The 71,866-nt window shown below is 42.9% G+C and overlaps 3 protein-coding genes across 3 annotated transcripts in view; all 3 read left to right on the forward strand.

The window, feature by feature from the left end:
• The first annotated feature begins 2,454 nt into the window (after positions 1-2,454).
• rnf19b (ring finger protein 19B) lies at positions 2,455-25,473 on the forward strand. Its single transcript, XM_071521541.1, has 9 exons — positions 2,455-3,793; positions 11,901-12,100; positions 14,318-14,462; positions 15,169-15,331; positions 18,249-18,363; positions 19,052-19,192; positions 19,846-20,035; positions 21,312-21,446; positions 22,454-25,473. Exons 1-9 carry the CDS (start codon positions 3,120-3,122, stop codon positions 22,899-22,901), a joined length of 2,211 nt encoding a protein of 736 aa, XP_071377642.1. The 5' UTR covers positions 2,455-3,119; the 3' UTR covers positions 22,902-25,473.
• Positions 25,474-26,312: 839 nt separating this feature from the next.
• On the forward strand, positions 26,313-29,754 carry ndufs5 (NADH:ubiquinone oxidoreductase subunit S5). Its single transcript, XM_071521542.1, has 3 exons — positions 26,313-26,376; positions 27,600-27,819; positions 29,547-29,754. The coding sequence occupies exons 2-3, from the start codon at positions 27,604-27,606 to the stop codon at positions 29,649-29,651; spliced, it is 321 nt and encodes a 106-aa protein (XP_071377643.1). The 5' UTR covers positions 26,313-26,376; positions 27,600-27,603; the 3' UTR covers positions 29,652-29,754.
• A 13,882-nt stretch (positions 29,755-43,636) lies between these two features.
• The window catches only part of macf1a (microtubule actin crosslinking factor 1a), a gene marked incomplete at its 3' end in the record, with an annotated part of 224,253 nt that continues 196,023 nt past the window's right edge, over positions 43,637-71,866 (forward strand). The window contains 1 exon segment of the mRNA XM_071521540.1: positions 43,637-43,859. Coding sequence (XP_071377641.1) covers positions 43,637-43,859 — 223 coding nt within the window.

Consider the following 71,866-nt stretch of genomic DNA (forward strand, 5'->3'; position numbering starts at 1 on the left):
CACTGTCTGAGCTGCCTGCCTCCTGTTGATTTGCGTGTGGGTTTCCTGGTTGGATCCGTGCAGGAAGGTTATTTCCGTTTACATAGCTCCTATATGTGGATTGGAGACTCATTGCAATTACACTTTGTTGTTAAAAGCGTCTCTGACCGGCTGGTTTGGATGATCGGATCTTCTTGGATGCATTTAGGCCTGGATTTTATGTGTTTTTGTGGTTAACTGATTACAATCCGATCACGCAGGACGCTTGTTAATGCCGGGTGGAAGGAGAGTTGTAGCTTCTCATGTTGGAGATAGTAGGGTTTGGATTCTCTATGGAAACAAGGGGCTTCTAGTCATGAGGAGAAAGGGATCCAAGGCTCTGAAATAGGTTAAGAAGCCTTTATTCTATTTGGATATTCATTAAGTTCAAGTTTATTGTCGTGTGCATTAAAACAAATTCAGTTTCTACATTTCAATGCGATGAAAAGTTTGTGCCCTGGTTCCCTCCCCTTTAAAAAAGTGCAAATCCACATGAAATATACGTATAGTCCTAGGTGAATTACACCTTCATTAAAAGGACAATAAAAACAACAAACAACAGTAGAGGACTGTCTTTCTGAAAAGTTAAAAGCTTTTCATAATAAATATCTAAATAGAAAAAAGGCTTTTAACCTATTTTGGAGAGGCTTTGATCTCTTTTCCTCATGACTGGAATATTATTTATCATGGGTTCAGGCTTTTCAGCTTGGCCAGGAAGTAGCCGGACCCGGTCAGTCTCCTTCGCAGTGATTGGTCAGCTGACTTGTCAATCACAAGAATCCCTTTCCAGTCCCCAGAATCCCCAGTCACAATCTCCTGAATGGTCTGGTGTTTACTGGGTCAGCATTCCCACGTGTGTGTGTGTGTGTGTGTGTGTGTGTGTGTGTGTGTGCACACCCCTGGCCTTTAGACTAGAGGCCATAATCAGATTTGTGATGGCTCAGTCAGAGAGGCCAGTAGCCCACTGGTCAGGGAGAGAAAACCAGGACACATGTGCAGTGTGTGTGTGTGTGTGTGTGTGTGTGTGTGTGCGTGTGTGTGTGTGTGTGTTTAAAGCTAATGGTCAGGAATGACAAAGTTAGTATCATTAGTTTACATGCATCCCATGAGAGAGTGTGATTCTTTTTGAGGCAGATTAGTGTTGATCTTGTAATGTTATCAGACATTTCCACTTCTCTTTAGTTTCCCTGTTTGCATTGCTGAAAACCTCTTATTGTAAAATACAAAATGTAAATAAGTTGCTTGTTTTTAGCTTGATGACAATGTATTTTTGACATCATCCACCAGGTTTGGTAAGGGTTTAATAAGGCCAAGAGCTCACAGTTTTTTCTCAATCCATAGAAGAGTTACGAGTTACGTTTCATGCGATATGTACAAAGATAACAAAACATAATAACATGTATGTGCATTCATGTAGGTAGTGCACACAGTCTTTAACATAGTCCGCACAGCCTGTAATTTTAGTGTGTGCACAGGATGTAATTATCGTACGTGTGTGTATGTATGTATGTATATAATTAACGCTTTATGCTTGTGTGTTTTCGTTTACAGGTGTGTGCGCAGTTCTGTGTGTGTGTGTGTGTGTGTGTGTGCGTGTGTGAGTGCATGTGCTCATGACTATCAGTTTGAGTGCATTGATTTACAGGTGTGTGTGTGTGTGTGTGTGTGAGAGTGTGTGTGAGCGAGTGTGTGCATTTGGGAGTGTACATACATGTGTATCTGTGTGTATTAAGTTACGGGTGTATGCACAATTGTGTGTGTGTGTGTGTGTGTGTGTGTGTGTGTGTATGAGTGTGTGTTTGTGTGTGTATGCGTCTACATAAGTGCCAGAGTCACAGAGTGGGTCGCTGTTTGCCTCGCTCATAGTGAGCGTCACCATGGCAACGGCACTAGCAGCGCAGTGTGAAGTGGAGGAAGAGCTTGTGGTGCTCAGTGTGTGATAGAGAGAGAGAGGGAGAGAGAGAGAGAGAGAGAGAAAAGATAGAAGAGGCGAGAGGAGGACAGGGTTTCTGGTTTTGAATGGATGGATGAATGGTCAGACTGGTAGGTGATGTCATGTATTTAATAGCTGTGTGATTTATGTTGGAGTATTCAACCGTTCCTGAACAAATATAGCATAAGATTTCCTTTGTATTGCACAAATAATGTGTTAACAGTGATGAGGTGTTTCATTATAAAGTATGAACCATTCGTTGTGTGTATGTGTGTGTGTGTGTGTGTGTGTGTGTGTGTGTGTGTGTATACGTGTACTTGGCCCTGACAGATTATCTGTTCAGCCTCCCAAGAGTTAATGATCAAATCGAAACACAGGAGGAGCAAACGAAAGAGAGAGAGAGACAGCGAGAGAGAGAGAGTGAGAGAGAGCGAGAGAGAGGTGTGTCATACTGAGCATGCTCTTTGTGCTAACTTCCTGCTCTCTTCTTCCCTACAGAACAGACAGATTCAGCCAGAGACCGGCACACAACGAGACCGACGGGAAGAGGAACGACGGGAGGAGGAATTCTGAAAAGAGCCGAGGTGAACCAGATCGAAACCGGAGGAATTATAACATTTTGACTGGTCGCCCAACAAGCTCTGCTCTGTGGATTTTTGTGTTACCTTCTCTGTTTTTTAAACAACAGACTCATTCATTGAAACATACATTAGTCTGTTTTTTTGTCTTTTTGGTTGACAGTAAGAATTACAATCATGTTTGACCCTAAGATCTGCCTGGGAGACGGGAGACTTGCTGTTTTTTGATCTTTGTGAACCTTTTGGCTGCCAAGTTTGAGAGAAACTCTGTTTGAGTTGAAGGGGATTTTTTTTTCTGGTTTACGCAATCTCTTTCATTTTGACTTCTCCGTTATCTCGCACAGTTGTTTCCTGATCAGCGTTTGTTTCTCGTAAGAGGAAGAGAAGGTGGTGACCGACTTCAGGTTTTTCTGCCAGGAGCCTGAGAAGCATTTGCATTCCAGTTTGGGTTTCACTAGAGGACAAATCCTCCCTTGTGTGTGTGAGACAGAGTGTGTGTCTGTGCCACAGTGTGTCTGCGCAGCTCTCTCTGTGATATAATAACCTGTATAAGAGGACAATAACCGGCCCTGTGTGTCTCTTGTGGGAAAATGGGATCAGAAAAAGACTCTGAGTCGCCTCACTCCTCGGTGAGTGGCGTCCCCAACCCAAAGTGCCGTGCGGCGGGAAAACGCCAGGGACGCATCTCCTTCCACAGCCTCTTCCACAGCAAGCGGGGCTCCCGGGGCGCAAAAGCAGGGGCGACCACCCCTTTAGCCCAGCAGCTCCATCACCACCACCACCACACACAACACCAACAGCTTCTCCCTGCTGCCTTGAACACGACGCCCGCCCCGGCCTCTGCGACAGCCACTGCTTCCGTGGCCGCCGCGGCCGCCGCGGCCCCCCAGGACGCCGCCTCCTGCGGCCCCTCGGAGCCCCTCTCCTCCAGCCAGCCGTCCCTGGGCGGAGCCCCTTCCTCCGGGGAGGCCGACCTCCTGGAGTGCCCCCTGTGCCTGGTGCGCCAGCCCGCCGACCAGCTGCCCGAGCTGCTGGGCTGCAGCCACCGCTCCTGCCTCTGCTGCCTGCGCCAGTACCTCCGCATCGAGATCACCGAGAGCCGCGTCCAGCTCAGCTGCCCCGAGTGCGCCGAGCGACTGGCGCCCCGGCAGGTGGCGGACATCTTGGACGACGCGGCGCTGTTGGAGAAGTACGAGGAGTTCCTGCTGCGGCGATGCCTCGCCTCCGATCCAGACTGCCGGTGGTGTCCGGCGCCCGACTGCGGGTAAGAGACTGTCTGTCACTCTCTCCTCACTGCTGTTTATTCCATGTTTCTAGGATCTGAGCCACATGTGACCTTTTAGCTTTGCTGCTGTCTCAGTGATGTATTTGTTGTTTGTATCTGTGGGGAGATTTAGCTGAGACCTAAGAAAAAGATTTAGAGGATGAACCTCCACATGCGTTAGGCTCTCCTGGAGAAACTTCTTGCTGTCAGGGGAAAAGAAGAGGCTGAAGAATCCACATGTTTCAGAGGAGACACGTGGTCGTCCACACCCTCCCCGGTCAACAGGGGGGTCGCACGATGATGGGGACAGTGGAGCGTATTGGGAATTGGCAACAACACAATTGGGAGAAAATAGCTTGGAGGACTTATGTGTCACCTACTCACTGAATTGAAACTGAAATCTTTAATGCCCCTGAGGAAATAAAGGTTTCACCTTGCTCATGTGATAAAAACAATAACTGTGAGTAACAGTGAAAAGTAGAAACATATGAGTCAGATAAGAAGTGGGAAAATGGAACGTTAAACATCTCCATATCTAAAGGAGGTAAAAAAATATGTGTGATTAAATTACCGGTAGCGTTGCCAGAAGTCCTTTCATATTTGTGAAAGAACATGCTGTAACTCAGATCAGCGTTTCTCTAAAGACTGTACAGAGGTGGGGCATATTGAGATTAAAATGGAGAAAGTGATAGCTTCTGCAACTATTGTCATCTCATTGTTGTTGGCTATTAGGTTGCTGTAGCCTTCTTGAATTCCCTGCAATGTAAATCAGATAAAATCAGATAAAGTACAGATTAGATTTAACTCCGGACACACTGTGCCCACTTCTAAATCCTTTCAGCACACAAAACAATGTTAACCGAAACCAGTTGTATCTCATCAGTTATCAGGCTAATGACTGTAGACGCTCTCTCTCTCTCCCTCTCTCTCTCTCTCTCTGTCTGTCTCACTCTTTCCTCTCACCCCCTTTCTCTCTCTTTCCCTCTCTCTTTTCTTCCCTCTTTCTTTTTCCTTTGTCTCTCTGTCGCTCTCCCACACTCGCTCACATCCGCACACTCTGTCTTTTTGGCATGAATTCCAGATGGACGGCATTGCCAAAGCATCTAAAATACAAAATGAAACTGAATATAAAATAGCGTGTGAGTGAGTGTGTGTGCATGTGTGTGTGTGTGCGTGCATGTGTGTGTGTGTGTGCGTGTGTGTGTGCGTGTGTGTGTGTGTGTGCGCTCTCTCTGCCGAATTTCACCCTTGTGGTTTTGTGAGAACAGGAACCAGTGTGACCTGCTGTGTCAGAGAAGCTGAGGAAGACAAATCTGAAAGTGGAGGAGTGAAACTGTAACTGGGTTAGAAAGGCTGCTAGCTGGTCCTGTGGTTGGGGAGGGGAACAGTCCGGTCCGGGGAACTTTCTGGAACAAATGAGAGGCGTTTTATAAAGCAGCGAGTGATTCATTGTGTTTGTGTTTGTCTGTGTGTGTGTGTGTGTGTGTGTGTGTGTGTGTGTGTGTGTGCTTGTCCGTGTGGGAAGGAAGAACGCAGATATTCAGTGAGATTTTTCTGTTGTGGTTTGGTACAGTAATGCTGGCATTGTCACAGGGGAAGGCCATAACTCTGCTGTTGTGTATGTGTGTGTGTGTGTGTGTGTGTGTGTGTGTGTGTATTTGCATGTGTGTGTGTGTGTTTGTATGTCTCTGCCTTTATGTCTTTTCAGATGTTTGTCCGTGTGTGTCTGTGTCTTTGTATTTGTGTCTCTGTTTCTGTGTGTGGGTGTTTGTGTATGTGTGTGTGTGTTTGTGTGTGTGTGTGTGTGTGTGTCTATACCTGTGTGTGTGTGTGTGTGTGTGTGTGTGTGTGTGTGTGTTCCTGTGAATCTCCCTACGTGTGTTTCTGTTTCTTTTTTACTTTCTCTCTTTCTCTCTTCGTATTTGGTTGAGTGTATGAGTGTGTCTGACTGTGTGTGTGTGTGTGTGTGTGTGTGTGTCTGAGTGTGTGTGTGTGTTTAGTAGTGCCAGCAGCATCATATGGCAAGGCCAAGCAGTGACCTACATATTTAAAGGGACGATCCTCTGTCTGACGCCAGCAGAGTGACTCACTGTAACCGCCCCGCTTATTTCAATCAGGCAAGTCGACTAAGTCCAAATTATTATTCACAGCAGTGGCCTGGAGGGAGAGAGGATGACCTAAGTGCACACACATATACAGACACACAAACACACACACACATACACACACACCTGGGAGAACTGGAGAATAGGCCTCTACAGAAAGTCTGCAATAAGTGTGAATTGCTCCTGTGCAACTGTTTGACTTTGCGTGCTTGTAAGTGAGAATGTGTGTGTGTGTGTTTGTTTCTGTGTGTGTGTGTGTGTGTGTTTGTTTCTGTGTGTGTGTGTGTGTGTGTGTTTGTTTCTGTGTGTGGTTGCATCTTAACCCACTTGAGGAAAGTTATGCAAATGTGTCCTCATTTTGGCATCTTATCTCGTTCGACAGATTTTGTTTGTTAGCTATGAGATCAATACTGGCTGAGTTAATGGAAGCTTGGGATGGAGCACAGAATAGAATAGAATAGAATAGAATAGAATAGACTAGAATTTGAATATTTGGCTGTCCTATGGTAGCAAATAGACACAATATATATGACAGGATGTGACAGAATGTGACAGATGGAAGCACAAGACACATTTATAAACACAGAATCAATGTAAAATGTGGTAGTTGGCTATTTGTGTTCCAACAGGGTGATACTCTATTACTTACATACATTACATATGGTAGATTAAAAATATGTGGCTGCTCTCTGTTTATTTTGAACAATCTGTGCAAGGGCAGCCATTGTAGGAGTCCTTCATCATGCATTTATCCTGCATCTGTTTATCTGCAGATAATTAATTCATAAATGTTATTCAGTTGAACAAAATTAGTGCATTAGCTATAACACATCCGGTTAGTTACCAGACCATTTATTGTTAATTTTCAGTGGCTGAAAAGAGAACATAACTTAGTTCCAAACAGTTCCTCACATACTGAAAGGGGATAAGAGATGCTTCTCCTATCAAATCTGTTTGTAAAAAAAAAAAGACGCTCATTAGAGTCAAGGGTAAAAGAATATTTGAAAATCAGTAGGCAAGGCAGTCTTCTTCATTACTTTCCCATGGCTACCAAACAGTTCCTCATTGGGATGGAGCCAAAGTGCAGCGGTAGTTCAGCAAGCATGCAATGCTTTTTTTTAAATGGGCCCTATTGTAGGAATTAAAAATTTGCTCTATTTATATACATATATGATCATACAGTAGATGTTTAATGAAGACATAAATAAAATTGTATGTTGTTTGAGTGGGTAATTGAAAGTTTTTAACCAGCCTTTTCAGGCTAACTCCGGTCAACGCATCACAACTGGACTTGAACTTGATTGGCTCCCTTAACTAAGCAGTTGCTATAATCCTTCCAGTCAGACCAGTTTGCAGCATTTTACTGACAAACCTGAAATGCCTCCAAACAGCAGGTTTGCCCCATTTGAATTAGAAGAGCTTATGTTGTCAGTCAAGTATATTATGGCTGACTAAGTCTTCAAATTCATTCAATAAATACCCTTCTAAATAAATTAAATTTATTTGAAAACTAAACCATGAAAACTGCATAACATGGAAAGCTTAATTTGCCAAATGCAACAAATATAGAGGAATGTTTCTAGGTAGTATTGGTGCAGAGATGCATATCAACAGCTAACATAATAAAACAACACATACTGACACATGGTACAAGGACAACAGGACCTCACATGCAGTGCAAAGAGACACACTATGGACAGTAGACCCTACAAGTTTATATTATACATTTTAGTCTTTTGTCTTTAGGTTTCTGTCTCTCACTTTTTTTTTTTTTTTTACAAAATCCACCGATAGATGACTAAATTAAAGTCTTTATCAGCCATTCGCTCAGATAAAACCTGTCCTCTGGTAAATCTGAGTCGTCCTCTTAACTCTCCGATTCCCCCTGACCCGCTCCCCTCCTCCAGCCAATAAGGTCTCGGTCTGCGTGATTGACAGGTCGGGACATCCAGTGAGAACAAAGAGTGGTGCTCCGCTGTCTCCTCTGGCTGTCAGTTGCTATGGCGACTATCGATGCGGCATAGAGGGAGCGTTGCCAGGGGTAACAGGAGTTGGGACTTAATTAAAGAGATCATTACATACCCGCTGGACTCAATGTGCGTGTGTGTATGTGCGTGTGTGTATGTGCGTGTGTGTGTGTGTGTGTGTTTGTATGTGTACAAGTGTCTGAAAATGTCTGTGCCTTTTTGTTGTGTGAGATGTCATGTGTGTGTTTGCATGCGTTTGTGCGTATGTTCTGTATGTGTGAGTGTGTGTGTCAGACAAACATGCACTCGGCTTGTCCTGGTGTTTAATAGCGCCTGGCGTTAGCGTGTGTGTGCGTGTGTGTGTGTGCGTGTGTGTGTGTGTGTGTGTGTTGTAACAGGCATTTACAGGCTCAGCAGGATTCCCAGGTGGACTGTCTGTCTGTGTGCGTTTCCTCGCAGCACGCAGCATGTCAACACTCATAAAATTCCCCATCCTCTCCTCCGCCTCTCCTCCTCCTCCGTCTCTCCCAGAGTCTGTCCGTCTCTTCACAGTTTATGTTTACATTTCAGGCGTTTCGCCAACGACGCCCTTAGCTGTCTCTCTCTCTCTCTCTTTCAGTGACTCTCTCCCTCTGTCTATCTCTCTCTCTCTCTCTCTCTGCATCTCTTTTGCTTTGCTTTCTGTTTGTCTTTCACTCCCTCTCTCTCTCCTCCTTTCTCTCCCTCTCCTTCTCGCTCTCTCTCTCTCTCTCTCTCTGTATCTCTTTTGCTTTGCCTCTCTTTGTCTTTCTGTTTGTCTTTCACTCCCTCTCTCTTCTCTCTCCTCTCTCTCTTCTCTCTCTCTCTCTCTCTCTGTTATCTCGGTACTGTCAGTCCATATTGCGCTCGGCACCGCAGTGGAATCCACCAATCGTGAGACAGCGTTGACGTGGGTTGCTCTCCCAGGAAAAGGCTGTCGTAGCAACCTGTGCACTGTACCGCAACAAGTCCCCCGAGTTAGCCAGAATAACAGCACACACACACACACTCTGTACTTGTTGTTTTTGTGGACAACTTCTTTGTGTCATTGTGGAGACAACGCAGATCGTCTCAAAGCCCCGGGGCGAGCTGAAGGACATGGGAACTTGTAAAGTGTAGCGGGTGGAAACGGGGCATCAAGTGGCTCTTAGCAGCTGTTTTAAAAGGGAAACAGTTAAAGTGTAAGCGCCCCCTGAGATGAAGTGTGAAGTCGTTGCTCGTTTGACATTTTGCCGCTCTGCTGAGGAGAGCTGGGAGCGTTGCGCTGCTGTTGCAGAAACAAAAACACAGAACTGCTGTTTCAGTGTTTGTCTGTCTCTCGTCTGAATCGAAAGTTTTTTCACGGTCATTCGAGCGCTGAGTGAGATTTGTGACGCTTTTGGTTCACGACACCTGTTACAAAAACCCAGAGGATAATTTAAAAAACAAACGGGTGTTGATGAGAAAATAAGCATTCTTTTCTTCAATCTTGAAAAACATAGGCTACTTTTTGCAGATATGTGTTTTATCACAGCAGTGATACAGAGGACCATCGTAGAACCGATAATGTATTAACTGCCAGATAATGTAATAACCTGCCAAAATGCAATAAAAATATCCCTTCAGTGTAATAAAAATATTGACTAATAATGTAACAAGTGAGGTGATTACATTCTTCTTATTTTTACGAGTTATTACATTATCAGGCAATATTATCATTATATCATTAGTTACAAATATTTAGCTAAAAATACAATACATCACTTATGAAGTAATAAACACCAGTTAATGTAGTAAGATTTTATTAACCTATTTACAGGGACATTTGTATTACATTATTTAGCAATAACGACATTATCAGTTGCCACAAAGCCGCCCCATTTTTAACAGCTTGCTGCATTTTTTGCACTGTTTGTCCACTCTTCCCATGAAGTGTTATGAAAATCCTGCAGCACTAATGCAGCACAGATGCAGAGTGAAGGGATTTCTGCAATAGCTACGACTGTAAAAGCACAAGTCTCCCTGTAGGAATGCCAGCTCATGTCTCATCTTGTCCTCAAAAAAACAAACTCTCATCTCCTCTGGTATCCTTCAGTTTATTCCGTCCCCAGATGCCTGAGTACAGGCCATCACAGTGTTTGAAGAGGTGGCTGTGAGAGACATGCCGCCATGTTGGAGGAGAGCCAAAAACATAAAAGTTTGTGATGTTACCACCTCTTCCTCCTCAGTCTTCTGCTTTTTATAGTATAACTTGAACATCCTACCGCCGCGAAGAAAACAGGCATTGTCTTTGTTTTGTCAGGGAGGAAAGAGACAACACCGTTACAACAATCTGCTTTTGTTATCACTCCTCCAACATGTTGTCCCACGTAACCGTTGGTGACGACATTTCCTGACAGGCCTCTATTATGATTTCTCCAGTGATTGACAAACGCTTTATCTCTCTATCTGTTTCTCCTTCTCTTTAATTTCCTCCTTTCTCAATATTGTTAGTAAACTATATTTAGCATTTCTCCTCCTACCTCGCTGGCTTAAGTTAACGAAAAAGACAAAGATTAGTCTGTTATAGTTGCAAGGTGGATATTTATTCTCCAAGGACTTACAGAAAAATACATTTACTTTACTTTAAGTGTTGACTGTTGTAAAATATAAAAAATACATGGGCATCAATGAGTAATTAAGCAGATAATCAGTCGTGATCAATAGTCACAGTAATGTTGATTGTCACATTCAGAGGAGTTCTAACCCTCATAACAGTCTGTCAATGAAAGGTACATTTTTTAAAATGGTTGTTCCCAGAATAACTCCATTCATTACAGCAGTATTCACATGCTTTGCAACAGTGAATACTCCACTGATTAACTAATCTCTCTCTCCTTTCTCAATATTGGAACTTTGTGATTTCCATATTGATTAACTTCCCCGTCTCTCTCTTTCCTTCTTTCCCAATATTGTGACTATATAAGTGATTACTCCATTGATCAAATGGTCTCTCTGTCTGTCTCTGTCTCTCTCTTCTCCTTCAATAGAAGGTTGTCAGGTGATGTAGCGTGTCCTCTAGCGGCCATATTGAAGGTCTTCAGCTCTTGACAACAAAGGCTGAGAACAGTTAATTGCATTTCTAAACTCACTACTCAGCAGTCTCAACCTCTTAGCCCGTGGAATAGACATGGTTTATTTCTGTGCTGTTTTAGTAGGAGAATGGTCATTTAATCACTGTTCATCTTATCGATTTTGTGTTTAGATAATGTCAGCTTGGTTAGCTAGCTGATGCGTCCTGGGTTCGAATCCGGACCAGGACCTTTGTCGCATACCTGTGTCTGTTCAGTTTACTCTCTGTCTGGTTACCACATATGATTTGCATAGGAGCCAGTGTTAATCGGCTAGTTAACATTAGTTGCTTTGCTAAATTAGCTTGCTGGTTAGCTAGCTAGCTAACATAACAAAAAAAATAGATCCACTAGTGGATGTTTCAGTAAGTTCAATTTGGAAACAAATGTACCTTATCGGACCATTCACTTGGTCTTTTACATATAGCGTTCATGAATGGACCACACTAATGTTCTTGAGATATCTCTCTTGTTCTTGCCTGGTTGCTAGTTAGCGGCTAATTCTCCACTGGACCTCAGATTTGTGATGCAGCTGCGAAGCCTCTATATTCTAACTCATGGCATTGTTGTTAAGCAGTGCCTTCTTCACATGCTATTTTGTCGGAAAATCAAACCCAGAACGCCCTCCTACATAACAAATGTTATGTAGGATGTTTCGTCTGGCTAACTAAAAACCTGTAGCTAATAAAGGTGCATGTGTATGTAAGTGTTTAATAACTGTTGAGTGACAAAACTTGATTTTTCCACCATGTTGAGAAGGTTAAAGGTTATGGATGTGTGATAACTTGGAAACTCGGGTAGCAAAATTTTCTCGGACTTTCCGATGACATCATTTGAATTGGTTAGTTATTTCTGCATCAGTTAACACCTCTGTCTCTCTCTCTCTCTCTCTCTCTCTCTCTCTCTCTCCTCCCCCTCTCTCTCTCAGGTTTGCGGTCATCGCCTCCGGCTGTGCCAGCTGTCCCAGGCTGGTGTGTCGCAGGGAGGGCTGCGGGGCCGAGTTCTGCTACCACTGCAAACAGGCCTGGCATCCCAACCAGACCTGCGACTCGGCCCGCCAGCAGAGGGCGCAGTCCCTGCACACACACAGCAACCACTCCCCCAGCTACACACAGGAGCAGGGCCCCGGTAAGAACGAACACACACACACACACACACACACACACACACACACACAACCACTCAACCTCCCCGGAAAGTACTTGGATCACACACAATCATAACAAACAATTTCACACAAATTCACCCAGACAAACACACACATTCACATATACAAACACAGTATTTGCGTGTGTTTGTGTATGTGTGTGTGTGTGCGTGCATGTGTGTGTATGTATATGTGCTTGATGCAGTGATGCGGACAGAAATAGACGGCTAAAGTCTTTTACCCCAGCAATTCCGTTTTCAACATTTCTCTCACACCCCTGGGTGCTCTCTGTCTCTGCTGTCGCTGCTCACGGCACATCTGTCTCCCTCAGTCTGTCAGAGCGGCGCCCGTCTGCACAACCGACTCACGAAGGTGCGAAGTTCAACCAGGCATGAGCCGCTATTTATATCGCACTTCCCCCACTCGATAGTTTCGCTTTTAACTGCAGCATCTTCTTTCAAACAGCGCTGAGAAGAGCGGAAGAAGTGCTTCGGTGCTCAGATGTGCCTGTGTGTGTGCGTGTGTGTGTGTGTGTGTGTGTGTGTGTGTGTGTGTGTTAGCCCCGGAGCGGCAAGGCAGCCTATTGGTTAGACAGGGTTCCCACAGGCCTTGAAAATCAAAGTTCAAAGTTTGTGGATTTGAGAAAATAAAATAAAGCCTTGAAAGTTTTTGAAAATGAATGGATGGCCCTGAAAGTACTTGATTTTTTAAAAAATTAAAATATATCAGCCAAACTCATCAGTATGCCTCATCTCTTTTTGTCCGAGGGTCAACACTTCACATGAGGAAAACCCTGGAGACTTGACAAGACCATTAATACAAAAATAGGCCTCTGTGACGACCGATTTTGACTAATGCCATGCCGGTTTTGAGTCCTTGAATTTCACAAGACCTTGAAAGTCATTGAAAAGTCATTGAATCTGATGTCTAAGTGTCCAAAAACCCTCATCAATGAGCCTGAGGAGATTAATACCTCAAATGCATTTTTGCCTTGAAATGGTCAATGCATCCTATACTATGTTTACATAATCCTGTATCCTGTATACTTGTTGTAGAGATGGAGAGAGGCAGACCAAATGTCAAAAAGACAAAAAAAAACAACAAAAATCCGTGCTTGTTCGTGCGTACATGCATGTATGTGTGTCTATAATCCCATTTTGATTAAAAGTCTATTAGATAAAACCCTCCGGCTGTCCTCAGTCCTCTCTCTCTCTCTCTCTCTCTCTCTCTCTCACTCTCTCTTTGCTTAATAAACCACTTCCAGTCTTCGTTGGTCTGCCAAATATGCAAAGGGTCTGACAACAATCGGCTGGTACTGACTCACAGAAACCAGGTGTCTGTCTGTCTGTCTGTCTGTCTGTCTGTCATGTGTCTGTCTGTCTATGCCTGGCATTTATTCCACTGGAGACAGAGAGAGAGAGAGAGAGAGAGAGAGAGAGAGACAAGGAATAGAAAGGGGAGAGGAAGAAAGAGAGGGTGGGAGAGAGAGAGAGAGAAAGAGAAAGTGAGAGAGTATGTCACGCTATGTCAGCAGCACACAGTGTACACAAACAATAACAATACCTCCCTCCCCCCCGCGCCCCCCCCCCACCCCGTCTGGCAAATCTGCCGGAGTCATTCTGAGTCAAAACGCCCTTTTAAAGCGCAGAGTCGGTTCCCAGCATCCAGAAGCGAAACACACATTTAATGGATTCCCTGCAACTTCCTGGCTTTTCCTCAAAAAGCATTAGAGGACAAACTGCTCCGATTGCCCGATCCATTTCTCTAATGAGCTTTGATTCTGATGCCAGGAGAGAAAGAGTCAAAGAAACACTGAAGAAGACAGTTGTACCGCTCGCATTTTAACTAGTTTAACCTTTTGTTTTTGACAAGACCTAACAAATGCAAGCGAATACTTGAAAAGTTTTGTATTTTTAACCCTTTTGACTCTTCATGTATGCATACGTACATACAGTGCATACATACATGTATACATAGATAAATTAATGTCTACATAGCCTACATACAATATTTAAGCTATTTAGATTACTCATTTTAAACAGACATAACAAGGAATCAAGGAAAGACTTTTGTATTATTTTTTTGGAGTTTTGAATTTAACCTTTTGAACTTTTTAACCAGACACAAGAAAAAGTACTTAATCGTGACACAAGTGATGATGCCACTAACCGCCGACCGCGTCCTGTTTCTGTCCCCAGCTGATGACATCAAGCCCTGCCCGCGATGCGGCGCTTACATCATCAAGATGAACGACGGGAGCTGCAATCACATGACCTGCGCCGTCTGCGGCTGCGAGTTCTGCTGGCTCTGCATGAAGGAGATCTCCGACCTGCACTACCTCAGGTACACACACACACACACACACACACACACACACAGACACACACACACACACACACAGATATTGTTTAACTACACTTATGATGATGTGGTTCAGTCTCTAATTCCTAACAGTAACCTTATACCCAAACTCCCTATTTAAAGTCCTTGTTCATACACACACACACACACACACACACACACACACACACACACACACACACACTAAATGAATAGATGTTTTCCATTGTATTGGAAAACACCCCATCCTCCCTGACTCAGATCCCCTCGTTAGTCATAATCTGACACCTGTGTGTGTGTAACAGTGAGTAACAGACAATAAAACAGTGTGTGTGAGACAGTGTGTTTATGTGTATTTCTGTCTGTGTGTGTGTGTGTGTGTGTGTGCCTTCATCTGATGTGTGTAACAGTGAGTAAGAGGCAGTAAAGTGATTCCCCTCTCTCTGTGCTTTGTGATATTTTCTCTGAAGTCATCGCCATCCGTTTTCACTTCAGTTTTTATGTTGTTTCAGATGTTTAAATTTAAACTGTTCTAACTTTAAACTGCTCTCTTCTTCTGGTTTTCTCTACACATTTCCCCCCTTATCTCTGCATTTCCCCTTCTCCTCCCCTCCCTCCTTCCTTCCACCTGTCCCTCCTGTCTCCTTCCCCCCTCTCTCTCTCTCTCTCTCTCTCTCTCTCTCTCTCCCTCCCTCCTTCCCTCCATCAGTCCATCCGGCTGTACGTTCTGGGGCAAGAAGCCGTGGAGCAGGAAGAAGAAGATCTTGTGGCAGCTGGGCACGCTGATCGGAGCTCCGGTCGGCATCACCCTCATCGCCGGCATCGCCGTGCCCGCCATGGTCATCGGCATCCCCGTCTACGTCGGCCGCAAGGTGAGAAATCCGCTCGTCCTGTGCGACTCACACCAGTAGAAGAAGTTTCAGCACCGTGGCGAACCGCTATAGGATTGAGTGAAATCCTGTGATCCTAAAATGATCGTGTTGAGTGTTTAGAGCGAAGGAAGCGCATGTGACATTTTCCCTCATTTTATAGCAGAGCAAAAACTAAACTTTAAGTCATTGCATGCTTTTAATTCAAAACATTATTATAGACACACACAGATCAAGCACAGATGAGTTTTTTGTTTTTTTTTATGAACTTTGTTTATTGGTTTTTAAACAAAAATTGAAAATAATGTAAAGCGCTTGTGACAGTGACATAGTAGTACAGTAAAAAAAAAAAAAAAAAAAAATCAACAACATATAATACACAGCAACTAAAAGAAAAACACAACACAGTCAGCTTGGTCATATTTCACATACTACGGTAAACACTATAACCTCATCAGGCCAGAATAAGGATAAATAAATAAAAACAATAAGTAAATAAGATAAAAGCACAGATGAGTTGATATCAAAGGACAGAAAGCGTAGAACCTGCACACTGTTGCTCACATGGTACCTTTGTTAACTGAAAGATTAAAAAGACAATGTTTCAGCCCCAATTCAGTACCTTTATTCAGTCTGTCAGTGAATAAAGGAACCGTTTGAGCAATGGTATGTGGGTTCTACATCTTCTATCCTTTTATTCAAAACATAACATAGGAGCTGTTTATATTTTTACAGAGATTACCTTTCAGAAAACTGGTGTTCTATAAAAAGCCGTCAAGTGCAGTTACCTAATTTTTTGCACCAAATTGAGTTGAGGGGTTGAGTCTTAGAGATTTGATTCTTTTGGATTTTCCCCTTTATTTGAATTTTGTTTATGATTACAAAAGTGACCATCAGATAGGAGCTCAACAACAGCTTTCCAGTGATATATAATATTTTCTGCCAAAATGATGTGTACATCTCTTTCGCACTAAATCCTCGATATATACAGAGTGCTAGGAAAATGAAATCAAATGAAGAGCTGCAGAGAGAGGAAGAGGGGAATTTGTTTTCAAGATAGGAGCAAATTAGAGTGAGAGGAGGAGGAAGATATGGGGTGAGAGGGGAAACGATTCAGTGTCAATGAGGTAATGTGAAGTATTTATGAAACTGACACTTTGTTCAAGTTTTGTCAGTTAACTTGATGACTATAAAGTCATAAGGTCGAAAACTATAGAGAAAAACTCCCTTTTTGTCTGTCCCCTTTTCAGCTGACAGTGATGTCATTCACACTTTTTTAATCTTACGACCAGTTCATGTGTAACTCGTCATAGCCTGGACTACTAAAGAAACCAGAAGTGGAAAACCACAGTCTTGTAGCAATACAGAGAAATGGTTGATAGCACTTCCAAAGTCATTCTTTCACAATGATTCTCGCTCATTTTCTGGGAATTCACAACATTACAGAATTACACTGAAAGCGTTCCTCTCTTGGTTTCTCTCTCTTGGCGATCATTCTGAAACTTATTCAGAATTTCCTTGAAATAAGGGAAAGTACTTTCAGTTCCTCTGAACACCATAAAAATGCTAATATTTGCTTCAGCAACCAGACCGACCTTGTATTCATTAAAGACAGACTGTTATTGGAGGCAGGAGTTCATTTAATATTCAAGCCAAAAACCCACGGCTGAGGGATAAATACTGAGAGCACAAGCCTTTGGTAAATCAGGGTCCTTAAAAAGTCTAAAAAACTCCTAAATTAGTTTCACTTTGATGCTCCTATAACATTAGACTGTGATGCTGACAGATCCTTTAGATTCAGTGAGATTCAGTGGAGGCAGAGTGGAGAAAGTAAAGCACATGAAATACGGCAAATGCCATGAATTGTGTCGTTTCAACAAAAGATGTGAATTAGACCGGCAGCTTCTTATGTTGTGTTTCATTACTTGCCATTCCAGCTGGTCACATTAAGTTTGACCCACATGGATGTTGACTCTTAGGACCGGGTTAATACACAATGCCTTGCCCTAGAAATTGTTCCTTTATTTTTGACTGTTAAGTTGCTCATAAATCCATTTCCAGGAAGCATTAAAAGCGTCTTAAACAGTCTTAAGTTTGGCTTTCCAAAACCTGCAGATACCCTGAAAATATTCCACTGACATCTGCAGAGAAGTGACTGTATCATGGCTGTGTGGTGTTTCTGTGGTCGGTGCAGCTGTTCTGTTATCAGCCACGCATTTCTGAGACTGGAAATTGTTAGTGACAGACACTTATTTGCTGAAACGCAAACATCTCCCACACAACTGCAAGAGACAGGATATTGCATGAGAACGGGCATTTGGTAGAAATTTCACACCGCATTAACGCAGCTCTCCCTTGTGGAGACTTTGTGTAACTGCGAATTTCATCACCAGCCTGTTGGAAACTGTTGGAAGTGGTTTAACTACATAGTTAAGATTAACTGGAACATTAGACACAACAGTCCTCCCACGCACTGTTTCAGGTTTTTGTTCTTGTCGCTGTTCAAATCTCCCAAAGCCTTCAGGAGCTCAGAGTATTACTGACTGTAAACCTATTGAGGAAATACCTCAGTTCAGTCAGTGTTAATGGAGCTGTTTGTTAGTGAGAGAAGGAAAGTGGCCTAGTTCCTCTAATGCAACGCAAATCTGATTCTTTTCAGGGGAAATTTGAAAAGCTGTGTGACAGAAATAGCACTGTAGAGTAATTAGAATGACCAAATGAATCGCTAAATCACCAAATTAAAGTAGAATCAACACAAAGGAAGTATATTTTACACGTAGCACCTTTTAAGCTCTTTCCCTGCCTTGCTTTAGTCCAGTCCGGTCTGTGTGTGTGTGTTTGGGATGTGTGATAAAGCCTCTCCGTCTCCTCCTCCTCCTCCTCCTCCTCCTCCTCCTCCTCCTCCTCCTCCTCTCCTCAGATCCACGCCCACTACGAGCTGAAGAAGACTTCTCGCCACAGAAGGAACCTGGCCATCACAGGAGGCGTGGCCCTGTCCATCATCACCGCCCCGGTCATAGCTGCCGTCAGCGTCGGTAAGAAACACATCAGGATCTCACTTCACAAGACTTCTACTGTTACACCATGAATGATAGCACCGACCAAAACAGATTCTACTTCTTAAAGGATAGCTGATAACTGAAATCCTTGCTTTACAAAAACACTTTCGCAGACTAGACCTTTTACATTTTAGAGATATGGAATTGGACCAGATATTTGTTTTTCCAAATGGATATATAAGATTTTGGAAATGAACTATTCATGTATAGTCTCAAAATGTCATCTCTGCACGACGTCTGTCTTACTCTTAATTTTTTCTTTCTTTCTCCTGTTTGTCTCTCTCTCCTGTTCTCTCTTCCTCGCTATCCACTGTCTTGCTCTCTCTTGTCTTTCTCTTGCTCTGTCGCTCTCACTTAATTTTCAGGTTTTTTTTGTTGTTTTTTTTCGAATTCAGTGAACTTTATTGCCATGATATACATGTCTACACCATTGAACCAAGCAGAAATTCAAACATAACAAACACAAACATAAACCAAAATATTAAATTCAAGAAGAACCCTAAACCTAATGAATCTGCATCTTCCTTAGCTTGATTTTTTACACTCCTCTCTCTTATGCTTTCTCTAAAACTCTGAAAATACAAAAGTCAAAAGCCCAATTGTCATGACAGGGAAGAAACCTGTGTATCATGATATCAGTATCTCCCTCTCTCTGCCCCCTCAGGTATCGGCGTGCCCATCATGTTGGCGTATGTTTACGGCGTGGTGCCCATCTCTCTGTGCCGGGGCGGGGGCTGCGGTGTGAGCAGAGGGAAGGGGCGGGGCGTACGGATAGACTTCGACGAGGACGACGGACCAATCACAGGTGAGGAAACCAAACCCAACAGATGATAACATTTGGATGTCAGAAACTACAGAAGCCCATTGAGGAGTTAACACATTCTGTTTTTTCCAGAGATAATGAGAGATTTTGCTTTTAAAATAATTTCAGCAAACATATGATCATTCTGTGGAGCAATGTCAAAGGAGCAGGGCTATCACATTTCTCTTTAATCGAGTCCTGGCACAGGCTGAAATAGCATTATGCCTTGCTATTACAGATAATACAGGTAGAAAACAAGATATCTCAAGATAATGACATAAATAACTCAATGTCTCGAGAAAACAAAGAAAGTCAACTTGTTATCACAGGAAAACAGAGTAAATAAACTGTATGAATATATGTCCTCAATGGGCTTTCGTAGATAACGGATCTATTGTATCCTTTTGACTGGATGAATTTGATTTTAATGCAATTCTAGATATTATTCCTAGAGTTGAATGTATTCCACCTGTTTGGATTGAAATCATTGTACATCAGCTCCAGTGAAGGATCTATTTATCTGTAAATTCCAATTAAAAGATTCAGTTCATTCATTCAACATTCGACCCTCAGTCTTTGACAGTGTTTCAGCTCTGCAGCACATAGATACAACTCACACTCATGTAAATAATATTTTATATCTCGTCCTCTGTCAGTGGCCGATGCGTGGCGGGCCCTGAAGTCCCCCAGCCTCGGGGAGAGCAGTCTGGACGGGGCGGCCAGCGGCCTCAGCACCACCTCCCCCAGCGAGGGGCTGTCCGTGGCCCCCGGGGCGCTGGGTGACACCCCGCACTTCAACACCCTGGCAGGCGGCGCCCTGGGGACCCGCACCGGCAAGTACAGCAGGTAAGGGTCAGGGAAGGATCTGTCAGCTTTCTCTGTGTCTTAATAGTTATATCTAGAGCTGCTGGGTGATTCAGGGCTGCCCTGCTCTCTGTTAAAATGATATGATTTGAATTGGGTGTAGTTATGACATCACAGGTTCGAGTCCCGTGAATGACAGTTATTGCATATCATTCCTTCTCTCTGTTCTGTTCTGTTCTATTCTATTCTATTCTATTCTGTTCTGTTCTGTTCTGTTCTGTTCTATTCTGTTCTGTTCTGTTCTGTTCTATTCTGTTCTGTTCTGTTCTGTTCTATTCTGTTCTATTCTATTCTGTTCTATTCTATTCTATTCTGTTCTGTTCTGTTCTGTTCTGTTTTGTTCTATTCTGTTCTGTTCTGTTCTATTCTGTTCTATTCTATTCTGTTCTATTCTATTCTGTTCTATTATATTCTGTTCTGTTCTATTCTATTCTATTCTATTCTGTTCTGTTCTATTCCGTTCTGTTCTATTCCGTTCTGTTCTATTCCGTTCTGTTCTGTTCTGTTCCGTTCCGTTCCGTTCTATTCTGTTCTGTTCTTTTCTGTTCTGTTCTGTTCTGTTCCGTTCCGTTCCGTTCCGTTCCGTTCCGTTCCGTTCTGTTCTGTTTTGTTCTGTCACCTAATAAAACAGAAACACCATTAATAATCATTAGAAGATGTGCTTTGAATCAGTGTCACTCACAGCAATTTCTTTTATTGATTTTTTGGTGATTATATCAAATGGGTAATGTCTGTAAGCACGAGGGAACTGAACAGACTCCACTGTTATTGCTCTTTAAACTAGAAGGCAGTCCCAGAGCACAAACCTCCGCCAACGCTGAACGATTCTCCAACTTGACTGTGACACCCAAACACATCATTCCTATCACTTACATTTTAAGTTAAATTGATTTCCTGACCCTGCAAACACCCTTAGGATTTGGAGTCAAGTCTCTGTCTCTGCTAGTTTCATAGTTATGGTTGAACAACGACAATCCCAGATGCGGATCACCACCAAAATCGAATCAATTGTTCCATGGTCCAAAAGCCAATCTGTCGACCAAATTTCATGGAAATCCATTTATAAGTTTTTGAAATATCGTGCTGACAGACAGACAAACAAGCTAACTAACAGCTAATAAAAGCTCCATAATGGTAATATTAAATATGTCAAGCTGGTGTGTTTTTTGCTCTTCATTCATGTTAACTCAAAGTACTTATAAGGCTGTATGACTGAGCGTTATAATTGATTGATAATTGATTTCCCCTCTTCCTCCAGGCTGGAGGTGCAGGCAGGGGAGCTGGCTAAAGAGTCGGCCCAGAGGGAGACAGGCAGCCTGGGGGCGGGCAGCGACTGTGCCAGCACCCGAGGCATGGCCGGATCCATCATCTCCTCCTACACCCTACCTGACAGGTGACACGGGACGGGCTTTTCTTCTTCTTCTTTGGGCTTTTCTTCTTCTTCTTTGGGCTTTTCTTCTTCTTCTTCTTTGGTGTTTTTCATCTTCCTCTGTTTCCTGTTTTATCTTGGATTGTCCCTTTTCTGATCGGATCACTTGAGACTCACGTCTCTTCTCGTCTCTTCTCTTCTCTTCTCTTCTCTTCTCTTCTCTTCTCTTCTCTTCTCTTCTCTTCTCTTCTCTTCTCTTCTGTCTCTATCTCTATCTTGTCAATTCAATTCAGTTCAAATCAATGTGCTTTATTTGCATGAATGTTCACAAACGATCTTGGCAAAGCATCTAGATAAATATCAGCTTTATATTATGTTCCCTGCCCTGTGTATTAGTCTAAGTGTGTGTGTGTGTGTGTGTGTGTGTGTGTGTGTGTGTGTGTTGGGTGTCACTCTCCTGTCACTCTCACTCTCACTCAAACACACACAAAACACACTGTCAGATCAAGAGCCAACGTTTTGTTAGGTGTCAGGTTTCAGATCTGTCTACCGCTCCATCAGGTTTTATTTGGTGTGATGAGATTGAGATAACAGAATTAGAACTAATCTGATGACTTGGCAGGTTGGTGCCTTGATCTCATGTTGTCTCGTCTGCAGCAACGCCTCGAACTGCGTAAACCCCTCTTTAGATTAGCGGCAGCTTTACTAAGCAGATTCTAACCTAGCCCTTCTTCATCTTGATTAAAACTGCAGTAAACAAACATCACATCAGAGATATCTGCATTTGGCTGCTGTTGCAGGAAATATTTGTACTTGCAAAGAACATTTAACAAAAAATAAATAATGTATGGTTGTCAAGCTGAAAATAATGTTTTTCTAAATGTCTGAAAAGTTGATATTTGATGTTACCAGGTTTTTATCCGACAGCAGCGATATCTAGTCTGTCAAGTCCAGGTTCCTGGATACTGAGGCTGATTTGATGTGAACCATCTGCCTGACCGCTCTGTGTGTGAATCCGTTTCTCTCTGCAGGGAGTGTACTAACCTGGAGATCCAGGTGGACATCGAGACCAAACCCAGCCATCTCTACCTGACCAGCGAAGAGGACCTAACCCCGCCCCCGGGCTCTGCCGCCATGGCGACCGCCTCGGGAGGCGAGGAGCCTCAGGACTGCAGCTCCAGAAGGGGCGGCGCTCTGTCCGGCTCGGCGCTGGGGCTGTCGCCGGGAGCGTCCATCAGGGAGGGGCTTCGCGACGTCACCCTGGCGCAGCCGGAGAGCATCCGCAGCGACCTGGAGATGTCGGACACGCAGTCGGACGACATCGCGGAGCTGACGTCGGACGAATGCGACTCGCCTCACCCGAAAAGCTGCCGCCCGGCGTCCGGCCAGCAGCCGCAGCCGTCCTCCTGCCGGGCGCTGAACCCCTCCACCGAAGGCCTTCACTGTCCCGCCGACAGCAACGTCATCCTCTACATCTGAGACCAGCGGCTCTCAGGATTGCACAAAAACAAACTAACAAACCCCCCCAACGACTGTATGTTTTAGCTTTCCCCGACTTCATAGCTTTTCTTCTGTCGTCGTTTCCCTTTTGCTGCTTTTTCGACTCACAGAAACCGTCTTACACGCGGACAGCCTTCGTTTACTTTCGTCTGTCTGTCTTATCTATCGACCTGTCAATCTCCTCACTGAGTAAATTGTCAGGGTTCTACCTCTGAGATTTATAAGATGACGATTTATGTTTACTTCTTGGTGCAAAATGCCTTGGCTACTTAAGCAAAAAAAAAAAAGAAAAGAAAAAAAAAGCAAGACAAGAGGTACAAATTTGCCACAAGAAATATTGCAAAAACGAAACGATTAAATAAGGTGAAACGTCACCAAGCATAGCAGTGGGTGAAGGATTGTGAGGAAAATAGATTTGTACTGAGGACGAAGGAGATGTTTATAACAATGTGTGAATGAGTGTGGACTTTGTACTCGACTCTGTTGGCTTTATTTTCCTCTTTTCCCCTATTTATATCCAAAAGACCTTGAAAGCGTATTATTTGCCAGGCGCATGAGTCTGCATGAGCCACGTCTTGTGTGGAAGGTTTGAAAGGGGCAGCAAGTTCCTGTTACACTGGCGAGAGTTTAGTTTACGTCTGCACTTGAATCTCACTTGCCCCGCACAGAGAGAGAGAGAGAGAGAGAGAGAGAGAGAGAGAGAGAGAGAGAGAGAGAGAGAGAGAGAGAGAGAGAGAGAGTCCATGCTCAAAAAATACATAGATCGAGTCCTGACAATGATGTGGCTGCAGTGAAACCAGAGAATCTGAATCAATGTTCTGTGGGTGAAATACACTGAGGGAAGATTCTATTCTATTCTATTCTATTTTATGACATTGGCTGCTAAACGATGTTGTGTTCATGTGCTATTACGTCAGAAAATCAAACCCGGAAGACTAAAAATAAACCGTCCTGCAGCTAAACAAGCTAATTTGATGAACTTCATTCAAACAAATGTTAGTTAGTTTAGTCTGGCTAACAACAAATTTGCAATAATGTGTTTGTGTTTTGTTTCTGTTGACTGACACGAAACTTGGGTTTATCGCCTTGTTGAGAAGGTTAAAGGTCAACACTACAAAATTTGGCAGAAAAAATTGGGTAGCAAAATTTTCTCAGAATTTCCGACTTAATCATCTGACTTTGGAGGGCGTTCATGTGAAATTTCCAAGCTTTTCTGATATATCCGATAGCACATGAATACACAAATAGCTCCAAACAGAATGCTAATGCTAAGCTGATGTTGCCTAGCAACTAAGAAGACAGCCTGTCATTGTCAGAACTCCGTCACTGTATGGCTCTGGTGTGTTTCAGGTGGTCGGACCAGTGCTGAGCTGAAGACTCTCACTGACCCACACAACACACACACACACACACACTGACTTTGATTACTACTTTCACCCACTTGAATGTTGTTTTGAGTGTGTGTGTGTGAGTGTGTGAGAGAGAGAGATACAGAGAGAGAGATATTCCCTTTCACAGACCATCAATAGAGAAACAAAAGTAAGGCAGACAAATTCACAAGATACTAGAATGAATGAATGGACTCTTGATGAATGTATTTGTTTGTCCCACTATCTGAGTGATTTTTTTTGAATGAGCACTTGTGCACTTTATCTCAAATGTCTATTGTTTTATTTGTTGTCATTGTTTTGCTATACGTCGTCTATTGCTATAAGTGAGTTTACTTCCATTGCATACAAATGTCTGTGGTACAACCAAAATAAATCACTTACCAGAAGGCCTCTTATGTTGGATGTAACAAATGAAGAGTTTGGTTCCAAAACATTATACAGCCATTTTGGAGAAAACGTGCTTTCCTTTGTCAAGTTCATCATTCAATATCTATAACATTTAGGGGATCCTGTGTGTTAAAGTGTTCAGTTTACCTCCTATCTTTCATAAAGGAATAAACTATTATGGTTTTTTTTATTTTGTTCTATTCAGTTTGTTCTATTAATCATTTTGTAATAGTCTGTCACTTTCTTTCTAAATGGTGGATATCTCATTTTGGACCTGAACTCTTCACATATTGATGCTGGTGATGCTCTTTTTAATCATACTCAATAGCCTGAATAGTTTCCTAGCTTTCTATCACCTTTGTGCTTCAGTTTAAAGGGGTTTTCTACCAGGTTTTCCTTTTAATCTACGAGGAACCGACCTGGAAACCTTCTCATCTCAGAGTAGCTTTACGGTATTCAGCTGCTCATATTGACCGGGCGGCGCTTCGTTTGTCTCTACCTGCCTGTGAGAAAACACACGAATGTACCACGGATGGAAACTGAACTTGCTGAAAGAGGCTGAATGAGGCCCGGGGCTGATGAAAAAAATGTCCTATTAAGAAATACTTATTTGAAAGGTTTAGAGTATATAGATAGCAATATTTACGTGTTATTATATGTGTATTTCCTGGCACTGTTAAAAGCCCTGCCGTGTGTGTGGGGTTGTACATGCAGGACTGTGAAAGACTTCCTGTGGACCTTTGGGGGAAAAAATAAATAAACACAATCTTCTGTTGCACCAAAGAACTGACTTGTTGTCATAATGTGTAAGAGAAAATCAAATGAAAGCTATTGATCTCTCTCTGTCTCTCTTTCTGTCTCTCTCTCTCTTTCAAACCCACATTTTAATATAATAATAATAATAATAATAATAATAATAATAATAATAATGCATAATAACTGAAATAATTAGTGAAATAATGTGTTTCTTAAGTGATGGGATGGGACCCAAAGAGGTAATAGGAATATTAAAACGTGTAAAATATTCTGGAGAAACTGGTATCTAAGTTTATGTTATGCCGCATAAGTTTTCTCCAGTCCTTGCAATGTGAGGCAGGCTGAATAAAATACGCAGAATCCCAAAATGGTGATTTACACAACAGCTTAAAACAGTGGTTCTCAACGTGGGGTCCGGGGACCACCAGGGGTCCTTGAGGAGGTTCCAGGGGGTCCCAAGTAAATTGATGAATTGTTAAATGTACAAGAAGTTAACACAATTAGAGAATGTAGAAGAATGACTATTTTGATCATAGTTTCACTGTTATCGCTCTACCTACAATACAGATATTCATTGAATTCTGGACAAAATAATATCTGACAATAAAAATATTCTCAGATTTGGGTCCGAGAGACAAAATCTCATTAAATGGGGGTCCGTGGCTCTAATGTGGACTAAACTAGGGGTCCTTGATATGAAAAAGGTTGAGAATCACTGGCTTAAAAGAAACAGATACGTTTTATCAGTCTGAAATGACACTGAAACTGAGATTCCTTGGTGACAACTCTTCACAGCACTGTCGTAAACAGGAACGTGGTGTCTTCACGACACAGCCAGCTCCTTTACGGCCGTGTTTTGCTCTACCGTAAAGCAAAACGCGTGGATTCGAGGAAGGTTAAAGTGACTCCTGCAAAACACGGTAAATAAAGACGTTTCTGATTATATTTAGGGAATTTCAACAGCCATGCTAATCAGTTGTATAACGTACATGTTGTTCAACGTTTTAGAATAGCAACAATGTGTAAATACGGTACAATTAGAGCGAGTGGCCTGTCGTTAGCATGAACAAGCTGTCAAGGGCTCAGGATCGGAAACAGTGCTTACAAATGATATAACGTTAACATCATAGCAACATTATCGTTTGTATGTGCATGTATTAGTTTTAATGAGAGAGATCATGCTTTTGTGTTTAAGTGTTGTTACAGGAAAATGAAAAAGTCATCTAGCAAGCTAACCTAGCTAGCTGGCTGCACTTTTTCCAGTATAAAAAACTGACTAACGGCACATAGAGAGAATAGCTTAATGGATTTTCATTTACACAGTCATCACAATATTGACATCTCGCTTAATTTAACAAGTTACTTGAATCTGACTGATCTGGTTTTGTCACTTTCAATGAAATCCATTACGTTACTTAGTCTGTATCATTTTACATTTCTGTGTGAGACAGATGACAAAGGGGTTTCACACTCCAAAACACACGACCTTTACCGTCCAGGGATGCCACTGAGCAAGTGATAGTTTTTGTTAAGAAATACTTTGTACCCAGTTAGGCGAAATTTGTCTAGCAGACATTCATCAGCCTGTATTTTAAAGTCCATGATTCTGTCTTCAGAACAATAACAGTTTTGTAAGTCAAGGTCTGAAGATGGCTCCAAATTTGAGTAGTAATCCATAATGTGCTTTATCTTGTTTTGGAATGAAACCCGAATTTCAGACAGTGTGCTAAAAGAATATTGTTTCTGGATTACTTTCTTGGATTATAAAAGCCATACCCGATGGCCCAAACTGCACCAAACGCCTTGCTCTACTGTGGAGAGTGACTCGCTCTGGACTGATGTTTTACATAATGTAGTTTACTACAGTCCATATGATGGTCACTGTCTTGGTGTAGCTGCAGTGTCTGAGTTAGTTTTCTGTCTTGTGTAATAAATGTGCAGTGCAGGTGATTTATCCAGCTCCCACCAACCCCCCAACTTCTCTCAGGTGCCAGTTTTTCCTTGCTAATCTGTCTCTCCCTTCTCCCTTCCCTTAATCCGTCTCTTCCCTCTGTCCACTCCATTACATCCCATTTCAACCATCACTCTTCCGTCTCCTCCCTTCCCTTCCCTCTCCTCCCTCCCCCCCTCTCTCCTCCCTCAGCATCATGCCGTTTGTGGACCTGCAGTCGCGGCTTGGCATCAACCTGGACCGCTGGCTGCTGCTGCAGAGCGGAGAGCAGCCCAACAAGCGGGCGGCGCGCTGCCACGCCTTCGAGAAGGAGTGGATCGAGTGCGGCCACGGCATCGGGCAGACCCGCGCCAAGAAGGAGTGCAAGCTGGAGTTCGAGGACTTCTACGAGTGCATGCACAGGGAGAAGATGGTGAGTGTCTGGGTGGGAGGGGAGGGATTTTTTTCAGGGTTTACTTAATTATTTTTAGGGTTTTTTTTAGACAGCTTTTTTATTTTACCTTAAACTGGTCTTGGACCCTGCGTGATAGACAACCTCTCTGCACCACATACATTTCGCTCCAAAAGCTAGTTGTTGCATTTGGTGGCTGGGCAGCTTTTAGTCTTGAATTCATGAAGTACTTTTGAATTCGAGTGCTGATTTGCCAACAGTTTATGTCAAAATTAAACTTGCATAATCGTGGCACATCACCAGTATCAGAAACCAAAACGTTGTTCGGTACTGACTGCTGACCCAAAGTTTATGAAGATAGTGTAGATTTTGCATTAAAGGTCTACTAGCCTGCTGGACCATGATCGTCTTGTTTTCAGTATTATGTCTTGTTTACATGATAGCACAGACAACATATAGCTCGCACAATGTAATTTGCCAATACAGTGGGAAAAATCATTTGGCTAACAGGCAAGTGCCATTAACACAACTGGGCCTGCTGAAGCCTAGAGGTTAGAGAAGCGATGGCTTGTGACTGGAAGGTTGCTGTTGTGGATCCCAGCACCGGCTTGGGACATCCGGTTTCAATTCTGTTTAAGTTCTGGAAAACAACAATAAATTGCTTCCCTGTCTAATCCTCTGCATGTTAGAATTAAAGCAAGCTCAGCTCAGACAGCAGCGTGTGTGTCAGCAGAGAAGAGACTGACAGCTGCACCACTCGCTGTGAATGTTGCTGCAGCAGCAGGAACTTCCTCGCCTCCATCCAGAACCTTGACTTGCTTGTTTGCTGCCACGCCGAATTCTGTCTCATTCATCTGAAGCAGAGTGAATTGCTTATTTAGATGAGTGTCAGTTAAGTACTGTTCAATGACATGAAGACGTATTCAGGTTTAAATATTTTCTGAAACATTAACTATTAAAGCTGCCATATGTAGCATTTTAACATCAATACCACATCACCACATTACTTTTAAGACATTATTATCGGTACTGGCTGCCTCTACCGGCCTCTACTCTGCATTTTATATTGTGAGCCACCAGATCAGATTTGGGAAATCTGCTGGAAAGCTTTACGGCACAAAACAGGAAGAGGTTCTGTTCTTTCACAGCAAACGGAGCTAAAGCTTTCAGAGTTTCTGGCAGCTGATGGTGGAAGGAGGGAAAGGCCGATGGAAAAATCACTTCAGACATGTTTATCTTCTTTAGTGAAAGAGAAAACAAACTCACACAAAGTGACGCCAAGGAGAGGGAGGGGCGGCAAGCAGCAACATCCTCTTTACGACAGGAAGTAATGGGATTTATGTGAAATGTGGTCTTAATTTTGAGAAACACTAGAACTAATAAAAACACTGGCATGAGATAAAGGTTGCCAAACGTTTCCATCATGGCCTCATTTGTTTGTGGTAGTTGTACCAAGGTATCACAATTAATTTGTCACTGATATATTGATGTTTAAAAATGCTACAAGTAGCAGCTTTACAATTTTCACAAAGCAGTGAGGCCTGTTTCTGAAGATCAACGATATCTTTGACAGCACCGGTGGAAAAGGTGGATGTTTTTAGAACGTTTCATTAAATTATGAATTTCTGTTCTCCTTCCCTCTACTCCTGTTCTTCTCTTCTCTTCTTTTCTTTTCTCTTCTCTTCTCTTCTCTTCTCTTCTCTTCTCTTCTCTTCTCTTCTCTTCTCTTCTCCTCTTCCTCCCTGCAGCACAAGAGGTTGTATGAAATCCGTCAGCAGCGGGACAAGATGGTGAAGGAGGGCTCCTACACTCCGCCCCCCCACCACTCAGGCAAGCAGGACGCGTCGCCATGAGGCACCAGACCCCACACTGCCCGCGCCCCATCCTTGTGTATAGTAATTCAGATATCACTATTGCCCTGTACAAGTTTGCAAATAAATGTTACCATTGACTGTTCCCTTGGTCTCTCTCTCTCTTTTTAGTGTAGGGAGATGTGTGCAGAAGATATGAAAGTGATCGTAAGGTGGAGTTAATGGGAATGTATTTTTATTGAAAGGATTTCTCAAAGAAACATGATCCATTGAAGAGATATGCAAGTTGAGGTGATCATTTTAAAAAATATTGTTTGACTTAGCTATATTTTTTATTTGTATATTGATAAAACCTATTGACTCTTACATAAGCCAGGTCACAAGAGGAAAAACTTAGAGCAGGGTCAGTTTTAGATCTTAATTCAGTTTAGTTCATTTCAAATCCTAATTGCCCTCTGAGGGAAATGTACACTTATAAATAGGGTTTACAAAAAATCCACACACAATACACACAGATGGTAAAACAATAAAATACAACAAAAACATATCCCTGTACCATATGAACAAGTAGCAGAAGACCAATGCTGGAAAGAGTTATATTTACTTCATGTATTGTATCTATTTATTGTATCCAAAGTGTTTCACCTGTTTAGTCACATGACCTGCTGTGGATTACAGGTAACCTTTATCTCAGCTGTCCTGCATTGCTGGCCTTATCAGTGAACCTGATAAAGCAATAAATTCAGAACACCCCAAACGTTTTTTTTCTTAAACATTGAAAAATTGACAAATAATTGAAACCAAGTCATGCAATGAGTGATCACATATGCTGCAAATCTACAGTTTTTACTTGTAGCATCCCCTTTACATGGGCAGGTTAAATGACTTCTGATGAATGATTAAACAATAATTCTCAAGTTGGAGTTATCATGTAATTCATTGAGCTTTTCCTTTGCTGTAAATGGGAGTAGAACTAGTCGTCGCCATCATCAGTGAACTGGTTGGGCATCCATTAGGAATCCATTTTCTTAACCCGCTGACCTAATTCTAGTAAATGACTCAATGGATTAGTGAGTAAACGCTCCCGAGGGGCGGCTGGACCGCTCCGATGAGAGATGGATATGAATGGATGCTCTTTGACATCTCCGATTCAATTATCAGCGTTTAACTCAAGCTGATGGGATTAGGAGGCTGTGTGCCGCCACAAGATGGAGCTAAGACCACAGATAATAATAAGGGAAGGACAACTCGGCTTTGGGCTTTTGTGAGCTCTTTCCATCAAAATGAAGCAGTTTCTTAGATGTTTTAAAAGCAAACATGTATTTCATCTGTGCTATTTGGTGGACACTTTTACTCATACTCACCTTACAGTACCATAACTCTTTACATCTTAAGCATGTGTGGCCCCAGTGGGAATTGAACCCCTAACCCTGGCAGTGTTAGTACCTTGCTCTACCCATTGAATTACAGTAAGTTTTACATCAGTGGGTTGAGTCAGGGTTGAGTTGGAAAGAGTTTTCTGACACCAGACGTTTCCAAGTTCAATTCCCGCAACTGTCAGCAGTCTATTGTGTCCATCAACAGCCATATTATCCTGTTGAAGTGTCCTAAAGCAGTGGTTCTCAACCTTTACGGCTTGTCATCCCTTAAAACAAAATCCTGCCCACTCCCATCACAGGTGTGAGTTCAACCAAAGAATGATTTTCCCTTTTCAGGTTGTTTCATTTGATTCATTATCAGAGGCCTAGAAGCTGAAACTATTCAGTATTTCACAAGAAAAAAAGCAAAAATTAGAGAAAAATCTGGAAAAAATAGATAATAAATTTGCATGGTAGAAATATATTTCTTTCCTATCTCATAAATCATCTTGCGACCCCCCTCAAAATTATCTGGTGACCCCCTGGAGGGTCCCGACCCCCAGGATGAGAACCAGTGTCCTAGACCTAGACACTGAACCCACTCACTCTGGATTAAAGCATCAGATAAATGCCTAAATTGTTAATGTCAGCCAAACTGAAAGTGAAGGATAATTGAAGTTGCCAGGAACACAGACTTGCCCTTGGGCTGCTTGGCCACAATGAGAGGGAGTCCCCAAATGCTAAATTATATAATACCGAGTTTGATGTCGCAGCTAAAATCAATTCAGTTGGACTACATAGTGGTTTTGACTTCTCTCTGCCTCTGTGTGCTTGTGTGATGATGCCAGAGTTTTTGTTTTTTGTTTTTTTCAGAAAGAGTGACTCATAGCTGTTTGTCTGCATGCAGTCTGCCCTCATTGTCCTAGTTCTCTTCAGAGCTAAATTGACCTTATTAAGTTGAAAATTACAGATGATGGCTGCATTGTAGAACATGATACCTAGACCCGCTGCTCACATTATCACAAGGTTTCAATTGGGTGAATTAGGGTCTGTCTGGGTGCATGGCCTTATTCAATTAGTTGTTTTTATAGGCCAGAGGCACGGCCGCTGCCCAATACATGATAGGACCTGCAGTTTTTATACAGTTATTATGTACTATGACCCTGTTCTCTCTAAAGGCTAATCAATCCAGCATTGTTTAATCATTAACCTATAATGAAACAATCAGAAGGGATTATAGTGAACTTTGCTCCTTGTTTGTCATCACTGAAGTAGAATAAGTTTCATGCGGCCGGTCTGACCATTAGCCGTTTGTTTGATTAAAACGGCAGCAGCAGCCAGCCTCGTTAATCCTGAACTGTCGGCCAGCATTCCCCTGCAGTGTCTGATGGGATGGAGGGACGAAGAGAGAGGGAGAGGGAGGAAGAGAGAGGGAGAGAGAGGGAGAGCAGGTCTGGATTATCCTGCTGTGGGCCTCAGGGCAAGCATGGTCTGTCCCCCCCAGCACTTCCAGTGATCACCATTCGACCCAGTACACTGTGAATCTGCCTAAGGGCGGACTTACTGCACCATTAGGGAAAGATAGGCGACTGCCTTAGAGCGCCCAGCAATAGACTTAAACAACTAATACATGCCTCTTTTTAATCAATTTAGAAGAAATGTATGTATTGAAATATACCCCTCCTCTTATGACAATAGTCATGACGTCCCCTCAGTCAGGATGTACAGCACTGTTCTACTTAAAATAAGATTAAGATTCAGATTGCACTTTATTGATATAACATAAACATAAATATAACACTATAAAAACTATGAAGATAAACATTATAAAATTATGATTTGACTTCAGATGCGACATTGCCACTTGACTTTATGCTCATTTTCCTTGCAGCTGCACCCATTTGCTGCGAGAAAAGAGAACTCTTGCACCTTGTTCAGCTCCAGCTTTATGGTAATGTGGGGTGCAATTGGGGGCCGATACCAGGCTAAAATGTAAGGACTCAGCATCAGTAAAGTGAGCCGATGCCAAGAGATCCAATACCATTTATGTTGTGCGCGCTCCTATGCATTTCAACTGTAACAAACTGCAAGGTTTGAGGTGCAACTCTGAAGAGAGAAGGGGAGAATCTGAAATTGTTAAACATCGGCAACCTAAGCGCTCCTAGATATTTGGTATCGGCGAGTTCTCAGAATAAATTACTGAGTAAATTACTCTTTCAGAAAACAAGGTATTGGTGCACCCCTAAAGGATGGGTTGAAATGGGTGAGGGTTGGGATTCTTGCCTTTGCCCAGGGCCACCAAATCAGTAAATCCACCCCTGCAACTGCAATTATTGAAGATGGCTGAGATAGTATACAATTTACAATTAAGTTACGAATTTATCTACATGCAAACCCTGAGCTTTCGGGGGCCCTTGGTGGTCCGGGGCCCCAGGTTATGAACCCTGCATGTCCTGTTGATAAACCAGACACTAAGGAAGAGGAGGAGGAGGAGGAGGAGGAAGAAGAGGGGGACTGAACTCCACGGTCAGCCCAAACTGAAAAGACTTCTCCCTGCAGACTGGGAGCGGCGGCCCACACTCCTCTGTCACTCCTCTTCTCTCTCCAACTATAATCAATTCAGACGCTTTTTGATTTACTCCCTCTCTCTCTCTCCAGATGTTGAAGAGGGAGAGGAGGAGGAGGAGGATGGGAGGGGGGGTGGAGGAGGATGATGGGGGTAGGGGGGGGGGGGGGGGGGGATTACACACCCAGATTAATACTATCTCATGTGATGTAAAAGCACTGAGCATCACACAACCCAAAGCCAGAGCAGAGCCTCCTCTATGTAATCCTAAAATGTATGTGAATGAGTGGCCGCTGCAAAAATGCCAGTGTGAACGCCCCTTTTTTTTCTCCTTTCCTCCCCAAACAGAATGTGTGTGAGTGTGTATCCCAGTCTGTGGCGTGTATATGAGCGTATGTATGCGCGTGTGCGCGCATCGGCCTGGGTTTGGCGGTGCTGAGCCACGGATGACGCAGGAATACACCCCAAATTTCAATTTCCGCGACACTTAACACGCTCAATAGACATGGGTTAAGTGTCGGACCCGTGAAAACAGCCTATTGAAGAGAGAGAGAGAGAGAGTGTGTGTGTGTGTTTGTGTGTGTGTGAAAGCGGAGGGCTGGTGGGGGTTGAAGGCAAGAGGAGAGAGGAGAAGGGAGAGAGAGAGAGTGGGAGAGAGAGAGAGAGGGAAAGAGAGGAGGAGGAATAGGACAGCCAGCCATTACCATTCAGGATCACGTTGCCTGCTATTCTCCCGTGCCTCATCCCGGCTGTGTATCGGCGGCTGTATCTACATTAGGAGGAAACGTTATAACCCAAAACCCGGTCGGCGGAGCGGAGACATCCGTCCGTCCAGATCCGGAGGAGAGGAGAGGCGACGCGAGGAGCGGCGGCAGCATCCCCGGCCTCCCTCGCTCTGAGCTCGGACACCAGGACCGCTGCTCTCCGGTGAGGTAAGAGGCTCCGGTGCGCTTTGGGAAACACACGCAGCCCGGTCTGTAACCCCGTAACCCTCCATCCTAAACCCCGTGCATATTCAAATGAAGGTGCTGGTGTGGTATCAGGCCCTATCGTGTCGGATAGATGTGTTGTTGTTTTTTTCCCATTATGAAAATGAGCTAAAGTCATGCTATAATAAATCATAGAAGGATACTAAGCAAAACTATCAGTCCCCAATTTGATGTTATGAGAATATTACAGGCTAGTGATTCCATAGGGACACATAGCCTACCAGAAAGTACTATAAGATCACTAAACTCACTACTGAATAGCACAGACTAAGTCTATATAGGAATATTATAGTGATTTCCATTGTATTATATAAGGTTAAACTTAATCCTCCATCCTAAACCATAAATCATGATATTCAAATGATAATATTGATGTAGGATTATGTTCAATAGCATGTTGTCTTATTAGATGCTGACTGTTGCTTGCTGTTAACCTACAGCCTTAACAATAGGCAAACCAATAACATGTTGATCATTGGGTCGTTGTCATTCATTAATGAATCTATAGTAGATGTTGTAAAGGTTGATATCGCTGTGGTACACGGTATAATATTCACCCTGTTCTATTTGTAAGTCCACTGCTCGTGATTCATGTGCTGTAGCGCGCGGGGCTGGGCTGGACACAGCGAGATACGGGAGGGTTTTTGGGTCGTGAGAAGGCTACCAAGGTTCTTCCCACTAATGAGAGACACGACTCGGCATTTTGTTAACACGTACCGCCCGTCACAAATGGATAAATGTAATTAGTTGGTTCTACGAGCCCGGCAGCCCGGGCGGTGTGGACAAAGAGTCCCAGTCTGGCTCCTGCAGCCCTGCCCCGCACAGTGCATCTGTATGTCTGATGTCCACTCATGCAAACACATTCATTCCCCTTCATATCAAACCCACCGCCTCGGTTTTACATAACATAACGCATTTCCCCCAACGCATTGCACACAGACAGACAGAGAGAGAGAGCGAGAGAGAGTCATGCATGCAACTCTGCATTTACAACGGGATTACAACCCGACCCGTTATCTAGTTATTTCGATTTTGTGTGCAGTTACACACACCTGAAGGGAAAGTATTTATTGATCTGTCGATTCACTACAGCCAATTACATCAAGAGACCCACCCCCACCCCCCCACACCCCACCACCACCACCATCATCTCTACGTCCCCATGGGCTCCATTTGCTCAAGCCTCTCCTCTTGCCTCAGCTTTTCTCACACCACCACAGGCTCTCTGTCTGTCTGTCTGTCTGTGTGTGTGTCTGTGTGTCTGTGTGTCTGTCTGGAAAATCTCAGCTATATCATGCAAGGTGGGGGCGAGAAAAAAAAATCAAGATTCAGGCTCCCCCGCCGGTTTGTGCCAGATGGCCAAACGCACATCTCTCCCTCCAGCCTTATGCTTGGAGCTTGAACTACAGGCTAATATTCCATTCAGCCACATACAGATATAAAATGAGACACAAGTAGCCTTTTCATAATTTATGTAGACATTATATTGATGGGGTTACACCTTTAAATTGGTCTCTTACACCCTTTTCCTCTGTAGTGACCATAGACACACACTCCCCCTCCCCCTTACCATGTTACAGTGGAGGAAATCAACATTATGGGACTGTTATAGCAACAATATGTCTCTGATGCTGCTCATAAGCTCGATCAATCAAGGCTGTGATTTGTTTTGCTTTGATGGCTGCCATTATTTTGTCAACAGAAACGGACATTGAATCCAAAAACACAGTAAATCTTTGCTGTTTCTGTTTTAATGATATTCCAATCATCTCTCTGATGCGCAGGCTATCATCGTAAATGTCTGACTGCCACCTGCATCCTCGCTGTGTGTGTGTGTGTGTGTGTGTGTGTGTCTGTCTGTCTAGCCAACAGTCTCTGAATTGGTTTGCTCTTCCCACAGCTCTTTGGTATGCATGGAGCATCTTATCATGAGTGAGAGAAGAAGAGAGAGAAAGAGAGAGAGAGAGAGATTTGCTTTTTTCTGTTTCTTTATGAGGTTAATAGTGGACAGTAGAGCAGTAAATATTGATCAGTGTGAGTGTGTGTGTGTGTGTGTGTGTAAGACGACCAGATGATGACACATGATCACATTATTCTAGTGAAAGCAACGCCATAGACTCCATTCTGGCTGCTTAACTCTTAATTTCTCTCTCTCTCTCTCTCTCTCTCTCTCTCTCTCTCTCTCTCTCTCTCTCGCTCTCTCACTCTCTCCTGTCCTTCATCACTCATTCACCCTCACACACTTTCACAACTGTCAACCCCATCTTTCTCTCTCTCTCTCTCTGTCTCTCTCTCTCTTTCTGTCTTTCAGTATTCCTCTTTCATTCGCTCTCACTCGGTTACAAGTGTCACTCTTCTTTCACTCTCTCTCACTCTCTCTCTCTCTCTCTCCTTCCAGTAATGCTGAGTCGTAGGCTACAGAATGATTGGCCAGCCAGCCGGTGTGTGTATGTGTGTGTGTGTGTGTGTGTGTGTGTGTGTGTGTGTGTGTGTGTGTACATACTTGCATGCATACATGAACGCACACACATGCACACACCGGCTGGCTTGTGTTTCTTTGTGTACGTATGAACGTATGTGTTTCCGTCTATGTGTGAATGTGTACATATATATATATATATACTGTATACTGTATGTGTGTGTGTGTGTGTGTGTGTGTGTGCGGGGGAGCCGAGTCTAGCCGTTCAGTCAGTGTGTTAGTGTTACTCATCATGGCTTTGGGCTGCGTTTTAAGGGGAGCAGGACACACTGCAGAGTCTAAACACACACTCATTCATCCACATACATTACACTCACATCCTACACTTTAGTCTCATTAGATGCAACAGGAGAATAACTTTCATTTCCTACATCACCAATGTAACAAAAGTGTGTGGGGGGGGGGAAAGTGTGCTTAAAATATGCATAGATAATTTATAAGCGCTCGATAAATACGACCCAGGCAGGAAAAGTTAGAGGAAGATCAGACTCATGGAGAAGAGGAAGAGAGTGTTTTCTTTATGAGATGAATTATCAGTTTACATTGGAGGATAAGGGCCGACTCTGCAGTCCTGAGTGGATTGTGTAAATCATATGAGTGAGTCGTATGTTTTTCTGCTCTGGTAACTTTATATGATGTATTATATCAGACGTTAACGCTGCATTATGTCTGTCTGTTGAGCACCGGTGTCAATGAAGCTCCAGCAGCAGCTGTTAATGGTCCAGAGAGCGCTGGAATGCTGTTTTGGAAAGACACAAAGACGTGCAAATGTCTGGTTTCCTCTGTCTCTCTCTCTCTTTCTGAGTGTCTCTCTTTCTGTCTCTGTCTTTATTCCCCTGTCTTTCTTTTTCCCTGTCTTCTTGTCTCTCTGTCTTTCGGTTTCTCTCTTTCTTTCTCTCTCTTTCTGTCAGTCTCTCTTTTTGTCTCTCTCTCTCTTTCTGTCAGTCTCTCTTTCTGTCTCTGTCTTTATTCCCCTGTCTTTCTTTTTCCCTGTCTTCTTGTCTCTCTGTCTTTCGGTTTCTCTCTTTCTTTCTCTCTCTTTCTGTCAGTCTCTCTTTTTGTCTCTCTCTCTCTTTCTGTGTGTCTCTCTTTCTGTCTCTGTCTTTATTCCCCTGTCTTTCTTTTTCCGCGTCTTCTTGTCTCTGTCTTTCGGTTTCTCTCTTTCTTTCTCTCTCTTTCTGTCAGTCTCTCTTTTTGTCTCTCTCTCTCTTTCTGTGTGTCTCTCTTTCTGTCTCTGTCTTTATTCCCCTGTCTGTCTTTTTCCCTGTCTTCCTGTCTCTCTGTCTTTCGGTTTCTCTCTTTCTTTCTCTCTCTTTCTGTCAGTCTCTCTTTTTGTCTCTCTCTCTCTTTCTGTGTGTCTCTCTTTCTGTCTCTGTCTTTATTCCCCTGTCTTTCTTTTTCCCTGTCTTCTTGTCTCTCTGTCTTTCGGTTTCTCTCTTTCTTTCTCTCTCTTTCTGTCAGTCTCTCTTTTTGTCTCTCTCTCTCTTTCTGTGTGTCTCTCTTTCTGTCTCTGTCTTTATTCCCCTGTCTTTCTTTTTCCCTGTCTTCTTGTCTCTCTGTCTTTCGGTTTCTCTCTTTCTTTCTCTCTCTTTCTGTCACTCTCTTTTTGTCTCTCTCTCTCTTTCTGTGTGTCTCTCTTTCTGTCTCTGTCTTTATTCCCCTGTCTTTCTTTTTCCCTGTCTTCTTGTCTCTCTGTCTTTCGGTTTCTCTCTTTCTTTCTCTCTCTTTCTGTCAGTCTCTCTTTTTGTCTCTCTCTCTCTTTCTGTGTGTCTCTCTTTCTGTCTCTGTCTTTATTCCCCTGTCTTTCTTTTTCCCTGTCTTCTTGTCTCTCTGTCTTTCGGTTTCTCTCTTTCTTTCTCTCTCTTTCTGTCAGTCTCTCTTTTTGTCTCTCTCTCTCTTTCTGTGTGTCTCTCTTTCTGTCTCTGTCTTTATTCCTCTGTCTTTCCTTTTCCCTGTCTTCCTGTCTCTCTGTCTTTCGGTTTCTCTCTTTCTTTCTCTCTCTTTCTGTCAGTCTCTCTTTTTGTCTCTCTCTTTCTGTCTTTCTGTTTCTCTTTATGTTTCTCTCTCTCTCTGACTCTTTCTTTCTGTCTGTCTTTCTGTCTCTGACTTTCTGTTTCTCTGTCTTTCTGACTCTCTCTTTCTGTCTCTCTCTCTGTCTTTCTGTCTCTCTCTTTCTGTCTCTCTTTCTGTTTCTTTCTGTTTCTTTCTGTCTCTCTGTCTTTCTGTTTCTGTCTTTCTGTCTCTCTCTCTTTCTGTCTCTTACTATTTCTGTCTTTCTCTTTTTTCTGTCTCTCTTTCTGTCTTTCTGTCTCTCTCTCTTTCTGTCTGTCTCTCTGTATTTCTGTTTCTCTCTCTTTCTGTCTGTCTCTCTGTATTTCCGTTTCTCTCTCTTTCTGTTTTCTCTGTCTCTCTTTCTGTCTCTCTTTGTGTCTTTCTGTTTTCTCTGTCTCTCTTTCTGTCTCTCTCTGTGTCTTTCTGTTTTCTCTGTCTCTCTTTCTTCCTCTGTTGCTTGGATTCTTTGTTGCTACCTCTACATCTCTGTGCACTGTCTCTTTCTCTCTGTCGCTGTATTGCCCTTGCTCTTTTTCTCTCCTTTTGTTGCATGCAACACACACACACACACACACACACACACACACACACACACACACACACACACACACACACACACACACACACACACACTAGTCAGGGTAAGCTGTGGGAACAGTGTGTGTCCATGCAAATCCAGACGGCTGGTTGTGAGTTATGAATCAGGCCAGTCAAGCGTCCAGCATCCCTGCATGGTCTGATTCAACCACTGCACGCTGTCACAGGAAGAGACAGGAGCCAAGAGCCCTGCATGGATGTGTGTGTGTGTGTGTGTGTGTGTGTGTGTGTGTATTTGTGTGTGTGTGTGTGTGTGTGTGTAAACTGTGTTTCATGGCATGTGCACATTTGCCTGCCTATATGTTTGTGTACCTGTATGTGCATGTGTGCAAAAACGGAGCCAAGTAACTGTTCATCTGAGTTTATGCATGTTTGTCTGTCTGTATTTGTGAGGGAAAGAGTATGAGTGAGAAATATTTGTGGGAGATAGGGGGTGAAAGGGGGGGGGGGGGGGTGATCTCATCAGAGAGGAAGTGATCTCACTCTTTCTCACACTCTTTCTCCAGAGTTTCCAGTTGTAGTTTTTTTTTTTTCTTTACAAGACCTCGTTTTCCCTTCAAAGAGCCGTAATGACACAGTGTGGTTTTGAAGCCTCCATTCTGGCTCTATTTATAAAACCGCTAGTTGCAGCGGCACCGAGTCACTGTCAGTGAGCAGCAGGGAAACTGACACACACACACACACACACACACACACAAACACTAATACCAGGATCTCATGTGTACGTCGCTTTGGATAAAAGCGTCTGCCAAATGGGAAATTGTAAATTGTACCAGGAGAGAGACACAGTCCTGTACACACAGACACACAGACTGAGACACACACATGCACCAGAAAACCCGCACAGGATTCTGGGAAGGCTTTAACCTCTTCCTAGTGCCGTTGCCGTGGAGACAGGGATTCAGGAAGTGGGGCTTGCCAGCGGTCTAGCCAGGGGCCGGCCTTGGGAGGAGAGGAGGGGAGGAGGGGAGGAGGATTTTTGGCAGCGCTAACACAGATGGAAATCCTAGCCGTTGTGTTTGATTTACAGATCCTACCGGCCGAACCCCCCCCCCCCCACACCCACACACACACACATACACACACACACCCTCCAACCACTACTGCTGGAGCAACACAGGTCACTTCAGAGTTTAGTCTGCAGGCTCTGCTTTGAACAAAGCCAGATTTGCTGTTCGGCGTTTTCTGTGCTGCGCTCCGCTGTAGCCAACAGGCTGCGTTTGGCAGGCAGCAGAAGTCGGTCAGTAAGCACACACACACACACACACACACACACACACACACACACACACACACACACACAGTTTAGGGGTTAAGCCAGTTGTTCGCCGGGAGGAATTTCTCAGACGTTGGAAAGCAGGAGAACCAACCGTTCCTCTGCTTAACCGTTAGTGAAACACAGACCAGATCACTGTCTGGTGGGTTTGACGGGTTTTATTCCAAAACACTATTCTCCCAGTGTATAAAATACTCCTTCCTGCTGTTGAGTTACATCCCATTGTGCACAACCCATGTCTTTATTGTCAACAGGACTAAACACTGTCTTTAACCTGTTTCCTCACCTTCATCTCCATCCCCCCTTCATGATTTAATTGGTGAAATCAATAAGTAATCATAGCTTTCACCTGGATTCCCCTGCTCAGCGTATTTCATGAAAAGAGCAGGTCACCTTAATGTTTTGTATATCCTTATTGAGGGAAACATATTATTCAAAACATTAAAAAAGCCAAAAGCCATGAAATCGGCAACAACCTAAACATGTTTCCATAATAAATTTTACTTTCATGCCAGCAATCATTTTATTAGAGTAGTCATCACTTTTTCCAAATGGTGTAAATCAAATTTTCTTCTCATTTTCAACCTAATCCTGAGTGGATCATGAACTTGAGATGTCGTGAATTTGAGTCTGGTTTGCAATCTGCTTTATTCTGCCTTGTTTCAAGGAACTAAAATCCTGAAATAAGTGAACCTGCATTAGAAACAAGTGGCATTATCTCACCCCTTTGAGAAAATGTTTCTTTCATTGTTTCTTAACAAGATTTCAAGGCTGAAAATGAGATTAAATGACCGGTCAAGGACTTTTTTTTTTACAGCGTACGTCCTGGAACATTCCTTTTTTAAAAGATTTATTTTAGGCTGTTTTATATATCAGACTGTGAGCCAGATCCAAACCCACGATGCCATGAGCACACAGCAGACACCCACTGACCCGCTGAACTGCCGGGACGCCCCGAGGTGCTGAATATTCCTCAGCCATTTTATTCTCACCAGACGCCCCTGGTGTGCCGAGGTCAGAGGTATTGATCTCTGCTCTGATGGACAGATCAGAGCACCAGCTCCCCAGAGTCTCCTTCCTTTCAGCTGATCACACACACACACACACACACACACACACACACACCTCTGACTTGTGTGCATGCATACGGCAAGCAGTGTTATTCATTTTTCTTCTTTTTTTTTATAATGAATTCCGATGCTTTGGCAATATTTTTCATGTAACCTTCAGGCCAACAAAGCAGAGACTTTTAGAGAGACAGAGTAGCTATATTCCCATTTTACTATGACAAGCAGGGATGAGAGAGAGAGGAAGAAAAAAGAAACAAAAAGAAAGAGGGGCAGAAAGAGAGAGAGTGGTACAGGAAGAGACAGGAGGAAGAGAGACAGACAGTAAGAGAGAAAGTGAGATGAGGAAAGAGAGAAGATGGTTTTCCCCCGTCTCTTGGGTTGAGTCTATCCACTATATTGACTGTTCTTTAAAAATAGAAACACTAGTCAGGCTCTGGGATCACATCTCTCCCTCTCTCTCTCTCTCTCTCTCTCTCTCTCTCTCTCTCTCTCTCTCTCTCGATCTTAACTGTCTTCAGTGTCTCAGCCAAGTCTGATGAACCATCACTATTAATAAATCCCTCTTTTCGTCCTTCCATCCAAGCGCAGCTCCGTCTTTCTTCTATCACAGCTGACATCATCCATAAATCAGTTAATAGGACCCATTGTGCAGAAATCTCAAGTGATGAGCAGCTTCCTTCCGTCTCAGTGAATCAATTTGAAGTTTGTTGCTCAATATTTAAAAATGAGGGATGATTGCACCCTTAAAAATGTTACTATTTTGTATGCAAAGTCATTAGATTCTCTTATAACTGTCGCAATAATCCGTAGTGATCTTTATGTCACATTAAATGTAAAACAACATAAACAGAAAAAAGTAGTAAAAAAAAAGAATTTAGGGACTAGGCACCTTTTTCAGGTAGTATTCAAAGAAAGTAATATATAAGTAGTAGTATATAAAAAAATACAAATTTAAGATCTATTAAATCTATCTATTCACATGGTTCTCTGTTGAAACCGGAGTCATTGCATTGATGGGAAGCTATGCAACTCAGGAATAGAAAAAAACAAACATATACATACTGTATATTATAGGCCAAGGTGTTGTTTCTCATTTTGGGGTGAAACTCCATTCATGTATTCAATGGAAAGTCATTTCACACATTGCCAGTCCTCTAATAATTTTTGGACAGAGCTTACTGTCTTTGCTTTGCCGTCTCTGGGAGTCTGCAGCCTCCTGAACTCTCTGACCTTTGTCTAGACGTGATCACCAGTATAACCCAGTTCTTCCTTCATCTTCCTCCTCCTCCTCCTCCTCCTCCTCCTCCTCTTCCCCATCATTACAGTCATTACCGTTCTGTTGTTACCTAGGCGACTTTCACTTGCTACATGAAACGCTGCATCATTCATGGCCCCCGTGTGATTACACTCTGCCAGCGATGAATTATACAGTGCCTCCACTTTCTCTAACACTCTTTCTCCTCTCTTTCCCCGTACTTCCTCCTCTTCTTTCATCTCTCTCCTCCTGACCTTTTTCCCCCCCTTCCCCCACTGTTCCACATCCCTCTCTCCTCCATCCATCCCTCCTTCCTTCCTTCCTCTCCTCCTTTACCCTCTTCCCCTTCCTCCGCTCTCTCCTCCCTGCAGCCCTCTCCGGTGCGATGGAGTCGTCGGACGAGGAGACGCTGAGCGAGCGCTCCTGCGTCAGCGAGCGCTCCTTCCGCAGCGAGCGCTCGGGGGGGTCGCTGTCCCCGTGCCCGTCGGGACCCCCGGGCCCGGCCGGGGACACGCTGCCCTGGAACCTGTCCAAACACGAGCGGAGGAAGAGGAAGAGCCAGGACTCGGTGCTGGACCCGGCCGAGAGGGCGGTGGTGCGCGTGGCAGGTAAGAGCCAGGAACCAGGAACATCTGACACCAATGATGAAACAGTTTTCTGCCACTGATATTAGGGATGCACACTGGAATGAAATGGATAACAGTAGCCTAGAGGTTAAAGGTCGCTTGTTTGAATCCCCGGACTGACTGGGAAATTTTTTAAATCCCGTCTCAAAACACATTTTTATTCCTTGGCTTTTAACTCAGTATAAGAGTTGCCTTTCTTTTTCTTATGGTCTTATTGCTTTTATTATTTTATTGTCCTTTTGTCTTTTAAACTGGTCTTTGTTTTTATTGTGTTGTTTTTGGTTTTTGCTATTTTGATTGTACAGCACTTTGGTCAACTGTTGTTGTTTTTAAATGTGCTTTATAAATAAATTTGGATTGGATTGGATTGGATTGCAAATACTGTCAAGCTGCCCTTGAGCAAGGCACCAAAATCCCAGCAGTAGAAGACTCTCAGTGGTGAATATGTGTAAAAGTGTGAATGTGAAGCAATGTGTTGCTGAAAAAGAGCAAGCATGCACAGTCCACTTTCCCTGGCTCAGTAAGGGTTAAAATACAAAAAATACAGGGCAATACCAGATTAAAACAGGGTGATGTATCAGAGAATTTAACTTAATACTAAAACCCAGTGCAAAGGGACACGTAACCTGTGAGGAATCAAGGAGAAAAGTTACTTCATTTTTTCCCATTTTTCACACATGGAAAGATGTTAGACCTCTGTGATTAAAAAGGATGATGTTTCAATCATTTGTGTCCAGTGAACTCAAACTGAAGTGAAGTATTTCAATAGTGAAGTAAAGTGTTTATCAGTAATTTGTAACAATTGCTATGAGCCAATTCTTAAAAATTAGTGCTCAGAATTGTTATTGGCACACGTTTCCTTCCTTTTTCTTAGATAAAAAGATAAAAAGGTTAAAAGTCTCAACAGTGTTTCTTTGAGCCCTCCCCTTCTCTCCTCTGCTGCACTGGAAGAGAAGGTGTATATTATTTGTAAAGATCAAAGAAAGATCACATTTTAATCCGCTCCTTCACTTTTTGTCCAGTACACATATAAAAGAAGAATCAGGCAGCAGAGACGCAGCATCTAAAGCCTCCTGTGATTCACCGCTGGCTTCCTGCCCACCTGACAGAGTGAATGTCAGGCTTATAAAAGAAAACATGCTGTATGTCTGAGGGAGAAAGAGTCAAGTTTGAATAGAGGAAACTTGTACATGTGGGGAGCTAACAGAATAGGAAAAGAGTGCTAATGGCTAACAGGTCATATCAACAGTAATGACAGAAAAATATATGTGCACCTGTAGCTCAAAAACAACCAAAATGATTTATAAGACATATTAGATCTTTGATATTCAGAAGACTAATATTCAGTCCTTCTCGAGGTTTCATGCCAACTTTTATCATTAAATGTCTTTTTGTTTTATTGAGCGATATGAGGCATATGTCCACTTTACTGTCATTTGCGTGCCGGCATTTTCTTAGCTACTGATGTTTCAGTGCAGGATTTTCTTCTGGCTGTTATTAGAGGCCCACATCCTAGAAATCGCCCTGTGCTCCGAAACATTGACGGTCAATGAATGTCACGTAAATGAGAGGAAAGTCTGCGTTTTTTTGCATTTTATACTCTTACGGTAAAAAAGATGCCTGGACAAAAACATCTCCGCTGTTTAAACGGTTATCAAACGTCTTAATCATTGTTATTGAGAAATTTGGTGGTTGATAAATGTCAGAAAGATGGGAGAGGAGCATATATAGATAGTAAAATAAATAAAAAATATATATAAATAGATCAAATAAAGTGAAAATTAACAGTACTTCTTAGGGAGGAAGTGGTTGATTCATGGGGTATTAATGGTTGAAATCTTAGAAGCATCTATCTTCTCTATGCAGGTCAGTGCAGGTTACCATATGTCATAAAATCTAAGGGAACATCCCCTTGTAGAGTAACGGATTATTTCTAATGTTAAATGATCCAGAAGATCCTTAATCCAGTGGCTAAAAGTTGGAGAAAAAGTATCCTTCCGTTTTAATAGTATTAATCTTCTAGCCAGAAGAGTCGGAAAAACTATCATTATTTTCTCCTGATTGGAATATCAGATGGAACTACTCCAAATATTGCATCATGCAATGTTTTTTAGTAGTTCATAACAGACATAACACACACATTCCTCTTACAGCTGTCATGCAAATGTAATGCAAATAAGAGAAGAGTGTGCAGCATTATTTTCATGTGTCTCTTTAAATAGCTACTGATCACGGGGGGGGAAATTGGTCTTCACACCTGCCTCCCTCCACACTGAGGTCAAAGGTCAGGGTTAGAGCTGGTAGGGATTCAGCCACATGGACTTCTTCCCCCCTTCAAATGTCTTTCCCTCTCTCTCTCTCTCCTCTCCATCCTGACCCGAGGTAACAGAAGATGGAGGAGAAATGTAGGTTAGTCGGTTCTCTGGAGGAGCCCGGGTTTCCCTGCTCCAGTAATGAGAGGCTGGCAGCAGGCTAATAGCTTTGCCCCCTTTTAGTGAACGGAGGGAAGACTTCCAGCGAGATAATTGAGCCAAATGATGCAAAAAATAAATAAAGTGGGCTTAGTGCTGCACCTCCCATTATCTGAAGCTGTTCCCACCCAAATGGATACAAGCATCATCCATAATTGTGCTGATTGTTTACTGTTTGAGGCTTTTATATCGTGTAAATGCATGTAAGTGGATGGACGTCCGTGGCTGCAGCCTCTTCTGCATTCAGCTGACTCTCTTATCCAGAGCAACATATAATGAATGCACAGTAGAAAAAGCTTAAACACCTAGATCACTGACATTACAATCAACTGACAGCTCCCAGACAGACAGATGTAGCAAATATTCCTATTTCCTCAGAGTAAGAAGTTCTAGTTTTTGTCTTGTGCGGTCATCCCACTGTTTTAGCCTTTTTTGCATCAAATAAAATGATGTTACTGTATAAACTCCTGACTCTGCTGCTATAGTAGAAGCCTACCACTAGGATTATAAATGCTGTTGAATGGGGAGAGATGGGGGTTGGGATGCCGGAGAAGGGAGGAGATGACAGCATAGTAAAAGCCTATTTTACAGACAGGGGAAGAGGATGTAGGTCATTACAGGGCGAGGGGTTTGTGTCATTGCAGAGACGATGAAGTTATCACTGTGTGTGTATTGTGTTTGAATGTGTGTGTGTTAGCTTTTGTAAATGCTTTTTGTGTGTGTGTGTGTTTCCTTATGCTGATGCGTTTTGAAGAAAGCAAGCGATATTCTCATGCATTTCGTACACTGTAAGCATTTCCAGTTGGCTGAGGCTACCGGACCTATTAATCTTTTACAGTCTCTAAGCTTCTGTATCCATTCACAAAAAAAAAAAAAGGCTGTGTAGCCCTTCTGAGATATCTGGGTGTTCGATCAGTGGAATTTACCGCTCCTCTCAGTCCAGTTTTCAGTAAAGTCTCGTCTTTCCTAAATCTGTCTCTATGTTTGGGGAGGAAGATTAGCAGTTTTAGTGAGCCAAGGACTTTATTTTTGGTTCAATTTCATTTACTCCATTTCCACAGCAGCGTGTGTGTGTGTGTGTGTGTGTGTGTGTGTGTGTGTGTGTGTGTGTGTGTGTGTGTGTGTGTGTGTATTTGTTTGTGTGTTAGTGTGAAGAAAGGAAGGGTTACTGTGTATGGAGAGTGTTTGTCTCTCCAGGCATGCAAGCTGTTCCATGGCTATTCCTGCTGATTCCATTACTGCACAGGCACAGAGTTCACACATACACATACACACACACACACACACACACACACACACACACACATGCACACGCACATGCACACACACTATCCATATTGAGCTAGGGATAGCGCTTCAGAAAAAAAGACAAGGATTGATGGAGTGATGTGTGTGGAAGATGATGTACTGACTTGAAACAACGTGAAATTAGCAACATTAGTCATATATGTTGATACATGTGAGTGTGTTTGTGTGTGTTTGTCCGTATGTGTGTGTGAGGGAGAGAAAGGGAGCGAGTGTCAGGAGAGAGAGAGTTTGCATATGGGGGCTGCATGTGTGAATATGTGCATGTGTTTGTGTGAGTGTGTATGTGCAAGAGAGAAAGGAGAGAGAGTTTGTGTGTGTGTATGTGAAAGAATTTCAAATAGGGAGAATCTGAAAGAGAGAAATAGCAGAGAAACAGTGAATGCAGTAGTACTTTAGAGAGAGAGTCTAAACATGTGACAGCTAGCTTAGCGCTAGTTCCATGCTTGTTAGCCGTTAGCGTCTTGACAAACAAGACAACAGCTGCAAGTATCCAAGATGAACACGAAGAAACAAAAAGACACCAAACAAAAAGTTGAGATACATTTTCAAGTTTTGAAAACCTGAATAGCCCGACAGTGAAAAATAAAATAAAATCACTAATAGCTCATTAGGCCTACTACAACTTTACAATTGACATTACTGCTAAAACACACTTATGGTAATATTAATGGTAATGTTAAATCTCCAAAACTGAAATCAAACAATATAATGTTGTAAAATGACAAAACATACCTCATCAGGAAACCAGGGAACTTGAAATTAAGCTTCTACTTACTAGCAAAACACTTCCACAAGCAAGATAAATTTTGAAATTAAAAAAGTAATCTTTCAATGCAACTGCACTTTAAAATAGCTGCAGAAGGAGAATAACTTACAGGCCATGAGCTGGCCTATAAAGGTGACTACTACCACAGGCAACAAGGACCTAATGAAAATCCTGCCGTCTCTTACCAGCATCAGCACATGTAGATGCAAGCACAAAAAGGCAGAAGTCTATTCTTTACTGTTTACGTGTAAAAGACTAATTAGAACCAGATTTGATCAATTATCATGGTTGAGTCTGATTAGAGAGTGGCGGCTTCATCTTTCTGTCCTGTGGTCATCGTTTTAATATGAGATACTCAAAACAAGTTCTGCATACATTAATGCTTCAACAGCAATCATGAATAGTTATGAATAGTTAATAATAGGCCTACATTCATCACCATTACTACTCCACTAGGGTTGGGTGATGACTACCAAATTGGCATATGACGATGTCCACAGTTCTGTCCGTTTTCTGACGGATCAGTGTGGCTCAGTGTTCGCTCTGTAGGTACGTTTTAATCCTCAGTTTTGAGATACAAATAAAGGCTCACCCCCCGATTTACTAAGGCAGGTGCAAACCAGGTAGATTTAAAAATACATTTTATGTCTGCATCTAAATTAAAACATGCTTTCACTGGGCGGTAAATAGTGTGGTTAAATAAGCTGTTTTTCCTTTAGTAAATCAGGTGCAAGGAGCTATTATAATAATTAAAATGAACCCATCCTTCATTTTTGCACTCTCTGGCTGACACTCCTTAAAAAATATATTCATCAGTTCTAAGGATAAATGTTTTGATAAAGTACTCTTGGTTTTTTACTCGCCAAGTTTTTATTGCAATTGGGGGAGTGCTTTAAATCATGATGTTGCGATGTAGAAGCAGACAACATGACAGTAAATATATGTTTGTGGAGCAGTAATGTTGTATGTGAGCCTTAATTTATGAACTGTACAAATCTAAGGCCTGATCTTCTCACTGAATCCACGTGTCCTGACTGCCGGCGGCTGTGATGAGGTAAATGTGAATGATCTCATATGATGCGATTTTAATGAGCAGATTGTGAGACAAATGGCTAAATCTTTCCACTCTTCTTTTTTGTAGCGTTTCGGACATGTGGCTCCCTCACGGTCGTGAAGCAGAAATTCACAGCTGTGCTGGTGTTTTGATGCCAAGGGTTGTGTGTGTGTGTGTGTGTGTGTTTGTGTGTGCGTGTGTGTGTGTTGTGGGCGGGGGTGTAGATGAGACAGATTGTGTTTTACTTTGATTGAGACTTGATACTGAGTGACAGACAGTGATCAGAGAGAGGAAGGGCTTGTGATTTGAAAATGAGAGAGACATCATAATTATAATACACTTCATTTATATTGCATTTATCTAATTGCAGAGTTTACAAAGTTGCAGATTTTGCAAAGTGCTTCACAGGAAGGCATAAAAACAAGAAGAGTAACATACATAATGAGGAGATAAAAATAAGAAACTCAATCTAGAGACAATAGGCTAAAAGAAGAATAAATACGTAAAATGACATGAGATATAAAAAAACAACAACATAAGAAACACATTATTCAAAGTGGGCAAGATTTTAAAAAATTACATAAAAACAAGTCTATAAAATTGAGAGAGAGACAGAAACAGAGAGAGAGAGAAAGAGAGAGAGAGAGTGTCTGACTGCCTTTGACTTGAAAATATATGCCAGTGATAAAAGAGAGAGAAACAGAGAGAGTTAGAGATAGAGAGGTTCCCTGCTCCTTTTGGAGTCAGACTTGTTCATCTGGAGATCTGACCAAGTTAACGTTGGCGTCGTCACAAACCACCTTGGGGTTTTACACAAATGGCACCTTGCTGACGCTGCCAATATGTTGCAGAGTGAAGTTTCCCTCTCAAACAGCGCCAGGTCTTCTCCGTCTCTGTCTTCTCTGCCTGTTTAGAAGCAGCGCTGTCTCTGTCTGTGCTGTTTAGTCTGGTGCAGGTTGTTTTGACCCAAAGTTAAGTATTACTGTAAATATGAAGCAGTCTAAAATTAGATATACAACACAGCAAGTGACACATAGACAAATTGATTCATAACTCTAAATTAAATCAAATTATGTTACTTTTTATAGTATACCAGGTAACCTAAATCCTAGACTGGATCCTCTTTATTTTAGACATTAGACACTTAGGCACATTAGAGGTCATTTCATATCAAAAACAGCATGGATCTAAATACGTGTATTTGTTTTTTCTCTTTTCTCGTTGGGTGTAATTGGCCCTCCAGGACTTTGGCAAAGCCTGACTAGAAGAGCAGGAGTCTCTCTGTTGTGGCAACGCTGGCAGATTTGCTCTGTCAGCATGGAGTGATTCAACACAGGCTAACAACACTGCTAACATGCAGTGTCCCTGGGCCTGGTCAATGCTCACTCTAGCATGCAAGGCTATTGTGATGATTACATTTTGCATAATATGCACTATGTGTTTACATTGACCCCGATTCCATTCAGTCAGAGAGTGGAATGTGGAAAATGAATATATTAGCAGGTTGCCACATGGTTTACAAATACACTTGTTCTCATAATATCCAGAGTCACTAACAATGAGTGTAACAGCAGAATAAGCTGAAGTTCACTGACAAATTTATAAGCAACCAGTAGTAAGGAGTGCAGGGTGAGAAAATAGATGTTACAGATATTCCCTGTTTCCCTGATTCTCCCAAAAACATTTATTTATGTTTGAGAAGGGAGAGAAATGAGAGCCAGGGAGAAAAGATGCTTTCTTACACGTATTGGAGGAAGAGAGGGAAAAATGTTGTGTGAAGAGATGAGATTTGAATTCACACTGGAGGATAAGCAGAGACTCTGCTGCCTCGACTAGACTGTTAGTCTGCCTCTCTGAACTGCTGTTGAGCATGAATGTCAATGAAACCCCCAACAGCAGCTGGTTTTTCCATCTACAGTATGTAAATGACAGTTGCAGTGGTTACCTCATGATTTGAACATTAGGATTGAATTCTGGAAGATCTGTAAGCAGAGACGTTGAATTAGAGGGAATATGGACATTCGTAGTATCTCATTGTATGTTGTATATGTGTGACAATGTGATTTTGTGTGTGTAGTTTAGTTTAATTTGGTTATTTGCATTGTGATAAACAGAGGGGAACTGGTAAAACAAAGAAAAATACAGACAGAACAGGAAAAATATGCAAATTTGTGCAGGTGACATTTAAAAAAACCCATGGGGATTATAAAAAAAAAATCTTTCACATCAAAACAAAGTAAAGAAAAAAAACTACTCAAGATGACAAGCAACTGAATTGGACACGAAAGTCACATCACACACAAAGTATGTGTGTGATGTGCTGTATGTGTGTGTGTTTGTGTGTGTGTGTGTGTTTGTGTGTGTGTGTGTGTGTGTGTGCGAGAATGCAGCAGTGACGGTGGTAATTTATGCATGTGCGCGTCAGGACCCCAGACGTCTGCCTGCATGTAACTGAGGCGTCCGCATTCCTGCCTGCCTCAGCTCTCGCTCTCTCTCTCTCTCTCTCTCTCTCCCTCCAACATTTTTCTCCAGGCAGCTGAATGGACGCCTCGGCCCGGGGCCCAGGCTATTCCCCTGTTACCATGACGACGTGGTCTCCTCCGTTTCCATGGTTATAAAAGACTAGGAAAAGCAATGGGGGGGGCAGAAACTGACAGTACATATAAAAGGGAAGCAAAACAAATAGTGAAGCAAGAGGGGAAAGAGAGAGAGAGCGTCAGAATTTTAATTTGGAGTGGAAGAAAAGAGGAAAGAGAGTTTGCAAAGGAATGGAGAGAGAGAAAGGCGAATGATCGACTCAGTGTAAAGGGTAATGAGGAATGAGAGAAAAGAGAGAGAGAGGGAGAGAGAGAGCGTTATGGGGAAATAGAGGGAGTGGAGGAGTGAAAAGAGGGCAAAGTTCAAAGGGGAGGAAGAGGTTTAGAGGGGAAGAAATGATGACTTGTAACAAGAGGCAGGGGAGAGGGAGGTAAGCATACAAAACAGACAGAAGAAGAAAGAAAGAGAAAGATTAGGAGAGAAAGAAAAAGATTGAGAGAGAAATAAAAAAAGATTGGGCAAGAGAAACACTGAAATTGAGCTAAACTGAGGGAGAGTTTGAAAGAGAGATAGATAAAAACAGACAGTGGGAGGGAGTGAAAGATAGTGAGATTAAAAGAGTGATGAAAAGAGAAAGATTGAGAATGAAAGAAACATTGACATGGATACATTATGAGGGACCTAGGTTGACTGAAAGGGAGAGAGAGAGACTGAGACATACTAGATAAAAAGAGAGACAGATTGAGAGACAGAATGAGAGAAAGACTGAGAGAGAGAAAGTGAGATAAGGAAAAACTGAGGGAGATAGATGGAAAGAGAGGGAAAACCTTGAAAGAGGTAGAAAAAGAGGGAGCACAGGGAAACTGGAATTCCCCAGTTTAAGTAAATTATGTCGACTATTTTACAGTAATAAACCATATTAACAGAAGATCTAAAGACAAACTTCAAAAGGTGATGGTAACACAAGGCCAACAGGTTACACACCAGAGTGACTGATGATAGATCTTTATTTAATATGGATAGATCTAATCTAAATCAAATGCAATATACTGTAGTTGTTAATAAATTGAATCCAAGTGAGATATTAGTGTTATTCTGCATAGTTATTTACGGATACATTTAATCCAAGTCTGATACTAGAGTTATAGTTGAATCCAGTTCACACCCTGTACATGTTCTCTTCAGGTTTAAAGGCCCTACTTGTAACTGCAGTACAGCGCCCCCTGCTGAAATGCTGCCACCCCACCCCTGGCTTTGTTTATGTGTTGATTTACTGGATTGAAGACTTCTCACACTGACTGCCTGAGCTCTTGATCTTGAGTCTTTTTTTTTTTTTTTTTTTACATGTACAGTATTGTAAAAAAAAAAAAAAAGTAGCTGTAAAAGGTTTAATTACATTGGCGATGCATGTGATCGCTGAATTAAAACTGTATTTGAAGTTACAGTTGGCTGTGAAAGTTGAAAATATGAGAGTCAAAACGCCAAGAATCCTAAAATACCTAAAATTACCGAAAATGGTTATGGCCGAATAAACACATTCTTACAGTAATCCAAGTCACACACTCACAATAGGTTTCATTCAATCTACTGTTCTCTCCTGCACTTTAAGGCACTTAGCTACTTATAGGCTGTAAATCAATATAATAAAAATGTAGTAGAGTCTAATAGGATCCCATTGGTTGGTGATAGAAATGACTTCAGAGTGGTGATACACAAGGCACTTATTGGCCATTTTGTAGATGGGCAATGCTCCCTGCAACAGATGTTACATTTTCCTACGTGATCAAAGCAACAATGCTGAAGCAACTGGGCCCTCTTGACCTCTACAGTTGCTCAAAAAGTTGCCCTATAAATCCCTGCATTCAGTGTGGCACAGCAACAAGATGCTGTGCGTTGTGAGATGTTTTCTGTGTGTTGCAAGATGCTTTTTGGGTGTTGCGAGATGTTCTCTGTGTGTTGTGAGATGTTCTCTGGGTGTTGTGAGATGTTTTCTGTGTGTTGGGAGATGTTCTCTGGGTGTTGTGAGATGTTTTCTGTGTGTTGTGAGATGTTTTCTGTGTGTTGTGAGATGTTCTCTGGGTGTTGTGAGATGTTTTCTGGGTGTTGCGAGATGTTTTCTGTGTGTTGTGAGATGTTTTCTATGTGTTGTGAGATGTTTTCTGTGTGTTGTGAGATGTTCTCTGGGTGTTGTGAGATGTTTTCTGGGTGATGTGTGTGTAGATTTTCATGCTTTAAAGTTGAAGTTAAGAGGCGTACTGTAGTGCAGCTCTTGTTAGGCGTTGGTCATGTTGACGTGTTGTTTAGTTGAGGCTGTCTGCCCTTTTGGCTCAGAAACCACATTCATTATGCAGCTGGACTCAGCAGGACAGCACACACACACACACACACACACACACACACACACACACACACACACACACACACACACACACACACATACACACACATACACACACAAGCATGCATGCACACATACAGTATATACACATGCATAAACAAACACACACCACAGACAGAAACAGAGTGAGAGGGAGATAGACAGACAGTGAGAGGAGAAAGCGATGACTCAATCTGCTTTCATTATGTTTTATCGGCCTCGCATCTACACACTCACACTCACAAACAAACAAACAAACACACACACACACACACACACACACACACACACACACACACACACACACACACACACACAGGGTAAGTTAGAGCGATTTGACTCACATTCCATTCATTAAGAAAGACAGAAAGAGAGAATCAAAAGGAAGGATGTGAAAGAAAGAAAGAAAGAAAGAAAGAAAGAGTCAGGGTCAGAGAGTTTACTGTAGTGTCCATTCTAACCACTAGGTGGAGATATAAGGGTTTCAGATAGACACCTAAGTGTTTTCCCTTTTTCTCAGATGGACAAGATCAATAAGCTTTGTTTATCTTTATGCCTGCTATCTAATGATAGCTGATATGAGTTCTGCTTTAACTGGAATACTATGTTAAATGTGTATATACAGTGTAAGTTGTAATGTTTTCCTGGAACAGTGATTGAGTTATTTCATGTACTGCACTGTCATGTGAATGTGATGTCACTGAGACCTTGAGACCAGGGTCGTACTAGCCTCTTTCTTGTGTGCTTGTGTGTGTGCTTGTGTGTGTGCTTGTGTGTGTGTGTGTGTGGGAGAGAGAGAGAGAGAGACTGTGTGTGTGTCAGGGGTCAGAGGACAGTGGACGGACAATAAACATCCGCTGCCTGTTTTGCTTTCATTTCCGAAATACTAGAGCCCTTACTGCCATTGGACACAGTGTATGAGCATGCGTGTGTGTGTGTGTCTGTGTGTGTGTGTGTGTGTGTGTGTGTGTGTGTGTGTGCATGCCTGTGTACATGCGCCAAATTTGGATTCCCGCAAGGCCTCTGTTTGTATTCTCTTTGGAGTGTGGTTAATGTTCGGTGTGTTTGTGCTGTAATGAGAGCCGGGCGGTGAGGGGCGAGTCGGGGTGAACAGACACAAACAGGACAGTGACAACAACAAAAGACAGAATGAGAGAACGGAGGGAAAGGAAGTGGCTCTCTGTGTGAAGTTCATCTTAATAATTCAGCCTTGGAGTCTCTGCATTTTCCTTCACTTGTTCTCTCGCTTTCTATTTCTTTTAAAAGGTTACGTGTAGCATTTTTAAACACCAGTATATCATTGTGAAATTAATTGTGATATCTTGGTATAATTACCGTAAACAAATGAAATCATGGTGGAGACGATTGGAAGCGTGTATCTCACACTAGTGTATTGTTAGTGCTAGTGTTTCTAAAAATGAAGACTACGTTTCCCATAAACCCTGTTGCTTCCTGTCACAGCAAAGATATTTGCTTCTTCAATCAAAAGTTTTCTCTTCTGCTTTTACTGAAGAGGATCAACATGTTGAAAGTGATCTTTCCATCGGCCTTTCCCTCCTTCCACCATCTGCTGTTGCCAGAAACTCTAAAAGCTTTAGCTCTGTTTGCTCTGGAAGAACAGAACCTCTTCCTGTTTCGTGCCGTAAAGCAATCCAGCAGATTTCCCGCCAAATCCGACCCGGTGGCTCACAATGTAAAATGCAGAGTAGAGGCTGACAGTCTTGTCAGCAATGGTCTCGTTTGTTTACGGTAAACATACTAATGCCACAAATTGAATATTGTAATGATTTATTGATGCTACATATAGCACCTTTAATGCTCCTTTTGTTAATTATTTGTAGGGAGTTTCTGCTTTAATTAGGTGGCATGTGATGGAGAGGTACAGGCAGGATGGGAGAGAGAGAGAGGGCAAGACATGCGGATGTCGTGATCGGGACTTGAACCCGTGACATCATGACTATGTGCTGTTCACCCTGCTGGTGGAGTCGCCAGGACACTGACACTCTCTCTTCTCTCTTTTTCCCTTTCACCTCTTTCTTTTGCTTTATTTTGTTAGTTGAAGGAGGCAGTTTTGACGTTGTCTGCTTCTGTTCTGTGTGTGCGTGTGGATGATGATACACAGCTAATGCCAGATCAGCTACAGAGGCAGTGACCTAAACACTTTAGACACCGCCAACATTATATAAGCGCACGCACATACACACACACACACACACACACACACACACTAGAGGCTACACAGACACATTCAATCAGACAGAGAGAGATGAGATGTGGGTTGGGGCAGAGACAGAGAGAGAGAGAGTCAGACAGTGGACAAACAGGCACACACACACACACACACACACACACCTCCGCTGTCTGGATCTCCTTACATCTCTGAGGTTATGTGGCAAAAGTAAACATGTTTAAAACTCTATACGCCAAGTGGAATCCTTTGTGGTCGAAAGAAAGTTGAGTTCAAACTCTGTCCCGCACAGCAAGGCTATCAAAGTCCATGCATGGGTTTGAAAGTCGGTTGCCCTGTGGACTGTATTATTTTACCCAGATCAAGATAATAAAACAGTAAATCCTGCATGCTAGGAGCTCCATTCATCCACCTTTTATTGATGTTTTGATCCAGTATTGATTCTGACCTGACAAAGATCCACATCTGGTTGAAACGTCGTCAATAAAAAGGTGTATGCATGGGGTTTCCAGTGTATGGGGTAAATTCTTGGCCTCACTTTGCTCAAAACCTATAGGCTCCATCTCCGTACTATAGACAAATTTAACATATTCCTGTTAGAAGCTGGATTGTGATTGTGTCTGACATTGTGCTGCCTCTGGCCCCCGAAGGTTATCTTATGTCTCCATGGGATTAAATACCATAATCTCTTGACTGTTTCAATAGTGCTGCTTTATGGGGTTTGACCTCAGATTATCCATTGATGCCTGTGTTAACTGCCCAGTGGGATAGAATAGACTTATAGGCAGATTTCATCAAATAGGCCATTGGAATCAGACGCAGAGCTTCACTTTTGGCATCAAGTTCATCTGTCAACATTATGTAGCAGACAGTTGGATGGAGCGTACACATTTATTTTGGAAATGAAGTGAACACATACTTTGTAGCTGTGTTTCTTGTGGCCGAAATGCATCAGTGGACATGTTTATTTTGGGTTTGTGACTACAAGTATGTTGTAAACTTGCATCCTGTGATGAGATGCACTCATTGTGGGTCCCAGACTACAGAAAATGATGTAGAGCATTATTGGGTTTGTAGGTGTACTAATTGGGCTTCCACTAGAAATTTGAATTATTTTGGCATAGCCTACTAGTTCTCTCTATAATGTGGAGTTTCATTGCCTAGCCTTTAGATGGCAGTCTGCTCCATTACTTCCAAATCTCCACAACCAAAAGCAGCCTACTGGCAGTGGGAAGGTGACGTAAATCAGGAACACGTTACAGTAATCGGATTACTTGTACAAGTGGCGAGTAGTTTAATGAATCATTAATTCAATTTCCAGTAGTGATATTAGTCACAAGTCAAAAACTTTCTAACGTTTGTTACCGCCATCTTCAAGACATTTTTTTTTTTTCAAAAAGTAACCGTTATTCCCTCCCTCCCTTTGCTTTCATCGTCGTCCTCTCACACTAAGCTAGTTTAGATGAGAAATAGCTGTTTACTTTCTCTGGTTGGAAGTATTCCCTTTACTTTACAGTACTTATTTTAAAAAACAAAATGAAGACAAAAATACTGGACACCAAAAACTATTTGGTTTCCTCATCATTCACATGAGAGGTACGTGAATTATCCTACTTTTTGAAGGTGAGAGGAGGCCAACCGCCATTTGGCCGTGTAACGGAAAAGTAGGAGTTGTGTCACTGATTTAACTACACAACTCCTTCCATTAAGAATAAGCAATGTTAGTATTTTTGAAAACGAATAACAAGTCTTGAGTTGGCCTATGTATCACTTATCTGACCTACCACCCAGCACTGCTTACCGGGGTTTAACCATGGGTTTACCGGTTAGCTGTCACCTAGCCCTGGCTACCACCGGGCGGCGCTCCGGCTCTACTTTCCCACACAGCGCCTCGGCAGCCATGTATTGACCCACACGCACATGAATTTCCTCTGGTGGAGGTTTCTGGCGTGGCCGGTAGAGAGGGATGGAAGACAGCCACTGCAGGAAGAGCAGAGAAACCTGAGCAGAAGAGGGAGAGAGAGAGAGAGACGGAGGCAAGAGAGGCGACCGCAAGCCTTGAATAGAAGCGGCCATTACGGCTGGGAAGCATGCTTGGAGCTCAGGCGGCTCGCCTCGGATGCACAGGACGCCGACACAGCCTGGGATAGGAAGCCAGTGTCCGGATACTGTTTCGCCCCGAGCCCCGCTGATTTGGGAAACCGACACTCTACCCCCCTTTGCGGACACACACATCTTGGGTGTTAGTCGGCTACTCCCTCTCTCTTTCACACACACACACACACAAAAAAGCAGCATTTGCCGGTTGGACTGTTTGGAGACAACACACCGAGCGATGCGTCTGGGACTGTGTGTTCCCGCACACACATATTCATACACGGCGATAATGGATAGATAGCGTTTATATAACCTTTATTCAAGTAGATATCCGCGCCCGTAACGTCCTACATTTTCATAAATACGCGGTCGAACAAGGCGAGGCTTTGTTTTCCTTTTTTATGCTCTAAATATTACCACGGATTATCTAACCCTGCTTGTGAAGAGAGCCGCTGCTGGACTTGTGCGCCAATGCATCACTAGTTTTCCCACACCGGGTGTTGCTGAATTGGACGCCGGGGACAGATAGCAGGACGCCCCGCAGCCTGCCGGGGCTTGACGCGCAGAGCGGACAGGGTCACTGCGGTAGTCTGCAGGCCGACCCCTCTCTGCTCGCAAGCCGGCTTGCAGAGCCACCATGGCCGGGTTCGTACCGGGATTGCTGCCGACAAACCATTCCCAGGAGAAGGAGTTCGCCCAGGCTTACGAGGATGTACTGGAGCGATATAAAGGTAAAAGGAAAGGAAACGATAGTAAATCCAGTGATATTCTTCACTGGAATACTATACAAATATAACAGCAAAGTTTGAAATATGATGCAGCTATTATTAGGGCTGCAGAAAATCCTAGTAATACCATAGGAACGTAAAGAATGCCATAAAGTATGATAAGGTCAATTCAAACTCAATATTGAGTATAACACAATTTTTTGGTCAATAATGGAAGAGAATGAGAGGACAAAAATCATGGGGCATAGAGTGTGTGTGTGTGTGTGAGTTGATCTTGGGCCAGACAGCCAGCCCAGTCTGCCAGTTTCATAATCTGGATTGTTTCATTGTTTATATTTTGGATAAATAGGTTGGGCTGCTGGCCTTGCCACATTGTTGCCTCCATCTGTGTTGCATTGAGTCAGGGCAAACTGCATGCTCTCTCAGCTGTAATCTTCGTGTTTTGGAGACCCAGACCTCAGAGGAAGCAGTTTTATGAAGTCCCATGCCTGCCAGCTTCAGGGAATTTTCCCCACATGGCCTCATGTTTTGCCAAATGTTTGCTGTTTGTCCTGTAAATCTGAAAAACTGCTGCTTTTTAGGCTATGGGAAGCTTGAGTCTATCACTGATCAACTTTTTAAAACTGATATGGATGAAAAATATAACCTGCTCAAACACAGTGGTCCTTGTTAGGCTACTGCAGATCTCTCTCTCTCTCTCTCTCTCTCTCTCTCTCTCTCACTTATTGTTACCCCTACAGCAGTGGCGTTACCACCAGCATTGAGACTTGCCGTTTTATAATCCCAGTGACAGGGGCGCTTTAAAAATGAATGCCTCCACTGAAATTGACCGCGGTGTGGAGGGGGGGAGGGCTGTGTGTGTGTGTGTGTGTGTGAGGCAGAGGGAGAGGATGGGGGTGCAGACAGCCAATAGACTCGGGTCACATCTGTGATGCTGGCACTGATGAAAAGAAGGTTGCTTTTAATTATTGATTATTGTAATGAAACTAGATTCCTTGGGGTTTGGGACATACTAGTGTTGCCAGCAAGTGTCTGTGTGTGTGTGTGTGTGTGTGTGTGTGTGTGCGTGTGTGTGCGTGCATGAGAGACAGGCCCAGAGAAAAAAGATGTGATATGAGGAGGTGCATGCAATTATCTGTTCTTTTGTCATCCCCCAACTTAAAGTATCTGAACAACAAGTGAGCCTAACCACAGAGGAGGAAGCCCATTGGGAGATGATATTAATGACAGTCTATGGCACCTCTGCTATGGCAACGCAATGCCTAGCTCTTGCTATTTGTAGGCCTTGGAATTAGCTTTGGCACAGGTAGAAGTGAAAACACATGGCGGTTTGCAATATCAACCACTCAATCATATCTGAAACCAAAATATGCAGACATCTTCTGTGTATCTCCTGTGCAACACATCACCAAAGTATTGCATGCCCAAATATTAGCTGCAAATAGCTCCTAGTACCAGATCAAATGAGTTTTACTGGAGCAGGACAATTCACAGTGTCTAGTAAGTTGACTTTTTAAATGGACTCCCCTATTATTTTTTTTAACTTTATGGCACTCACTGTATTGTCCCTAGTAGTAAATCCCACTCATGCGGTCCTCTAAGCAGGTTAAAACAAATGCTGTTTGACCCAGGTCTGTACTTTAGTGACACACAGGGATTTGTGTTTATGTGTCTGGCTCATGCAGCAGCATTAATAGGTAGTTTTATGTTAGAATAAATCTGAACATGTGTACTAGTGCCCAACTGTTCAGTTTAAATATATTCCATTAAAGAGTAAGTAGGCTAATTGGTAATGGTGTTAAACTAGCAGGAGTGGCAGTGGGACATCCATTACAGGTCTCTCTCTCTCTCTCTCTCTCTCTCTCCATCTCTCTCTCTCTCTGTCTCTCTCTGTCTCTCTCTCTCTCTCACACACACACACAACACTGCAAATTCAGAATGGTTTGCTTCAGCATGCAGGCGAAGCTGCAGTCCATTTCTCAGCCTGTAGCAAATAATTGCTCTCCATTAAAGTGCCATTCATCGATCAGAATCACAGCTCAGTTTTATCTGGTTGCAGAGTTGCTTTACTTTTATAAATAAAATAAAGCAGCAATGCTGTTTCCCATGAGACAGTTTATTTGGCAGGTACATTAAATGTACAGGAATTTGTCTCAGTGATGTTGGGGCAGAGGCATATTGATAACCTCACATTCAGTGCAGTGAGACTGCATATAGATTCATTGTGTTGCTCAGTGGCACTTCAGCAGGGCAGATGCTTGCCAACACAGTGGTTTGAACCCAGGTGCTCTGGTTGATGGACAGCCTCCCTACTCCCTCCACCCTGCTGCCCCCTGTACAGCAGTGCTGAGTAATGTTGTGTCTGCCACGCTGAGCTCGTCTGGGCTGGAACTGCCACAGGAACAGTTGAGTCAGGCGCTGAGGCGTCGCTGAGGTTCCTGTCCTGTCCCTGTACAGTGAAGGAAAGCCACAGTTTTTCTCCTGCTGCAGGGCTGTGATGGTTGCTCATTAGCAGGGCCTTCCAGAATATTTGTGGAAAAGATGGAAAACCTCATGACTGCTTTCACTATTCAGCAAAACAGTCTGCTTTTAATACCAGTGTGATATGGCAAATACTGGTGTCATATCATATTATACAATTAGACAGGCCAGTGATTGATTTGTAATCAACCTAAATTAATATCAAGTTTAAGTTTTGATCTACGGTATCAATACTGTTGTTACAGCATTACTACCTATATTATTCCACAGGTATATGAATACCTTAATGGTTACCTAGCAATCAAGAGTAAAAACAAAGTGCTCTCACTGTTGAGCAAATCCTAAATCGTGGAATGAGTGCGTGGAATTTCTTCATTAAACAAACTCACATGAGTAACATGGTAATTACTGTTTTAATAACATAATACATGGTTATGTAGGCTAGTGATTGATTTGTTATAAACCTTAACTGAATTATTTTAATTAGGTTGAGCACCTTTGTGGATCTACAACATCATTACAGTTGTTACAACACTGCTACTGATATTATTCCACAGATGGAGGAATAAGTGGTATTGTGTAGTGTAATTAAGTTTAGATTGCAACTGAGTTGAGCAGTTTTTGTGGATGTACAACATTATTACAGTTGTCACAACACTGCTACCTGTATTACCCCACAGGTAGAAGAATATCTTAATATTATGACCTAGTGACCTGTTACTCCAAGCTCTGTCTATGAATGATATGTTTTTAGATTGTCACTTGGTTACTGGCCCTAAGGCCTGCAGATTCTGGACTAGTGCATCTGTTTTCTGTCAACATCACCTTCAGAGCCGCAGCTTGTCTCCTCCATAGCTGTCACAGTGAGGCTGTAACCCTATAGGACCTGTCATGTGTCCTCTGGAGCCTCTGGAGTCACTCCACTACAATAGGACTTGTGCTGCAGTATGTCGCTGTGCCATACTGTTTTGCCCTTTTGAAGACAGTCAGCAACAATAGCACGCCTACTGTAGCACATGATATCAAGTTCACTCTGGTTCTTTCATTCAGTCGTTCTTTTTGTCGTATTTTGTTCTTTGTTTATCGTTCTCTTTCTTTCCCTTCCTCCCCTGGTACTCTGGACTGCAGCGGTGGTTTATACTGCAGTGAACCTGACCCCGTAAACCACAATCCTGTATGTATGTATGTGTGTGTGTGTGTGTTTTTGTTGTTCTGTCATCTGCATATGAGTCACTTGTAGCGGTTGTCCTGAAGAATAGACAGAGAAATGTGAACTTGGCGTCCTGCTTGCGGCATCACTTGACTGAAACTGGAGTGGGACATTCGATACAGCTTAAATCATTCAGAAGGGCATGTGTGTCTGCGTGCATGTGTGTGTGCGTGTGTAACGGCTCAATAACAATGACAGGATATCTAAAGCAATGGTGACAGGGCCTGTATGTGGAAAAACACAAGGACATGAGTCAGAAACACACACAGTGAGACGGTGGAAAACCAGGTGGTCTAAGACAGATTGATTGACGGAAGCATTAACATTATATTTATGCAGTAGTCCCATAATTAATGTGTATAGATCTATGCTTCTGTGCTGTTTTTGCAATAGTAATACCAATTACACAAGCATAATACCAGTTACTTCAGTTTAAGAGCAACTAACAAGTATGTCATGTTCATTACAACATGAGCGGTTCAACGACAGTCCTTGAAAAACCTTGCAGACCAAATATAGGCCAGGAAAGCTGGGAGGAAACAGAACAATTGGACAGTTCAGGATGACCAGGAAACCCACAACCATAACTTTACCCCTTACAGATATAGAGCACAGCACATGCTGTGCTGTCTGTGTGTCTGTGTGTGTGTGTGTGAGAGACCAAAAGGTGGATAAACTGTGAACTTACTTGAGGAGACCACCAATATAATTCAAACCAAGTATATTCTCAGAATAAATTAATTTTCTCTTGTATTCTTGAAAATATCATCATGTTCAACTTATGTCAGTTTGGTTCCATCTAATATAATTTATACTGTCCGTTTGAATAAACTGCATTTCCCATGTAAAGGTGGGTAAACTGAGCCTTCTATATCCTGTGTCGTGTGTGTGTGTGTGTGTGTGTGTGTGTGTGGTCAACAGGGTTAACACTGTTGCTGATCTTGATCTGGATGGCATTGGGATCGTTACTCTAGTTAACACCTCTAATGCATCATGTCTGCCTGCAGTGCCAACTTCTGCCTGCTCGGTCCTGCTGCCCTGTGTGTGTGTGTGTGTGTGTGTGTGTGTGTTGACCCTCTAAGGTGGTATGTGGCAGTGAAGTGATGGCAGCATTCTCTTTGGCTTTTTCAACCCATCTGGATTAATGTTTTACTGTACTGTCTGTTAGTCACGCACATGTACCCACACACACACACACACACTGTCTTTTAATATAAATCAGCTCTGACATTCACAATTTGGACACATATAGACACACACACACACACACACAGACACATCAATACTGACGCAGCGATATACACGTTTGGACTCATACACTTCACACATACGGGCCTTCATTTAAACTGACTTTAACCTCTCTGATGCACGCACGCACACACACACACACACACACACACACACACACACACACACACACACAGAGGGATGCAGGAAGTGGACGCAGCGTCAGGAAGGGTTTGGAGTTGTGTGTTTGCTGACGTCCCACATTTTTATGGAACACAGGAAGCGGCAGGCCAGCGGAGGCCGGCTCTTCCTGTCTCTCCAGATCTGTGTTTGTGTGTGTGTGTGTGTGTGTGTGTGTTTGCGTATTTGTACCTGCCTATGCGATTCTCCACACGTCGAGAAAATACGAAGGACGGCTGTGCTTTTCCGCTTGCTCATAAAATCCTATTAAAGTGTATCTGTCGCTGCTTTGAATATGCTGTTTTTCACTCTGTGTGCCTGTCATGTTCCCTGTCTTTCTGTCTTTGCCTGAAAAAATGCTGAACGCTTCTGGACTGGCGTGACTGTAGAAAGGTGAAATTAGACCTATAAAGGTTGAGATTAGGGACCAAAGGGTACAGAGTGGAAAATTGTCCCATATTGGATTGAATGCAGGGAAACGTAGTGATATGAAACAGAAGAGGGAGAGACAGAGAAGAAGGAGAAGATATAAAAAGAGATAAGGGGGAGAAGATAGAGATGAATAGAGGGATAGAAGGGGAGAGAGAGATGTAGAGCTGGGGAGAAAAGAGAGCTGTAGCTGTAGAGAGAGGGAGAGAAAGGGATAGATAAGTAGAGAGAGAGATAAAAGTATATAGAATAGATGATAATACAACTTTACTGTCCAACCTAGGCTGGAAAATCATATCTGGCCTCACCCAAAAATGACAGGATAGAAGGAAAGAGAGAGATGTGGCCACAGAGGCAGAGAGAGTGATAGAGAGGTCAGATAGAGAGAGAGAGAGGAGAGAGAGAGAGAGAGAGAAGAGAGGCAGACAGGCCAGCTATCGGCCGGTCCCAGAGTTGGATCATTACAGCTGGATTTTTCCACGTGGCCTAGTTTTCCCCTCCGACTCCCTCACTCCTGCTCTCCTCTCACGATGAAATGCTACCCGCAAGAACACAACCTCTCCTCCTCCTCCTCCTCCTCCTCCTCTTCCTCTCCTCTCTCATTTCCCTCAGTCCTACAGCACTATCTCTCAGTCTCTCAGATCACTCTTTTGTCAAGCCCCTTTTCCTCTGTCAGTATCTTTCATCCAAGGGCTTCGTTCCAAAATGCTGTATGTCGTTTGTTGGAAGATCATTTTGCCTGAATTTGAAATGGTACAATAATATAAAACTTCACCCACAGTAGCAAGGAGTGTGGAATAGACAAGTAACACTGGGAAAGAGGAAGTTTCATTGACACTTCCAGTACTGAGAACTAAGCTTTATTAATGTATTTCGACATCTGACCAATTCCTCTTTCCCAAAAATGATGCCTGAAATTCATCACTCAATCATTTAAGTATATAGAAGATTCAACCCTAAAAACGTTAGTTTGGGAGGTAAAGGTCTTAAATCGGGTAATAACTTAATTCTTCTTCACAGTTAATTTAATTTCCATGACATCTGTTGTTTTGTATTAGTATGTTGGGTTATTTCATATTGTAAATATTGCATTTTGTAATGAAACTCTGTGGTTTATTTTCTCAATGTTACTCCTTTCTGCTTTTAATAACTAATTTGCCCTTCCCTGTCCTCACTCTCTCTCTCTCTCTCTCTCTCTCTCTCATGGCCCTGTTTCCCCTCTCAGTATCGATTTTCCCTAACCCTAACCCTAACCCTTTCCTCTGCCTTCTCCCTCCTTCTCACTCGCATTTTCCTCGCATTTTCCATCTAGCTTGATTCATTATCTCTTAATTCCCTCTTCCTCTCTCTCTCTCTCTCTCTCTCTCTCTCTCTCTCTCTCTCTCTCTCTCTCTCTCTCTCTCTCTCTCTCTCTCTCTCTCTCTCTCTCCCTCCCTCCTCCCCTCCCTCTTTCCCGTCTTTCTTGAGTTACTTCCTGTTTGGTCACATTCTCCAGCGGCACCTGACTGCGTCGGCAGGAAAACCAGTCGCTGTCAGAGCTACAGAGCTCACGCTGCTGATCCCTGCGGGGGAGGGAGGGGGAAGCCGACAGGGAAACCAAACGCTCCCAGATCTCTGGGCTCCACTGGGAAGCCTGTCCGCCCACTGCCGGAACAAAACATTTTTCACTAATACAAGGAAAATGCACATAAGGCAGATAAGGAATCTCTCAAACATAGGGATAGGGAACATCTCCCATCCTCCAATATAAATGACATGGAGAATATGGCAAGGATGTAAAAGGACATAAAAAACATCAGGGGAAAAGAAATAAATGTATTCAGACAGAGCAGTCAAGTCAGTTTTGTATCATTGGCTTCAAGAATGACAGCATCAAAATAAGAGTATTAGACATTTTAAGTAACTCACATAAGGAAATAAGGAAGTCACATAGAAAAAGAGGTCTTTCCATTTGCAAATATGAATGATATTTACCCAAAATAATGATCAGATTAATTGTACCAAATATATCTACATCCAAGTGCACGTAAAACAAATGAGAATGTAAACAGTGGAATATTACCCAATTGTAGTGACACCCAGCAATGTGTATACGCCCAAAATTGATTGGATGAAAAAATAGATGGCTGCCGCTTCAAAATGAGATCCCTCAGGGACTGCTGAGTGCTGACTCTCTCTCTTTCTTGCATCCTGCACATTTTTGTCTTCATATGCCTACGATAAATCCGTCACTGTCACTGTAATGTCTCTCTCCCCTTTTTTAGCCTCTCCTTTTCTCAGTATCCTTTTTTTTCTCTCTCTCTCTCCCCCTCTTTTTTTTCTCCCCCTCTCTGCTCTCTTTAGTCCTCAGGGTTCTTACATAACCAGCACCCAGCTGATTTTTAGAAAAATAATCAATGAGCATCACTGTGTGTGTGTGCGTGTGTGTGTCAGAGGGTAAAATCATGTTGAATGATGGCAAGGGCTGAAGCCAATGTATGAATGTGTGTGTCGGTGCGCATTTTCTGTGTGTGTGTGTTTGTGTGTGTGTGCGGTAACAGTGCCCCTCTCTCCTCAGTAACACACAGGGCCTGTGTTCATGGCGGTTGGCTGTAACCGAGACGACTGTGTGGCCGACACACACATCTTTTTAACGTTTCCCCAGCGTTGTGTGGCGGTTTTCTGGAGCTGCGGGAGTCGGTATTGATACAGCAGAGGAATGTTTCCCCCTTCTGTCTGCGCTTCCTGCATTTTGAATGTAATCGCTAAGAGAGGGGACGAATCTCTGGCTGTGTGTGTTAGTGCATGCATTCATTTGAAGAAAATTGGGTCAACAATATCAGTCGATGTTGCCACATATGCTGCCACTGCGTGGGTGTGTGTGTGTGTGTGTGTGTGTGTGTGTGTGTGTGTGTGTGCCCTGCAGGACTCTTGGAGCTTTGTGTTTGATTTAAATCAATAATAAGGCTCCACCAGGACAGGGAAACTGAGGGAGGAACACACTGCTGTTTCTGTGACCTCTGGGGCACATTCACACACACACACACACTCTCATACACACACATACACACGCACACACACACACACACACACACACACAGTTACACAGTTACACACAATCACACACATAGTCGCCATCACACCAGATCTGCTCTGGAATATTGGCTGCTCTGTGTGTGTGTGTGTGTGTGTGTGTGTGTGTGTGTTTGTGTGTGTGCGTGTCTGTGTGTGGGCGGTAAGGGGAGGGGAGAGATGTATGTGTGAAATGCAGTAGAGCTGTCAAGATGAAGTGAGAGAGAGAGAGAGAGAGAAACAGAGAGAGAAACAGAGAGAGAGAGGGTTAATGAATTAATCATGGAGGCGGTTCTAAAAGCACTATAGGGGACAGTGGCTAGCCTGGAGAGGGCATTGATTGCACACTGCTGCACTGGAGCGAAAACACACACGCACACACACACACACACACACACACACAGAGAGTTGGTCTTGCTCCTTTGTCCCCTAAAGTGCATCGTCTGTCTGACTGGTATACTGTATATTTCTCTCTCTCTCTCTCTCTCTCTCTCTCTCTCTCTCTCTCTCTCTCTCTCTCTCTCACTTCATCTTGACAGCTCTACTGCATTCTAGCACTTTCCCTTGTTCACACATTTAGCTGCCGTCGGTAAAATGTTCGTGTAGAAATCGTTCACACATGACTTGATGGACCCGGATAGGTTAAGTGAGACCGGATGTTGTGTTTAAGGTACGCGGCCGAAGACGTCTCTTGTTATTGTTGCAGAAAAATGGCGGATGAGGAACTCTTGTGTTTCTCCTACTGTTATTATTAATATGCATATTAATCTGCTCCTCTGCTAAGATGGCTAGGAACTCCCTCGTGTCGGAGTCCGTCCAATTTCCAGACATTTTTGAAAACAAAAAACTCGCTCACTTCGCTGTTTTTCAAACTCTCAACTCTCCCGCTCCACATAAATGTGTCAAAGAATAAAATATGTCGCCCCAGAGTCTCTTGTGATTCGTTTACTCGCTCTGCGTGAAAGCAGCTTTCCCCCTGAATATCGACTCCGGCTCCAGTTCACATATGACCCAGGCAGAAAATTTCCGGAAAATTTCTGGGAGAAGCTGCATGTGTGAAAAGGGGCTTCTCTCTAATCCCTTGGGCGCTCTCCAATTTTAATTTCATCGCCTCCACAATGAGAATTAGGTGTTGGTCTTTTGGGAAATGCTGAAATATTCTTTGGGTGCTAATTCAGAGATTAGCCTGTGTTCTTCCTATCTCATTGGTTTTCATTGTGAGGGCAAGGCTAAACTGCTAATCTCAATTCTCTCTTTCAGGATTGATGTTGGTTTCTCTCTCTGCTCGATTTCTTATCCTCCTCTCCTCTCTTTCTTTTTTCTTTTATCTCTCCCTGTCTCCTCTTGTTCTTCTATCCATTATCCTGGATAGAAGGCTCTCATTTTGTTCTTAATCTTAAACTCTCCACCTCTTCCATTCCTTCTCTTCTATTGTATCTCTCTCTGCTGGTTTTCTAATAAAGAAAGAAAGCCACTTTTGGTTGAGGAAGGTAAATCTATACCTCCCTCATCCCTCTATCATCCTGACATGTTATCCATCAGCATCCATCCCGGAGAGATCGAATGGTATGAGATTGGACTCTAGAGGAGAGGGAGAGAGAGTGAGTCTATATACTGGGTATACTGGGCTATACTGTCACCCCACCTTCCTGTGCATTTAAATGATGCGTATGCTGATAGGTGGGTGACAATATACTCTAAATACCCACTGAAAGGTGGCTGTATTAGTCTAATTTGGCTATATGTTAGTTTATTTGCACAGTGATAAATCATAGAAGTGAAATGATAGAATATAATGATAAAAACCCACAATGAAGCCCTGGAAAAGGTGAGAGAATAACCTCAAAGGCTTATAGAAAAATGATCCCACTTCAAAACAAGTAAGTAAAATAAAGAAACAAATAAAGGAACAATACAACAACAACAAAAAATCGAGATGATGAAGATGATAGCACATTTGAGCTCAGTGGAAGCACGGCAGTGTGACCCAGATGATACAGCATTTTGTTCTGCATCATTTTGTTCTCCCAGAAGCAATTTCTCTTGTTTGCACATATCTGTAACAAGAATCAGAAGAAAAGCCTTGATGATGGTAGTGGCTGTGGATTAGCTGCCCAGGGCAGGTAATGTTGGAGGTTGACTGTTTTTGAGTCGTGTCGAGGTGTTGAAACATGAAAACGTTCCACCAAATTTTGAGAGCGGAGGAGAGAGTAGAAAGCGATTGCTGCAGGAGAAGGGAATAGATGGGAGTGAAAATCAAGCTTCAGGGTTTTTCTCAGTGGAAATCAAGCTTCAGGGTTTTTCTCAGTGGAAATCAAGCTTCAGGGTTTTTCTCAGTGGAAATCTAAGTGCCTGCAGCGATCCTGTAGTTCAGCAGGTAGAGCAAGGCACTAACACCACAAGGGTAAATGTCTCTGTAGTGAGAAATCTTAGGCCTATATTTGATTACTGACTTGCCGAACCAACCTTTGTTTTGAGTTGCAGGCTGTACTAGCAGAAGCTGTGCACCTTGATCAGATTAGAGATTCATATTCTACATTTCTTGACCAATTTAGTTCCTCTGAGATTCAAATCTCTTTTCAGAGAACTGTAGGAAGTGACATCATGCTGAATAGCTCTGAGAAATCTGGTCTTTTTTTAAGCTTTTATTTATCCAGGGACGAGTTTTGTGCAGCATCCATGCTCTTTTTCACTCACTTGCCCTACCCACTTGTGTATGTGCGTGTGTGTACAGTATATACATGCCTCTTTTAATGTAAGCCTCCTAATAACTGTGTGAACTGTCAGTCCCCTCCGATTGGAAGTGTTTTCTAGTGTTAAATCCAGTGAGATGAAAGGAAGTGTTGAGCGGCTGTGAGTGTCGACCCCGGCTTGTGACTGTGAGAGAGTAGGACAGAGGAGCGGAGAGAGGCAGGGTGACTTTTAATCTGCTCCAATTCCTTTAGCCTGTGACTCTCAGCTGACTGCACAGTCACCATGGGACATTAGGTCACACACTGAAGCTGGGCCACTTAGCAGGTGCACACACACAAAAGACTGTATACATACAGTATACAGTATATATATATATACAGTATGTACATGTAATGTGCTCACACTCACAGCAACATATAGGTATACAGTTCAACATAAGGTAACATGGTACATGAGAAAATAGTATATATACCATCACACACATATACTGATGAACAGGCAGGCAGGTAGATGGGTGTGTCAAACACATGGACACTCTGTCAGACAGTCAGTATGAAGGCGTGTGTATGCAAATCCATGTGTATAACTAGCACACATGACTCACAAATTAATTTTCTCCCCTAATCATAGAAATTGGAATGAAATTCTGCCATTTCTATTCAGTGTGACTGTGGATGTGTGTGTGTGTGTGTTGATATTAAGCTAATTTATCTATTCTACTTTGCTGCCTTTTCCCAGTGTGTTGTTTGTTGTCCAAGATCCGTAAGCCTTGTGTTTGTTTATACGTGTGCGTGTGTGTGTGTGTGAGGTGGTGTGAGGATTTGCCATTCAAATCAGGCTGTGTGGGGTAATCTGGTGCATCCTGGCGGGACGTCACACAGACAGCCCCCCAGCAGGGTCTGAGCCCTAATCCCATTCATCCACTTTACTACACCAACGCCATGGCAGAGAAGCGGGACACCCCCGCCACAGTGGACCGGCCCGCTCCCCCACAGCAGGCTGGTCCCGGGACTGTACCACTTACGCCTCTGCTAAAGGGGGCGGGACTGCTGTTGTTCTGATGTAATTTAGCATGGCACTCACAGAGTAGCAGTAAGCATGGCCTTTGATTGGATTTCTGGATGAATATGCGACTGATTTGCTTTCATAGAGATATAATATGGCTATTTAACAGATGATGTTTAGCCAAA

This window comes from Centroberyx affinis, unplaced genomic scaffold, assembly GCF_046629955.1.
Source record: "Centroberyx affinis isolate AG114_WGS23_722 - 3 ecotype Tasmania unplaced genomic scaffold, CSIRO-AGI_Caff_v1 ptg000895l_1, whole genome shotgun sequence".
NCBI lineage: Eukaryota > Metazoa > Chordata > Actinopteri > Beryciformes > Berycidae > Centroberyx > Centroberyx affinis.

Excerpts from the sequence above, each read along its gene's own strand:
- rnf19b (XM_071521541.1), top strand. The coding sequence starts at position 3,120 with ATGGGATCAGAAAAAGACTCTGAGTCGCCTCACTCCTCGGTGAGTGGC. Across the intron at positions 20,036-21,311 it reads CGCACCGGCAAGTACAGCAG|GCTGGAGGTGCAGGCAGGGG; the intron begins GTAAGGGTCAGG and ends CTCTTCCTCCAG. Across the intron at positions 21,447-22,453 it reads TCCTACACCCTACCTGACAG|GGAGTGTACTAACCTGGAGA; the intron begins GTGACACGGGAC and ends TTCTCTCTGCAG.
- ndufs5 (XM_071521542.1), top strand. The coding sequence starts at position 27,604 with ATGCCGTTTGTGGACCTGCAGTCGCGGCTTGGCATCAACCTGGACCGC. Across the intron at positions 27,820-29,546 it reads GCATGCACAGGGAGAAGATG|CACAAGAGGTTGTATGAAAT; the intron begins GTGAGTGTCTGG and ends TCCTCCCTGCAG.